The 72089-nt window shown below is 39.3% G+C and overlaps 3 pseudogenes; all 3 read right to left on the bottom strand.

Annotated features, from left to right (window-relative positions):
* Positions 1-31705: 31705 nt before the first annotated feature.
* Positions 31706-32725, bottom strand: LOC116524086 (annotated as a pseudogene).
* Positions 32726-49252: 16527 nt separating this feature from the next.
* Positions 49253-50639, bottom strand: LOC116524085 (annotated as a pseudogene).
* A 15759-nt stretch (positions 50640-66398) lies between these two features.
* On the bottom strand, positions 66399-67955 carry LOC116524084 (annotated as a pseudogene).
* Between the last annotated feature and the right edge of the window lie 4134 nt (positions 67956-72089).

Raw genomic sequence — 72089 nt, 5'->3', positions numbered from 1 at the left:
GCTCTCATGACAGAAGGAGGCTGTTACAAATCAGCATATCAGATGCTGTCTATCCCATTTGCTGTCACATTGATTGGCAACTAATTGTGGTGTGGAAATTCCAAAGGAGAATAAATAATCATGCTTGTAAAAATTAGAGGGGGAATTGGGAATGAGCATTGACACAAAAGTGTGCAGTTGGAGAAAAGAGTTTTGTTTGACTCAGGAAAATAATCCTAACTTTAGAATCAAGAAAGGAACAATTTGGGGAAGTTTGATTGTTTTTTTTTAGTCTGAAAACTTATTCTTGAGATTCCAAAGCTTAAAATGTGGAAAACCAGTTCAACATTCTTGAACTAGGCAATGGGCCATTATAGTTCCTTCTTATTCTGTCTGATGTGAATGAGGCCATCTTATTCAAAGGTTAGATCAGAGGTGGTATTCAGCTGGTTCAGACCTGTTTATGTAAACCATTAATGGTGACCTGTGGATGGGCCAGCCCCACCCACACCGCCTGGCTCTATGCCATCCTATTTAGCCATATTTTCTGATGTGGATGAGGTCATTGTTCTCAATGGTTAGATCAGAGGTAGTATTCAGTTGGTTGAGACTAGTTCAGGCAAACCATTATTGGTAACCTGCCCACACACCCCAGTTCTATGCCATCCTATTAAGCCACTTTTTTAAAGCCATGTCCATGAGCAAAGTGCAGGTGTGGAAGTTCGCACACATGTGTGGAAGACACACATGCTCACAAAGCGGGCATGCATACGTGGGGCGAACTGGTGGTAAACCTGTGTGATGCCCATCTCTGGGTTAGATACTCTAGAATGGTTGTCCAGATCATGATATATTGAACAACCTATTGGAGGTTGTTAAATGTCTTGTATCTTTCAAAATGCAGAAGACTATCAGTCTTTATGGCTACAAAGAAAATCTAGTCAAACTTCCCTGGGGAATTAAACTGAAAAATAGCTTGTTACTGACTTCTTCATGAAGTGGTGATATTTGCTGTCTCTTACATAGGTAATCTAATAGGGAACCAAGAGATGACGCTATAAGCAATACATACCAACTTTTCCATCTCGAAAAAGGTAACTCTCTTCTAATTTTCTATTAGCCTGTGGTAGCTTTTGGTCCATTTTGTCCATTTCCCCGCCTTTGTTCATGTGTTTTTTCCAAGGTACCCACCATACATTTCTTTCTCGTCAGGTAAACAGAATTCCTTCTGGTAGCAGCCAACTAAATGTCACATTATATTTAATCAGTTGTGCTGTCAAGTATTGATACTGTCTCCTCTGGTCTCCTCTCCTCTCTAACTCTCCTAGGTATTTGTTTTAAGATCAGAATTTCTCTCCCTTTGTACTCCATAAGCTCATCTCTAGTTCTTTTCTATAATTCATATCTCAGCATCTTCTTGGTAAACCTCACGTGCATCTCTTTTGCTAATGTTTGCCTTCTTGCATAGTTCATATGTATTCTGAATATTTTGTCTATTTCTCATAGTATATCATGCTTCTTTTTCTGCAATACTCCAGCCAGCAGCTCTATCATCACCACAACTAGGTCTTCTTCTTTCTCTCCCACAATAGTAAGCTGCCTTTTCCATCTCAAGAAAGATAACTGTCTCTTCTAATTATCTATTAGCCTGTGGTAGCTTTTGGTCCATTTTGTCCATTTCGTTCTCTGTTTGCTCAGCCATTATTTCTATTTTCTGTACCTCTGTTCATTCTTCACTATCATTTTCATCCATCTTACGTATATTCCCCTTCATCTTCCCCATTTCATCTGATCTTATCATGGTTTTTTGACATAACTTCCTCACTTTTGGTCATGGCTTCTTGGATCCATAGTAGCATCACTTCCATACTCTTCACGGAGCTTGACTTCTTCAGGCCTAACAGGCTTTCTCTCATTTGTAGATTAGACTGGCTTGATGCCACCGATGATGTTGCTGATGAAGATGCATATATTAACAAAAACACACACCATCATAGCCATAGTCTTCATTTAATATAAAACCTTATCAGAATATGTCTGGTAACTGTTTATCTGGATTTGTTTCAGAAATTTTTATTAATGTCATTGATGATTTTTATGTTTTTCAGATTATGACAATTGAAGGATATGGTTATGTGAAATAGTTTGAGTTGTTTTAACAACTTTTTACTCAATTATTATAATTCAAAATTCAAATGGAATGAAGAAAGATAAGCAACAACACATAAAACATTACTTCAAACTATGTGATTTAATGCTGAATGTAAACTGAACAAAAATAAAACCCAATATAAGGAGCCTTAGTGAGTTTTCATCATCAGATATTCTTTGGTGTTCAAGTCAGGTCTCAGGATAATAATGTAGCATTTGGGGATAAAGATGCAGCCCAGTAAACCCAAGCTGGAAGCCAGGATGGAGAAGATCTGCACAGCCACCATATATTTCCCCTTGGTGCTCAGGTAGGTAGGGACAAAGGAGATCCAAACACTGCAAAAAACCAACATGCTGAAGGTGATCAGTTTGGCTTCATTGAAAGTCCCTGGCAGCTTTCGAGCCAGAAATGCCACAAAGAAGCAAATGGCAGCCAGGAAACCCATGTAGCCAAGAACAGAGTAGAACATGGTGACAGAGCCTTCATTGAATTGCAGCAGGATCTGTCCTGGTTGGGAATGAAAGTCAGAATCTGGGTATGGGGCAAAGATTCCCAGCCATATGATACAGATGCATACTTGAACACCAGAGCAAGATAAAACAATAGAGTTGGCCAGACTCTTCCCCAGCCATTTCCTCATGACACTGCCTGGCTTCGTGGCCAAAAATGCAACTACCACCATAATAGTCTTTGCCAGCAAGGAAGAGACGGCAACTGAGAAAATGAAACTGAAGGTGACTTGCCGAAGAAGGCAAGTCACTTTCTTGGGATGACCAATAAACAGAAGTGGGGTCAAGAAAGCAAGCAAGAGGGAGATCAGAAGAATGTAGGTGAGGTCCCGGTTGTTAGCTTTGACTATGGGAGTTTCTCGGTATTTAATGAAGATTCCCAGAATAAAGGTGGTGGTTAGGGACAAAGCAATGGCAAAGAAAGCCAGGATGAATCCCAACAATTCGTCGTAGGATAAGAAGCTTATAGTTTTAGGGATACACTGATCCCGCTTCTTATTGGAATACTGGTCATCTGGACACTTTTCACAATGGGCTGCATCTTGGAAAAAAATGGTTAGCATGTATCTGTTTCTGTAATTATAGGAGCATGAAAACAATATCAGAAATCAATTCCTTCATTTTGAAGGAATAAATAATTTCTGCCCATGGATATCCATATGACACAACATTAGTTAAAATAATCAACACTCTTTTTAAAGGCTGAAGATGAATGTGATTATCAGCTTTCAAAACGTCTTTCCTAAAAGCAAGCATGCAATTCAATAGATACCAGAAATCTTTCATTATTTATTTTAATGCTCACATCAACATACAAATTTCCTGATAGATTCCCAATATTTGAAAAGTTTGCAGATGCCTTCAAGAAATGTAATCAAATACGCACAAAAAGCAATAGAGAATTTTGATTGAATCCTGATTTTTTTGCTATTTTTGGAGCCACTTACTGTACCTTCTTGCACAGAATGTGTTCCTTCCATACACAGAGAACAGTCATAGCAGCAAACTGGGGCTCCCTCTCTCACAATCTTGGTGTAACCTGGGGAGCAACTTTCTGTACATCTTGAATAAGGCACCAACTAAACATAAATAGAAAGATTATTTCAGAGCAATGTATGACTTAGAAGGATTTACTGAAATCAACGGGCTTCAAGAAGCTCAGGAGCACATTGAGCAAAACCAGTCAAGAAGTAGTGGCATGAACTTTAATTACTCTACTTGCAAGGGGCAAATGAAAGGCCATACTCTTTCTCTTTCAATCTTCATTGTAAATCCCAAAACAGACTCATTGCCTTATTCTTTCTTCCAAAGGAACATAGCTCCATTACAAAAAGTGTTTCTCCTTATGGCATGTATGAGAATGCTATACCGTATATAGATATAGATACAAATATTTTCTCCATCTTTGCTTTCTCACGAAACCTCCAACATCTAACTTTCTCTAGAGTCCCTATCTTTCTCTCGAACAACTGACCATTGTATCATCATATGTTAATCAAAGGTCGTATTCAGCCGGTTTGGACTAGTTTCCCCATACCGGTAGTGGAAATCATGGGGGGGGGGGGAATCACCACCCCCGCTCACCTTCACTGGCTCTATGCCATCCTATTTAGGCATATTTTTGTGGCCGGGTGCATGCGTGCAAGCAAAGTGCTAAGGCACAAGGTCAGGTGCATGTGTGGAAGGGGCGCCCGCAAAGCAAGTGGACACACAAAGAGCAAATTGGTGGTAACCAAATGTGAAACCCACCACTGATGGTAAAGACTTTTTAAGCTGTCCTCATTTCCCTCACCACATTCTTAATGATAACTTTCTCTCATGCAATTCAGTGGGCTAAACCTTTCATATTCCGGATTGTCTCCCAGACAACTTATCTTTCTTTTCCCTTGAAGGTGTTACACTTCACATTCCAGAAGCTTCTTCAATTCTCACTGAATAGTGGAGTAAGGATGGATTTATATTCATTGCAGTCATCTGGTTGTTAGCAGTCTTTCTGAAAGTTGTTGAGGCCACTTGGAAGTTATCTGTGCCCTCAGGGTCACCTGAATAGTGCAAATGGTTGTGGAATCTTCCACAATTGCTGAGTCTATATCCCGTTTACAACACAGTCTTTTCAGAAGTTCCAAATCTTTCCATCTTCCACCATTCAGTGAGAACTGAAGAAGCTTCTTGGATGATAAGTGAAACATCTTCAAGGGAAAACAAAATCTAGGTGCCTTTTGAAAAAGCATCTTTGGCACAACCATGACCTGCATGATTGAGAATCTGCATAGACATTCTGGATTTTCTCTTACTGAAAACAAGATGAGTTGATGTACAATAAATAATAGCAACATATTCCAGTTTAATAATGTACATTGCAAATCCGGCAATACAATGCAGCAGGTTCCAGTGTGTGATAGATTAAAACTTCTAAAGTAAAATGATATCTGTCAGAATATTCATGACTGGGAGAGACATGCGAACAAGGTCAGCCAATGAATAGGCATAGCAACTAAGTCAGCCAATGGGAGCTTAAACAGATCTGAGTCTGTACAAAGAATTGGAAACAGAAATTTAAGTAAGAAGTCTGAGAATGTCTTAGCAGTATTAAGCAGTCTGATGCTCTGTGAAGTAAATTAGCAATCTGTCTGGGCCTGTCTGTTGATATGAAACTAACTGGTTGTGTTTGCCTGTAACTCTCCTGCCTTGTGTTTTCTTGGAAGAACCTCCTGTTGGTATTGTACATTTATTCATCTAGTCTTATGTATATAAAGAAGTTAATGAATAAAGCTGAATCCAGTTATCTGTGTGTGCTTTCTGGATTTGAATTTATGCAACAAACTCTGATAATAAATTAGCTAATAAATTAATGAGGCTTTAAGTTCTCTTTTTTTGAAAATTATCTCAGTTGGCCTCAATAAGAATTATTTCTGAGGAGAAAAAAATTCCACATATGGAAAAAAGTAGAAAAGCAAATCCAAGCAACTTCAACTACTTTGTTAATAACGTTGGCCATTTGATGGTACTTTGATTGACAGAAATCTTCACTTCCAAGGAGGCTTGTCTTTCTACATATCCAATTTTCACCGCCACATCTGATTTGTTCAAAAGTGATGTCCACTGCATGATATCAAAGCCACTAACAGGAACTCCATTTGCTTCAAAAGAAATCCCATTTCTAGAAATATTGTGATGTTGGAAGTTTCTCAGGAACTTATAAAGCTGCAGAAACAGAAAAAACAACATGACAATTTGAGACTTTATTTAATGTTTTTCTTGCTATTATTCTGGATTGGAGGTTCTCTGAATAATTCAAGCTCTTCAAATCACTATTACCATCTGAAACAGAATGATTCAGCATCAATTGAACCTCAAAGGAGAAGACTTACCTGCCATGGATGCACAATCTGGGGTGATTGGTGGTATCCATCCTGCATTCTCCTCTTACTCCATTGGGAGGAAGAAGCAGCACTGAGGACCCAGGCCACAACTTGAATTATTTGGGAAATACTGGAGGAATCCTGAGATAGGATTCTTGCAATCACATCATGGGGTGGAAATTCCCAATTCTCTTTTTCTCTGCATTTTTTCCAAACTTTCTTAGATAACAGAGGACTTGAATAGGAACATTGGAATGCTTCCTTTCCATACAATGTGACCATAGATGCATAAGAATTAAAGTCATAATACTGAGCCGTTCTCTTTGTCTGGAGGAGGAAGGAAAACAAAGCATATTTATTTTGGAGATCAACTGAGCGGTCAAAAATATTTACACTTAAAGCTGTCAAAGTTGTTGCAATCCACACCCTTCCTACAAGGGGTGTATTAGTCTTATCAATTATTTGTATTATTAATGTTAACATTCCAAAGGCCTGAAAATCCAGTTGGCAGATTATAATTTCTATTTGACTCTTGATAAGAGAAGAGAACATTTTCTTTTTTTCTTGCATGACAGTTTCTCCAGCCCTTGTCTGCATATTTGTTTCTGGGACGACTGCTGAAAGGACAATGCAAATCCCATTTTTTAGAGAGAGAACTTCTAAGTGTCTTTTGAATTTTTCTCCTTTTTCATTGTCCTGAGAAAGGAGGCCGATCCACGTCCATCGGAAGTGCAGGAGAAGCTGGACAATGGCTGAGTAAGGAGGTTCTTGGTTTGGGGTCAACCGATATGAAAAAGGCAAACGATGATTTTGCTCAGCCATCTGGTTGATGACACTGTAGTTGATCTAAAGATAAAAGAGAAGGTATTGGTAGTTTGTGCCTGTTTTAATGATAAATGTCAGATGATAAATCTAAGAGCCTTTCCCCACTGCTGAGAGAAGTTTCAAACAATAACTGTATGAATTTTGCTAGTTCTCTTGACGTTCTGTCCTGTTGTCTTATATGCTCCCTTTGAAACCAGGGAGCTCTAAATTATCTGTGGGTTCATGGGTGGTCCTCATAGAGCAGACCCTCCTGGTTACATTATAATTCACATGTCAGCTGCGACTTCATTTAGTAATCAGGAAAGAAACCACTCAACTCCATTTGTTTGAAATTGAGTGTACTTTTACTAATTATAAACAAACAGTAGCAAAGCTAAGCTGAATCTGGTTAATTAGGCACGAAAGCAAATAATATCATGTATAATTCAATCCCCTCCCCTTGGCACCCCAGTCCATAGTCCAATTATAATGTGCCCAACTGTCAGGTGGGAGATAACTTCAAAAGTCATCATCAGGATGGAATGCTGGACAATTAACCTTGGCGGGAAACTCCCTTCCTCCACATGCGCAGTAAGATGGTCAGGTCAGGTTCTAGAATCTTCCTCCAGCACATCATGATTCCCCTCCCAAATACCATGCCCCCCTCTCCATTTCAATGGCAGCCGAAGCAGCAGCAAAGCAGAGGCTGACATCACCAATCCACTCAGCCCATTAATGGGAAGTCTTCTAGGCAAGCAGGATACCTAGTCCAGGGGTATCAAACTCAAGGCCCAGATCCAGACTGCAGGGTGTTTAGATATGGAAATAGCAAAGGACTGGCCCACGGTGCTCTGCCAGTGAAAAGGGAGCTAGAGCATGCCCCCTGAGCTCCATTATGGTTGGCAGAGGGTTGTAGGAGGCCATACCAGCAGAAAACAGAGCTCAGGAGCGTGGTTTTGCTGGCAGAGCATTTGGGCTACCAAAGGTGCCCCCTGACACAAGTGATGACATGATGGCCACACCCATCTTGGCCACATCTCCCCCCCAAGGTCAAACACAACCCTGATGCAGCCCTCAATGAAATTGAGTGATACTCCTGCCCTTTCCAACCCCCTGCTCAAGTAGGAGACCCACTACCCCTTAGACATATGACTCTCCAGTCTCTTCTTAAAAAATCCCAGTTATGAAGCAACCACAATTTCTGAAAGCAAGCTGTTCCAAACGGTTAATTGTCCTCAAAGTCTTAATTCCAGGTTGCTTCCCTCCTTGTTTAGGTTCTCTTGCTTTGGAAAATAAATTGACCTTTTATCTTTTTAAACTGACAAACACATTAATTTCTCATAGATATTGCTTATTTGATTCTTTCTTATGTTGGGCTTGAAATATTGTTTGTTATATTCTCCCCCACAGCAATTGTTTAATATTGGTATATTATTTCATTGTCTTCATTCATATATTAGATTTCAAATATTTCTATACAAAGTCTTAAATTGGCTGAATTTCTTTCAGACATTTGAAATGCAGAACTCGGATTAATAACCTTACTTTAAAGCAGACCCAGTGCCTGTGGAGACCCAAGGCAGGATTTGAGGGGGAGGAGGAAGTATGGGGATCCCAATGGATTGTAAATGAGCATGAGGTATCAGCAGTGGTGGGTTTCAAATAATTCCACCACCGGTTCACTAAAAATGTTAGTGTATGTGCTTCCATCATGCGCAAAGTTTGTCCGAACAGCCTTTCGGGGCCTGCTCCCCTCCATCTCTGCTCTCCGGGGCAACAGATGCTTCTCTCAGCAGCATTGGGAGAGCGTCTTGTGCAATTTAGCAGCTGTGAGCCGATTCTTTTCTCTAAGTCCTACCCGAAAAGTGCTGCGACTGAGAGAAACAGCATTCAACACGACTGCTGCTTCTCTGTGCTACAGTGCTTTCTGGATGGGACTTAGAGAAAAGATGCAGTTCACAGCTGCTAAATTGCACAAGATGCTCTCCCACCAAGAGCAGCAATAGAGAGAAGTAGCTGTCAACCCAGGGAACACATAGAGCCCAGGAAAATGAAATCTGTCACTACCTCCATTCCTTCCCCATCTATTTGCCAGGAATTGAGAGGGCAGGACACCATGATCTTAGTTTTCTTAATGTTAGGTTTCAAGATAACTTTTGCACTCTCCTCCTTCACCCGCATCAAGAGGCTCTTTAGTTCCACCTCGCTTTTTTCCATTATAGTGGTATTATCTGCATATCTAAGGGTGTTGATATTTCTCCCGGCAATCTTAATTCCAACTTGTGATTCATCTAGCCCCACCTTTCTCATGATGTGTTCCAGTGGTAGGTTTCAATTTATTTTACTACTGGTTCACTTGTACATGCACACATTTGCTCGCAAGTGAGGCTTCTGAGCATGTGAAGAAGTGTTTGGGCAGGTAGGCAGAGCTTCCTGGCTATGCCACTACCAATTCACCTGATTTGGGGCAAACTGGCAAAAATTCACCTCTGCTGTGTTCTCCATATAAGTTAAATTGGCAGGACAACAGTATACAGCCTTGCCTAATCCCTTTCTTAATTTTGAACCAATCAGTGGTTCCGAGTCCAGTTCTCACTGTTGCTTCTTGACCCACATATACGTTTCTCAAGACACCAATAAGGTGGTCTTGCACTCTCATCTCTTTAAGAACTTGCCACAATTTGGTGTGATCCACACACTCAAAGACTTTAGCATAATCAATGAAGCAAAAGAAGATGTTTTTATTGAACTTGCTGGCTTTCTCTATGATCCAGCATATATTGGCAATTTGATCTGTAGTTCCTCTGCCTCTTCGAAATCTTGCCTACACTTCTGGTAGTTCTCGGTCTACATACTGCTAGAGCAAAGCTTCTAGGATTTTGAGCATAACTTTGCTAGCATGTGAAGTAAGTGCAATGGTGCAGTAGTTTGAACATTATCTGTTATTGCCGTTCTTTGGAATGTAAACTGAATTTTCCAATTTTGTGGCCACTGTTGAGTTTTCCAAATTTGCTGGCACATTGAGTTTAGCACTTTTATTGCATCATCTTTTAGGATTTTGAATAGCTCAGGTGGAATACTATCACCTCCACTAGCTTTGTTGTTTCTCACACTTCCTAAGATCCATTTGACTTCACAATTCAGAATGTCCGGCTTGAGGTCAGTGATCACCCCATTGTGGTTATCAGGGATGTTAAGCTCATTCTTTTATAGTTCTGCTGTGTAATTTTGCCACCTCTTCTTAACCTCTTCTGCCTCTGTTAGGTCCCTGCCATTTTGGTTCTTTATCATGCCCATCTTTGCATGAAATGTTCCCTTAATATCTCCAATTTTCTCAAAAAGTTCTCTGGTCCTCCCTATTCTATTGTTTTCTTCTATTTCTTTTCACTGTTCATTTAAGAAAGCATTCTTATCTCTTCAAGCTATTCTCTTGAATTTTGTATTCAGTTGGGTGTATCTTCCCCTTTCTCCCTTGTCTTTCACTTCCTGTCATTCCTCAGCTATTTGTAAAGCTTCCTCAGGCAGTCATTTTGCTTTCTTGCATTTCTTTTTCTTTGGGATGGTTTTAGTTGCTACCTCTTGTACAATGCTGTGAACCTCCATCCATAGATCTAAGGAATAAAATCTAATTCCTTAAATCTATTTGTCACTTCTACTGTATATTCATCAGGGATATGATTTAGTTCATACCTGAGAGGTTTAGTGTTTTTCCCTATCTTCTTCATTTTAAGCCTACATTTTGCAATGAGAAGTTCATGATCTGAGTCCCAGTCAGCTCGCGGTCTTATGTTTACTGACTTTATAATGCTTCTCTATTTTTGGCTGCAGAGCACATAGTCAATCTGATTTCCGTGTTGACCATCTGTTGATGACCATGTGTAGAATCATCTCTTGGATTGTTGGTAAAGAGTGTTTGTAGCCTGTGCCCTGCTTCATTTTGTACTCCAAGGCCAAATTTGCCTGTTATTCCAGTTATCTTTTGCCCTCCTACTTTAGCATTCCAATTGCCCATGATGATAAGGAGATCATTTTTGTGTTAATTTTATAAGGTAGTACTGATAGTACTACCAGTAGTACTAGAACTGGTCAACTTCATCCTCTTCCACATCAATGGTTGGGGCATGGACTTGGACAACTGTGATGTTGAATGGTTTGCCTTGGATTCGAACTGAGAACATTCTGTCATTTTGGGGATTGTGCTTTTTCTACTCTTTTATTGACTATGGAGGCTACTCCATTTCGTCAGAGGGCTTCTTGCCCACAGTAGTATATCTGATGGTCATCTGAATTAAATTCAGACATTCATGTCCATTTTAGTTCGCTGATTCCTAAGATGTCAATGTTTAGTCTTGTTATATCTTGCTTGTCATCTAATCTCTGACCACATCCAGCTTGCCTTGATTCATGGATCTTACATTCCAACTTCCTATGGAGTGTAGATCCTTTACAGCATCAGACTTTCCTTTCACCACCAGATACATCCACAGCTGAGCATCCTTTTGCCTTTGACCCAGCCGCTTCACACTTTCTGGTATTACTAGTACTAGCCCTCTGCTGAGTCTAAAGTACTAGTACAAAATGCACCAATTTCAAGCTCTACAGCTTACTGTTTGGGCAGTGCCGGTAACTAAAACAGCTGAAGCACAGAAATCCACTGTGCTGTGTGAATCAGCTGAGCTGGAAAATATAGAAATATAGGACATGATAGGATGGGGGCAGGTTGGGGGGGGACAACTGATCACAGGAACTACATAATTACATATGTATGTACACACACACACACACTTCACATACTTCACATACTTGAGTGAATATTCACATGAATATTTACTCTCTGACTTTCAAATTATTTGGAGAAATTTATTTTGGAGAAATATGTACAAGTGCTGCCTTCTAGGCAAATCTGAACAATTTACAACTTGGAATTAATTCCATTTGCCTTTATACCTGTGGAATTTTGTAGATGCTCATGACATTAGATATATGATCAAAGAGTTCAGAATCCATCTCTTCAAGAACTGCCAGCAGGTTCTTTTGTCTTCCACATCTGTAGTTTGGGATGTTCTCCTGTCCTGTAGATAGCACATCCAGCATGGCCTCATATGTCATTCTTGCACTGAAAAAGTTCTGATAGATGTTGTAACCCAGGGTGATGTTGGGTATGAGCCAAGGATTCTGGTTGACTTCATGAACAGCCAACAAGAAGGGAAGAATATGGTAGAAAGTGTTCTCACTGCAATGTAAGAAATTTCAACATCTTTCTTTTTTTTTGCTCTATATCAACGATTTGTGTGATTAACTTAAAAGCAATTGCATTCTTTTTGCCAATGACATATAATTATTCAATTCTACAGATAATTCTGTAGTTTTGCAAAGTGATCTTGACTATGTGTCTGAATGGTCATCTGTTTGGCAACTTCAAATTTCGATTAATAAAGGCTCTGTCTTATATATTGGTAAATGTAATCAGAATGTGAAATATAAGCTAGGTGGCATTGATATAGCAGATGACACTGTTTGTCAAGGACCTAGGCGTATTTATCACTGGTGATTTATGCTCACTATAACAGCATTTCTAAAAAAAAGAATTAAGAGTTGTAAACTTAATTTTGTAAAGGTTTTTCTGGAAACATTGTATTGCTATTTAGAGCTTATAAAATTTACACTAGACCAATTTTAGAGTATTGTTCAACTGTTTGGAAACCCCACCATATATCTGACATCAGTACAATCAAGCAGGTTCAGAAGTACTTTGCGAGAAAAGGCTTCTTGCATTCTTTTTGCATTCTTCTGTATGCAATAGAATTCCTTATGCTACTAGGCTCAAAATTCTCAGCTTGGATAACTTATAACTGTGTTGCTTGCAATCAGATCTCGGTATTGCATACAAAATTATACATAGTAATGTTTTACCTGTAAATGTCTTTTTCTTTTTTAATCTCAATAATATGTGTGCAAACATCTGCTTTAAACTCCATGTAAATCATTCTAAACTTGAATGTAAAAAATATGATTTCTGTAATAGAATTGTGGAAGTCTGGCACGCCCTACCTGATTCAGTTTTTTCAGCTGCAAATTTTCACAGTTTCAGTCATAAATTGACTTCTCTGGATCTTACTTTATACTTAAATGGCCAGTAGAAGATGTGTGCATAAGTGCACCAACAGGCCTATAGTCCCAGTAATTATATTTTTATTCTCTTATTCTTGTTCTTGTTTTTGTTTGACCAATTCCAATAAATAAATAAATAGGCAAAGCCAGCAGCCACGAGACCAGCTGGGAAAAAAGCAAGCTGTGCTTAGCCTTGCGGAAACCCAGCCAGACAAATCATTGTTGGGGGGGGGGGTGTCTTCAGACTGAAAACCTGTCCTTGAGGGACAGAGGAGAAGAAGGGATGGCTCTGATGACCTAGAGGAACCGGCAGTTTCTTGAGAGGTCAGAGAAAACACCTTCAAACTGGCAGTGGGGGCAGCAGCCATAATTGAATAACCGCTACAAAGCTGGGGCAACTGGACTAAGTTATTGTGCAGGAATGGTGCTGGGAACAGAGTGTTGAAACTGGATGAGTGATTGACCAACTCACAGAGAAAGAGAAAAACTGATCTTATTCTTTAAAAAAGTCCCGGAGCAGAATTAGCGGCTAACTGATATACAGGGAATGTTATTGAAAAATTGAGAAATGAAGCAGCGGAGATTAAACACCAAAGCCTCAGAGGATTTCGTCTTCTGCAGTTTGGAAGTGAAGAAAAATTAACAACTAAAAGAAAGAGCCCAGGGGGAAGTCTCTTTTCTTCTTATCTGATTCTATTCTTGGTGGATTAAAAGTGTTTTTGATGGCTATTGACAGCTAGTTTGGGATTGTATTGCAGTTTGGAGAGAGTCATTTACTGAGGAGCAGAAAATAGAAATATAAAATAAAATAAAAATTGAAATATAGTGAAAGCGTTAACAAAGGATGATGGTTACAAGTACCTATGCATATTGGAAGCAGATAATATCTTGAATTGAAAAGTCAAAGATCAGGACAAAAGGAATACATCAATACAAGGGCAGTTCCAGTGGTATGCTACTCAGCTGGAATCATCAACTGGACTTTGGCTGAACTGGAAAACATGGACTGGAAAACACACAAACTTTTGAATGTGTACCATGCTTTGCATCGACAAAGTGCCATCGACAGGTTGTACCTGCCAAGAAAAATAGAGGGCAGGGGGCTATTGCAAATCCATCAAACTGTAGAAGAAGAAAAATGAAGTTTGATTGATCATGTGAACCAAAATGCAGAAAAATTGCTACAGGCTGTGAAAATGGAGAACAGCATAAAAACAACAGAAACAAAGGCAGAGTATAAGGAAAAACAGCTGGATGACAGATTAAATATATGGAAAACCAAAGCTTTGCATGGACAGCTCTTGAAAATCATTGGAAAATGTGATGATGACATGTACATGGTTTAAGATGGGAACTATCAAGAAAGAAATGGAAGGTTTAATACTGGCTGCTCAAGAATAAGCACTACAAACTAATGACATGAAAGCGAAGATACAAAAATCCACTGACAACCCAAACTGCTGACTTTGCGATAACAAAGTCGAAACTGTTTCATATTTAATATGTGAATGTGGAAAAATTGCTCAAACTGATTACAAAGCTATAGGACCGAGTTGCTAAATCAATCCACTGGTCATCATGTAGAACATAAAGTGGAAAAAGTTATCGACAATGAGAAGGTGAAGTTCTTATGGGACTTTCGAATACAAATGGATCATCATTTGGAGCACAACATGGCAGATATCCCAGTTGAAGAGGGCCAAAACATACAATTTGTTGATATCACTGTTCCAGGAGATGCCAGAGTTGAAGAAAAAGAACTAGAAAAAAATGTTCAGTTGGCTGAGTTTCATGTTTAATGAATAAAGTAAATAATAACAACAATAATAGACTCAAAAGCAAACTGAGGAAGAAAGGGAGGAAGAGGCTGCTGAAATGGATGAAGATAAAGAACAAGGAAGCACTGAAGAGCAAGCACCAACAGCTCAATTAGCTGAGAAAATAAAGCATCAAATGGAAGATGTTGTTTGCCAAAGCTGAACCAAGTGAACCGGAAAGAATTGTGAAATATACTAAATAAGGTCAATGAGGTGCAAACCATTCAAACCACTACATTATCTGAAACGAACCAGCTGATGTGTGCAGCAGCCTTAATAATCACCAAAAAATTGGGTTTGAAAATACAAAGGAACCAAAGAGGTAAGAAGGGGAAGCCTAAGTGGAAAATTCAGTTGGAATTGAAAATCAAAAAAATTTGGGAGACTCGAGCAACTTGAAAACCTTAAAGCAAGGTCAGCTAAAGAACAAACAGGTCAAAAGCAGCCTGGAAGCAAGATACGATTTGGACAACAAGGAGATTGCGGTAGTAATTGAAGAGCTGAAGCAGAGGGTTGTTGCAGTTGCTAAAAATATTAAAAGATATGAAAATCGAGTAACTCATTTGAAGGAAAACTCACAGTTCAGAGGAAATTAGCACCAGTTTTATGAGAGCTTAGAAAGGGGAGATGGAGTAACAACAAATGAAAAGCTGAATAAAGAGAAAGCTCTTAAATTCTGAAAGAACTTGTGGGAAAACAAGAAGCACAACAGAAATGCAAAAAGGATCAAACAGGTTGAGGATTCTATGAAAGTGCATAAAATGGAAGATGTGAAAATAACAAAAGAAATGGTGTAAAGGCAGTCAAGAAAAGTGAAGAATTGGAGTGCACATGGACCAGTTGAGCTACATGGCTTCTGTCTAAAGGCACTTAGAAGTATGCATGAAAGATTGGAAGCCCAAATGAACCAGATCTTTAAAAAAAATTAAAATGATGAATGGATGACAACTAGAAGGACATTATTGCTCCAAAAAAAATAAAGAAAGAGGAAAGGACTCTGGGAACCATAGGCCAATCACCTGCTTGCCAACAACACACAAGTTACTTACTCACATCACTGCAAATCAAATTTAGGGATACTTGAAAATAAATGACTTGCTTCCTATAGAACAGAAAGGATGCTGCAAAAATTCAAGAGGAACAAAAGGACCAACTGCTGATTGACAAGCTAATCGTAAAGAATTCAAAGAAAAAACAAACCAACATGTTCATGGCCTGGATAGAATATAAGAAAGCATTTGATTCAGTTCCCCACAGCTGGATCAAGAAATGCCTGAAAATCTTTGGCATAAGCAGCAACATAAAAAATTTTATGGAAACTTCAATGACCTTCTGGAAAATGAGGAAGACCTCCAAGGTCCCGTCCAACTCTGCTATTCTAAGATATTCCTTTTATTTAAACCAAAAGGAACAAGAAAACCACAAAAGTGGCAAAAGTGTTAAAGGGTGGAAAGAGAGTGCGGAGAGGGTGATAGGAATTAGAGAGTAAATGTAAGGAAGGGGAAGAAACAGTTGGGAGAAAATACACAAGATCTCCCTCTATTCTAAGGTATTCATTCAATCACTTTATTAGGAGTTAATGTTTAACTATTGTTAATAAATAAATAAAATATGAATAAACAGGTTGCTGACTCTCCACAGTACCAAAGTAATTTTGAAAGCAGGCAGAACCCCATCCAGGTCAGAGTCATCGTGGGACAGTGTTGACAATGCCCAGTGTTGAGGCTGACACTTGTGGAAGAACTTAAAAGGAACTTTTACAAAATCATCATGTTCCCCAGAAGCCTTTCCTCTAAAGGAAATTGCGGTGAGGAATGGGGGAATGGAGAGTGAGGAATCGGGGAAGGAATCGGGGAATGGAAATCATTCCTAGAAAAGACATTGGAGCAGATAAACTCAATCACCAGAATCTTGGATGTGCTGACAATTACCTTTGCAGTTGGTGGGTTGGAGGTTTTGAGAACGAAAATTCATACAATCGAGCTACGATCCCAGACATTATTCCAGTAATCCAGTAGTCTCCTGGCTTGTAGTAATGGAACCATTCCTTTTCTTCTATTATCACCTTAAATGGGCATTTCACCAGCATACTGGCACAGGGAATTTGAGACAGAAGCTGAAACAGAAAAAGCTGTATATGCATCAGCAACAACATTTGATATACACTGCAAGAGATCCTTCCTATAGTTCTCTCTTCAACACACAGTTAAATCACAGAGTCTACAATTTCAGATTGCTACAGTATTTGCCCAGCTTTACCCCAACCTCTGCTCTCATCACAGAAGGAGGCTGTCACAAATCAGAGTATCAGGTGCTGTCTATCCCATTTGTCGTCCCATTGATTGGCAACTAATTGTGGTGGTGGAAATTCCAAAGGAGAATAAATAATACATGTTTGTAAAAATTAGAAGGGGAATTGGGAATGAGCATTGCCACAAAAGTGTGCAGTTGGAGAAAAGAGTTTTGTTTGACTCAGGAGAATAATCCTATTTTGAGAATCAAGAAAGGAACAATTTGGGGAAGTTTGATTGTTTTTTTTTAGTCTGAAAACTTATTCTTGACATTCTAAAGCTTCAAATATGGAAAAACAGTTCAATATTCTTAAAATAGGCAATCAGCCACTATATATCCTTCTTATTCTGTCTCGTGTGGATGAGGCCATGTTTCTCAATGGTTAGATCAGAGGTGGTATTCAGCTGGTTCAGACCAGTTTAGGCAAATGGTTAATGGTAACCTGTGGGTGGCTCCACCCCCACCATGCCCCCACCACGCCCCTGCCCTGCCCATACACCTGGCCCTATGCTGTCTTATTTAGCCATAATTTTTAAGCCATGTTTGTGAGGAAAGCACATGCATGGAACATCGTGCACATGTGTGGAACGTGCACATGCTCACAAAGTGAGCATGCACACACGGGGCGAACCGGTGGTAAATTTATGTGAAACCCACCTATGGGTTTGATACTCCAGATAAGAAATATTGAATAATCTATTGGAGGCCTTTGTTAAATGTCTTATATCTTTCAGAATGTGGAAGTTTATCTGTCTTCATGGTTACAAAGAAGATCTGGTCAAAATTCCCTGGGGCATTAATCTGAAAAATAGCTTGTTACTGACTTCTTTATGAAGTGGTGATATTTCCTGTCTCTTACATAGATGATCTAATAGGGAACCAAGAGATGATGCTGTAGCAGTGCAATACCACAATGGCTGAAGGTGAAGGACTAAAAAAAATCTGAGGAGCTGAGCCCAGGGCCATTGCTATGTGATGTGCAGGTATGAGTTCTTCTGCTAATTCTGCATCTGAGACCTTTCTGCATTGCACCCTCTGAAACTATTTAATGGAGTATAAGTTAATGAGTTACATATATTGCCTGGACAATCAGTTGCTTCAAGGTTGAACATTAATCTGAAGCTCTGATTCCAAAGGTGTAGACTCCAAAGTATGGACTCCAAAGATACGGGCCAGCTGTGGGTCCTGACGGAATCCATTGGTGATCCCTGTGCTGTGAGACTTCCGCCAGGTTTGAAGACAGGTATCACCCAAAACTGATAGAAAACCATGCATGCCATGACAAAATCATACCCAAATTATTACTACAATGGACTCTGTACTTTGGAAGGCCACCACCACCATCACCATTACAGTCTTGTCAGCAAGGAAGACACGACAACTGAAAAAACAACACTGAAAATGGTTTGTTGAAGGAGAAAGGCCATTTTCATGGAGGGACCAATAAAGAGAAGGGAGGTCAAGAAAGAAAGCAGGAGTGAAACATGGAGGATTTAGGTGAGTTTCCGATTGTTGGCTTTTTCTTTGGGAGTTTCTCGATATTTAATGAATATTCCCAGAATAAAGGCAGTAGTTATGGTTATGGATAAAGCAATGACAAAGAGAGTCAGGATAATACCCAGAATTTCTTTATAAGATAAGAAAATTATTCATTTATTTATTTATTTTAAAGGTTGCCTCATTGTCATACTGTCTAGTCTTTTCTTTCTTTTTAAAAATATACTTTGTATTATGCATTTTTCTTTATTATACATCACGTTTCCATTTCTGCAATGACAGGCTACGGTCGGTATCAAGTCTCTTTTAACTATATATAGTATTATACACTATAATTATCACCATTATTCTCATAGTCATACAATGTAGTCTCTTTTAAATATACAGAATATTCAACATTATAGTTATAACCATTAATCTCATAGTTATACCACAATACTCTATACACTTATCACTCTATATCTGTGATGGTAAATCTGTGGCATGAGAGCCAAAGGTGGCATGCACAGCCATTTATGAGGGCACACAAGGCATTGCCCTGGCAACTCCAGCACACCTGTGTGAGCTGGCCAGCTGATTTTGGTCTTGATTTTCACCCTCCGGAGACTTTCTGATGCCTCCAGAGGGAGAAAAATGGCCCAATAAGCAAATCGGAAGTTCGGGAATGGACTTCCAGTTTGCGTGTTTGGATGTTTTTCATCCTCTGGAGATTTCGGGGAAGCCTCTTGAAGCCTCCGGAGGGAGAAAAACCATCCAACATGCAAAATGAAAGTTTGGGAACAGACTTCCGGGTTGCCCATTGATCTGTTTTTCTCAGGCTTTTTCTTTTCAGGCTTCTTTTCACTTATATATAGGTCTTACACTTAGCAATAGCAATAGCAGTTAGACTTATATACCGCTTCATAGGGCTTTCAGCCCTCTCTAAGCGGTTTACAGAGTCAGCATATTGCCCCCACAGTCTGGGTCCTAATTTCCCCCACCTCGGAAGGATGGAAGGCTGAGTCAACCTTGAGCCGGTGAGAATTGAACTGCCGAACTGCAGATAGCAGTCAGCTGAAGTGGCCTGCAGTACTGCACTCTAACCACTGCGCCACCTCGACTCTTCTAGTTGGCCTTATCTCTTTCTACCCTTTCTGTCCCTTTGTTCTTGCACCTTCTCATTCTGCCCGCTTTTTTTCCCACCCTCACTCTTTCTTCTTGATCTAAAGCTTTTCTTCTACTTGAAATTCATGCAATTTATCCAAGGTATCCACCTTAATTTTTTTGTCTTGCCAGGTAACCAGAATTCCTTATAGTATCAGCCAATTGAACGTCACATTATATTTAATCCTTTGTGCTGTCAATAATCGATACTGTCTCCTCTGCTCTTCTCTCTTCTCTAACTCTCCTCGGTATTTGTTTTAAGATCAGAATTTCTCTCCCTTTGTACTTCATAAGCTCATCTCTAGTTCTTTTGTATATTTCATCCCTCAGCGTTTCTTGGTAAACCTCACATTCATCTCTTTTGGCAATGTTTGCCTTCTTGTATAGTTTGTATGGATTCTGAATATTTTGTCTAGTTCTTGTACATCATGCTTCTTTTTTCTATATTCTTTTTTCTCCAGCCAGCAGCTCTATCATCATCTCAACCAGAGCTTCCTCTTTCTCTTTCACAATATTCTGAAATATCAGACAATAGCTGCCTTTTCCATCTCGACAAAGATAACTGTCTCTTCTAATTTTCTATTAGACTGTGGTAGCTTTTGGTCCATTTCATCCATTTTCCCCCTGTTTGCTCAGACCTTATTTCTATTTTCTGCATCCTCTGTTTATTCTGCGCTATCATTTGCTGGAAGTTCCCTATCTTTTCATCCATCTTACGTATATCCCTCTTCATCTCCCTCGTTTCATTTTTGAACTCATCAGGGTATTTTGACGTAACTTCCTGACTTTTGGTCATGGCTTCTTGGATCGATAATAGCATTGCTTTCATACTCTGCATGGAGCTTGACGTCTTCAGGCCTAATTAACAGTCTTCAATTGTTGATTAGATGGGCTTGATGCCTCCGATGATGTTGCTGATGAGGATGTAGATGAGGTTTTCTGTCCTATCTTTCATATGTTCTGTGGGCATGGCCTATTTTGTGGTGATGGCTTATTCGGACATGTGACTGGGTGGGCATGGCCAACATGATGTCAATCCCCAGGAGATGTCATGAATTGGGTAAAATGTGGTGAAGCCCACTTAACAACACTCTTGCTTAGCAACCAACATTTTGGGCTCAATTGTAGTCATATGTCAAGGACTATCTCTGCCTTCTTCCACATGGCAGCCTTGTGCTAGTCAACTCCTTCTCCTTTCTGGCAATTTTCCTGTCTGTTAGAGGAATAATCCAGATAATCTAAGGTGTCCTGTTGCAGCATGGGGTTGGAATAGATGACCTCTGATTAGACTTCTAGCCCTAAATTGCTGTGCTGTTTTTTTTTTCTTTCTTTTTCTCTTCCTTCTGTGGGAAACAACCAACAACTCCCCCCCCCCAAATAAAATATTACTCCTAGAAAGGCTCATTCCATATGCCTGCCAGATAGATAATGAGATAATGAATCTTTTAAAAACGCAAAGCCCATATTGCACAAACCCCTAAACTTCAAACTTCCTTTTGAGTTTTTCAATTTAAAGCAGGTTTCAATTTAAAGTTTGCAGAATTAAGACTTTTGGATTTCAACTCCCAGAATTCCATAGCCAGCAAGCAATCTTGGCTATATATATATATATATATATATATATATATATATATATATATATATATATATATATATATATATATATATATATATATATATATATATATATATATATATATATATATATATAGGGTTTCTGTCGTGATGGTCTCTTGTGACGAGCCGATAGACAGATAATGGAAACAGTTAGCTTCCTCCCATAATTGGGGCATACCAAGGGTTGTGACACTTGTCACAAGAGTCCATCACGACAGAAACCCAATATTTTTACTGTTGCCTTTGTTACACATTTTGTGTTTTATATATATATATATATATATATATATATATATATATATATATATATATATATATATATATATATATATATATATATATATATACACACACACACACACACACACACACACACACACACACACACATATATATGTGTGTGTGTGTGTGTGTGTGTGTGTGTGTGATATTTATGCTGATAAATAAATAAAGGGAGACTAGTATAGATCTATTTCAAGCTAATTAGCTCCCATCAGCTAGCCACACCCTTGTTGGGAATCGAACCTGTGCTCTACTGCCTCTTAGGCAGATGTGTTAACCATTGAGCTACAGAGCTCGACTCCTTATCAGCCAGCCAGGGTGAGAGGTATATATTTAAAGTCACAACCCCTGGTATGCCCAAATATGGGAGGAAGGTCACACTTCCACTCTCTGTCTTCGGCTCGTCACAAGAGACCATCCAGACAGAAACCCAATATTTTTTACTGTTGCCTTTTTGTTACATTTGTTATATTTATGCTGATAAATAAATAAAGGGAGACTAGTATAGATCTATTTCAAGCTATTTAGCTCTCATCAGCTAGCCACACCCTTGTTGGGAATCGAACCTGTGCTCTACTGCCTCTTAGGCAGATGTGTTAACAATTGAGCTACTTTAAATATATACCTCTCACCCTGGCTGGCTGATAAGGAGTCGAGCTCTGTAGCTCAATGGTTAACACATCTGCCTAAGAGGCAGTAGAGCACAGGTTCGATTCCCAACAAGGGTGTGGCTACCTGATGAGAGCTAAATAGCTTGAAATAGATCTATACTAGTCTCCCTTTATTTATTTATCAGCATAAATATAACAAATGTAACAAAAAGGCAACAGTAAAAAATATTGGGTTTCTGTCTAGATGGTCTCTTGTGACGAGCCGAAGACAGAGAGTGGAAGTGTGACCTTCCTCCCATATTTGGGCATACCAGGGGTTGTGACTTTTAAATATATAGCTCTCATCAGCTAGCCATACCCTATGTTGGGAATCGAACTTTGTATATATATATATACAAAGATAATAATTAAGAAGTATTAATCATTCATAATCAATTACTCATATATCTTAAGAGTAAGCACTTCCTCCATTTCTTTTTCCTTCAGCAGTCAAATTTATAGTCCACATTAAATTTATCCACACTGTTACTATTGTAGTCCTTTGGGAGTTTTTTTTGCAAATTAAAGTTCATAATCCACCGAGGCCCCAAAACCCACCAGCTCCCTAAGCTTTTCCCCAAAATAATATCTAGATAGATGTATAGTTTCTAAGTTCACCAAGAATATTTCTCTTCTTTTTTCACTTTTCCTCATTTAAATTGGTTAATGTCCTCTCTGAATATCACAAGAGTCTTTATGGAGTACTTATAAATATTGCATCAGTCACTTCCCTTCTGTATGAACTTTTCTGGTCAGTATAGTTGTTCTTTTTTAAATGCTGGAAAGTCCCACTTTCACAGTTTCTCTTTCCTGTTATTTCCCATGTATCTATCTATCTCATTTATCTAACTATGAGTGATCTAACATTATCCAGCCAGAAGAGATCAATCACATATATACAGAATTTGAAATTAACTATTTTTGAAACAAAGTCAGAACATCATCAAAGAAAATAATACACAACACCAGCTCACCAATACATAGTAATAAAAACCACACTCCATTATTAACCATAGTCTTTGATTTAATATAAAGCCTTATCAGAACATCTCTGATAACATTTTATCTGGCCTGGTTTTTGAAAATCTATTAATGTCATTCATGATTGTTATAATTTAATATGAATTCAGATTATGACAATTGAAGGATATAGTTATTTCAAATAGTTTGAGTTGTTTAAACAACTTTTTATTCAATTATTATAATTCAAAATTCATATGGAATGAAGAAAGGTAAGCAACAACACATAAAACATTACTTCAAACTATGTGATTTAATGCTGGATGTAAACTGAACAAAAATAAAACCCAATATAAGGAGCCTTAGTGAGTTTTCATCATCAGATGTTCTTTGGTGTTCAAGGCAGGTCTTAGGATTATAATGTAGCATTTGGGGATAAAGATGCAGCCTAGTAAACCCAAGTTGGAGGCCAGGATGGAGAAGATCTGCACAGCCACCATATATTTTCCCTTGGTGCTCAGGTAGGTGGGGACAAAGGAGATCCAAACACTGCAAAAAACCAACATGCTGAAGGTGATCAGTTTGGCTTCATTGAAGGAACCAGGCAGCTTTCGAGCCAGAAATGCCACACAGAAGCAAATGGCAGACAGAAAACCCATGTAGCCAAGAGCAGAGTAGAACAGGGTGACAGAGCCTTCATTGCATTGCAGCAGGATGTGTTCTGGTTGGGAATTAAAGTCAGAATCTGGGAATGGGGGCAAGATTCCTAGCCACATGATACAGATGCATACTTGAATACCAGAGCAGGATAAAATAATAGAGTTGGCCAGACTCTTCCCCAGCCATTTCCTCATGACACTGCCTGGCTTCGTGGCCAAAAATGCAACTATCACCATAATCGTCTTTGCCAGCAAGGAAGAGACAGCAAGTGAGAAAACGAAACTGAAGGTGACTTGCCGAAGAAGGCAAGTCACTTTCTTGGGATGACCAATAAACAGAAGGGGGGTCAAGAAAGCAAGCAAGAGGGAGATCAGAAGAATGTAGGTGAGGTCCCGGTTGTTAGCTTTGACTATGGGAGTTTCTCGGTATTTAATGAAGATTCCCAGAATAAAGGCGGTAGTTAGGGACAAAGCAATGGCAAAGAAAGCCAGGAGAAGTCCCAACAATTCTTCAAAGGATAAGAAGCTTATATTTTTGGGGACACACTGATCCCGCTTCCTATTGGAATACTGATCATCTGGACACTTTTCACAATGGGCTGCATCTGGAAAAAATTAGTTAGCATGTATCTGTTTCTGCAACGGTCGGAGCATGAAAACCACATCAGAAATTAATTACTTCATTTTCAAGAAATAACATAATATTTCTGCTCAGGGATATCCACAATATACAACATTTGTTAAAATTATCAACACTATTTTTAAAGGCTGAAGATTAATGTGATTATCAGCTCTCAAATCTTATCCTCTTTCCTAAAACCAAACAAGAAAGTAACAAGTCAAATGCTCACATTATCACACAAACTTTTGTTTCTTTGAAAGGTTTGAGAATGCATTAAGAAAGTTGATGTTTTTCTTGCTTCTTTATCCAATATTCCCCCAGAACAATAGAGAATATTGATTATATCTTGATTGTTTAAATTATTTTTGGAGCCACCGACTGTACCTTCTTGCACAGAGTATGTTCCTTCCATACACAGAGAACAGTCGTAACAGCAAACTGGAGCTCCCTCTCTCACAAGCTTGGTGTAACCCGGGGAGCAACTTTCTGTACATCTTGAATAAGGCACCATCTAAACATAATTAGAAAGATTATTTCAGGGCAATGTATGAATTAGAAGGGTTTACTGAAATCAAATGCTTCCAGAAGTCCAAGAGCACATTGAGCAAAACCAGTCAAGAAGTAGTGGCATGAACTTTAATTACTCTACATGCAAGGGGCAAATGAAAGGCCATTCTTTTCTCTATCAATCTTCATTGTAGATCCAAACACACACACACACACACACAAACACACACACACACACACACACACAAACAAACAAAACTGATCTTTGTTTTCTCTTGAAGACATTTTGCTTCTCAGTTTCAGGTGCTTCTTCTGTTCTGTCTGAATGGTGGAGTATTGAAGGATTTATATTCCTTGCAGTCATCTGGTGGTTTCTAAAAGTTGTTATGGGCACTTGGAATTTATCTCCGCCATCAGGGTCACTCAAATAGTACAAATGGGTGTGGAACCTTCCTGCAATTGCTGAATTTGTATCCTTATAGTAAGCAAGTAAACTTAAGTAAGAAATCTGGGCATGCCTTAGCAGTATTAAGCAGTCTGCTGCTCTGTGAAGTAAACTATCAGTCTGTCTGGGCTTGTCTGCTGATATGAAACTAACTAATTGTGTTTGGCTGTAACTCGCCTGCCTTGTGTTTACTTGGAAGAACCATCTGTTGGTATTGTACATTTATTCATCTATTCTTACGTATATAAAGAAATTAATGAATCCAGCTGAATTGGTTATCTGTGTGTGGTTTCTCAATATGAATTTGTGCAACAAACTCTGACAATATCTACTAAATTATTGAGGCTTTAAATTCTCTTATTTGGAAGTTATCTCAATTGTCCTCAATAAGTATTATTTCCTATTGAGCAGAAACAATTCCACATATGGCGATAAACAGAAGAGCAAAATCCCAGCAGCCTCAACTACTTTGTTAAATAATGTTGGCCATTGGATGGCACTTTGATTGACAGAAATCTTCACTTCCAAGGAGGCTTGTCTTTCTACAGTCCCAATTTTCACCCCTGCATCTGATTTGTTCAAAAGTGATGTCCACTGAATGATATCAAAGCCACCGACAGGAATTCCATTTTCTTCAAAAGAAATCCCATCTCTGGAAATATTGTGATGTTGGAAGTTTCCCAGGAACCTATGAAGCTGCAGAAACATAGAAAAAAACATGACAATTTGAGCCTTTATTCACTGTGATTCTTGCTATTATTCTGGTTTGGAGATACTCTGACTAATTCAACCTCTTCAAACCACCACTGCCATCTGAAACATTGATTCAGTATTTCATGGAAAGTTTTTTTCAGTTATTCCCCAGGAATTTACGGATCTTTCTCAAAAAACTATGTCACATGGTCAAGCTCGCCCTATAAAGTGACATGTTGGGTGAAGAGGACCTCGTACACGACTCTCACTCAATCAAGGACCATGGACAACTCATCTCAAATGATCTAAGCCCCAGAGCTCACTTTAACAACATTGCCAAAAAGCATTAATAGTTGTTAATCTAATTTTGCAAAGCTTCTTCTCCAGTAAAATTGTACTGCAAACTAGAGAATACAAAACATTTGCCAGAGTAATTCTCAAATACAGCTCGTCTGCCTGGAATCCACACTCTAAATCAGACATTAATACGATTGAGCAGGTCCAGAGGTATTTCACGAGAAGACTACTCCACTCCTCTACTCAAAATAGAATCCCTAGAATAGGCTTGAAATTTTTGGCTTGGATAATTTGGAACTGCACCAGCAGCAGCCAGAACTAAGCATAGTAGACAAAATTGTTGGCTACAATATCTTACCTGTCAACAACATCTTCAGCTTGAACCTCAACAATACACAGGCAAGCAATCGATACAAACTCAAGGTAAACCGCTCCAAACTCAATTGCAGAAAATACAACTTCAGCAACAGAGTGGTCACCACCTGGAATGCTCTATCCGATTCCGTTGTTACATCCTCAGACCTTCACACCTTCAACATTAAACTGTCTACTATGGAACTCACCCCATTTCTAAGAGGTCCATAAATGGGGCGTGCATTAAGCGCACCAGCATGCCTACCATCCCTGTTCTACTGTCCCCATTTATTTGTATTACAATACAATACAATACAATACAATACAATACCATACGATAGCAGAATTGGAAGGGACCTTGGAGGTCTTCTAGTCCAACCCCCTGCCTAGCTAGGAAACCCAAACCATTTCAGACAAATGGCTATCCAATATCATCTTAAAGACTTGCAGTACTGGGGCATTCACAACTTCTGGAGGCAAGCTGTTCCACTGATTAATTGTTCTAACTATCAGGAAATTTCTCTTCATTTCTAAGTTGCTTCTCTCCTTGATTAGTTTCCACTCATTGCTTCTTGTTGTACCCTCAGATGCCTTGGAGAATAGTTTGATTCCCTCTTCTTTGTGGCAACCCCTGAGATATTAGAACACTGCTATCATGTCTCCCCTAGTCCTCCTTTTCATTAAACTAGACATACCCAGTTCCCGCAACTGTTCTTCATATATTTTAGTCTCCAGCCCCTAATCATCTTTGTTGCTCTTCTCTGCACTCTTTCCAGAGTCCCCAAATCTTTTCTACAACGTGGTGACCAGAACTGAATGCAGTATTCCAAGTGTGGCCTTACCTAGGTATTATAAATTGGTATTAACACTTCACGTGATCTTGATTCTATCCATTTTCATCGTTCATATGCAGGTTCCTATTTATATTGCTATCTTGTACATGTTTGACAAACTAATAAATAAGTAAGTAAGTAAGTAAGTAAATAAATAAATAAATAAATAAATAAATAAATAAATAAATAAATAAATAAATAAAACATTCTTGAAAACATGGAATAGGTAACACCACCATCAGGTGGCTTTGTAACTGGCTGACAAATTACATTCAACATGTAGTCCTCTGGGGAACCTCATCCACTTGGAGGGAAGTAAGCTATGGGGTACCCCAAGCTTCCATTTTAGGTCCAGCACCCTTCAGTGTCTTCAAAAAAGATCTAGGCAAGGGAATTGAAGGTGAATTCATCAAATTTGTATACAATACTAAACTGGCAGGAATAGACAACACCCCAGAAGACAAGCTCAAGATCCAAAAAGAATAATATAAAAATAACATATTGAAATATTGAATAACTAAATAATGAATGATTATAATTCAACAAAATATGTGTATTATTACCAGAACAAGATTGCCAACTGTAATAACTATGATGAATATTATTTTATTTGTACCAAAAGGTAAGACACTCAGGTGCCACACTGTTCACACATTGATATGTTTGTAATAAATTAAAATATAAAAAACATGAGGAAAAAAGAAGAGTCAGTTTAATGTCAGGGTTCCAAGTAATATCCCCATATTACAGGACTCTGAGGGAAGCAGGTTCCTCAAATATCAGTTTTATTAGACATATCAAATAAGCATATAGGCTGGTGAAAACTTACTCTAAATGTTTCCACAGTTTTCATCTAATTAAAAGTAAAAGTTTTCCTCCCCTTTCCAAACAATCAGTCACATGGTCCAATCAAGGTGTCATCTGGTTGCCTGGTAACTAGACCAATCCTTCCTCCAGCCATCGGTGGGAATGTCCTTGGGTCCAAGGAGAGAATATTTTGCTTTGGCTATAAACCCACAGATATATCTCTTACCCCCTCCTTATCTCTCGACTCCAGTGTGGCAACACCGAAGCTTCAAAATGGCCTCAGTCAGGTCAGCTTTAGGGTTGACCCTCGTTCTCAAATAGCACAAATTGGGCAATTGCTCTTTGGAATCTCTCACCCCTTTCTACATTTAATTTAATATTGCAGAATTGGAAGAGGAGAGTCAATTAAGCCTCAAAGGAGAAGACTTACCTGCCATGGCTGTACAATCTGGGGTGATTGATGGTATCCAGCTCGCATTCTCCTCCTACTCCGTTGGGAGGAAGAGGCAGCATTGAGGACCCAGGCCACAACTTGAATTATTTGGGAAATACTGGAGGAATCCTGAGACAGGATTCTTGCAATCACATCATGGGGTGGGAATTCCCAGTTGTCTTTTTCTCTGCATTTTTTCCAAACTTTCTTAGATAACAGAGGACTTGAATAGGAACATTGGAATGCTTCTTTTCCATATGATATGACCATAGATTCATAAGATTTATAGTCATAATGCTGAGTCCTTCTCTTTCTCTGGATGAGGAAGGAAAACAAAGCATGTTTATTTTGAAGATCAATCCAGAGGTCAAAAATATTTACACTTAAAGCTGTCAAAGTTGTTGCAATCCACACCCTTCCCACAGTGGATGTATTAGTCATATCAAATGTTTGTATTATTGCTGCTAACATTCCTGAGGCTTGAAAGTCCAGTTGGCATACTACAATTTTTATATGACTCTTGATAAGAGAAATGAACATTTTCCATTTCTCTTGGAGGACAGGGTCCCCAGCACTTGTCGGCATATTTGTTTCTGGGACGGTTCCTGAGAGGACAATGCAAATCCCATTTTTTAGAGATAAAACTTCCAAACATCTTTTGAATTTTTCTCCTTTTTCATTGTCCTGAGAAAGGAGGCTGATCCACGTCCATTGGAAATGCAGGAGAAGCTGGACAATGGCTGAGTAAGGAGGTTCTTGGTTTGGGGTCAACCGATATGAAAAAGGAAAACGATGATTTTGCTCAGCCATCTGGTTGATGACACTGAAGTTGATCTAAAGATAAAGAGAAGGTATTGGTAGTTTTAATGATAAAAGTCAGATGGTAAATCTAAGGGCCTTTCCCCACAGTTGAGAGACGTTTCAAACAATAACTTCATGAACTTTGCTAGTTTGCTTGATGTCCTATATTTTTGCCTTGTATGCTCCCTTTGAAACCAGGGAGCTCTGAATTATCTGTGGGTAAGGCTCATGGGTGTTGCTCATAGAGCACACCCTCCTGGTCACATTATAACTCACCCATGCATTCAGTCCATTAGTCAATCAGAATAGAGCTGGGGAGTCTTCTAGGCAAGCAGGAGACCTTAGACCAGGGGTATCAAACTCAAGGCCCAGATCCGGCCTGCAGGGTGCTTAGACATGGCCTGTGGGTCTGCCCTGAAAATATCCCATGGTGCCTCTGCCAGCAAAAAGAGAGCTAGAGCATGCCCCCCCCCCCAATTGAGTTCTGTTTTCACTGGTAGAGGATTGCAGGAGGCTGTCTCAGCTGAAAATGGAGCTTGGAAGCCCATTTTTGCTGGCAGAGAATTTGGGCTACCATAGGCGCCCCCTGACACAAGTGACATCATGCTGGCTACATCCAATTTGGCCATACCTCCTTCTAAGGTCAAACACAACCCTGATGTAGCTCTTAATGAAATCGAGTGACACCCCTGCTCTAGTCCTCAAGCAGGAGACCCAATACCATTTCAGACAAATGACCATCCAGTCTCTTTTTTAAAAAACCCAGTGATGAAATTGTTTCACTGTCTTCATTCATATAATTGATTTCATATATTTCTATACAAACTCTTTAATTGGCTGAATTTCTTTCAGACATTTGAAATGCAGAAGTCAGTCTAATAATCTGACTTTAAAGCTGACCGAGTTCCTGTGGAGACCCAGAGTAGGATGGGTGTTTGGGAGGGGGGAAGCATATAGGCAGATGGGTGGAGCCCCCAGCCACCAATACCGGTTCACCTTATCTGGGGTGAACTGGCAGAAACCCACCTCTGCTGTTTCCTGCATATAAGTTAAATAGGCAGGGCGACTGTATGCAGCCTTGCTGAACTCTTTTCTTAATTTTAAACCAATCAGTGGTTCCGTGTCCGGTTCTCACTGTTGCTTCTCAAGAGACAAATAAGATGGTCTGGTACTCCCATTTCTTTAAGAACTTGCCACAGTTTGTTGTGATCCACACAATCAAAGACTTTAGCATAGTGAATGAAACAGAAGTAGATGTTTTTTCTGGAACTCCCAAACTGTCTCCATGATCCAGCCTATGTTGGCAATTTGAACTCTAGTTCCTCTGCCCCTTTGAAATCCTGCCTTTACTTTGCTAGCATGTGAAATGAGTGCAATGGTGCAGTAGTTTGAGCATTCTTTGGTGTTGCCCTTCTTTGGGATTGGAATGTAAACTGACCATTTCCAATTCTATGGCCAATATTGAGTTTTCCAAATTTGCTGGCAGAATGAGTGTAGCACTTTTACTGCATCATCTTTTAAGATTTTGAATAGCTCAACTGCAATACTATAACCTCCACTAGCTTTGTTGTTGCTCAGACTTCCTAAGATCCTTTTGACTTCACATTCTAAAATGTCTGGCTCGAGGTCAGTGATCATCCTATTTTGGTTATCAGGGATGTTAAGCTCATTCTTTTTTGGTTCTTCTGCGTAATTTTGCCAGCTCTTCTTAACCTCTTCTGCCTCTGTTAGGTCCCTGCCATTTTGGTCCTTTATCATGCCCATCTTTGCATGAAATGTTCCCTTCATATTTCCAACTTACTTGAAGAGATGTCTTGTCATCCCCATTTTATTGGTTTTTTTTCTATTTCTTTGCACTTTCATTTAAGAAGGCTTTCTTGTCACTTCTAGCTATTCTCTGGAATTCTGCATTCAGTTGGGTGTATCTTCCCATTTCGCCCTTGCCTTTCGCTTCCTTTCTTTCCTCAGCTATTTGTAAAGCTTCCTCAGACAATCATTTTGCTTTCCTGCATTTCTTTTTCTATTGGATGGTTTTAATTGATACCCCTTGTACAATATTGTGAACCTCCATCCATAGATCTAAGAAATCAGATCTAATTTCTTAAATCTATTTGTCACCTCTACTGTATATTCATCAGGGGTATGATTTGGTTCATACCTGAGTGGATTAGTGTTTTTCCCTATCTTCTTCATTTTAAGCCCAAATTTTGCAACAAAAAGCTCATGACCTGAGCCACAGTCAGCTCCCGGACTTATGTTTAATGTCTGTATAGTGCTTCTCCATCTTTGGCTGCACAGCACATAATCAATCTGATTTCTGTGTTAACCATCTGGTGGTGTCCAAGTGTAGAGTCATCTCTTGGGTTGTTGGAAGAGAGTGTTTGCTATGACCATCATATTTTCTTGACAAAATTCTAACAGCCTGTACCTGCTTCATTTTGTACTCCAAAGCCAAAATTGCCTGTTTTTCTAGTTAGGTTTTGCCTTCCTTGTTTAGCATTCCAATCCCCAATGATGTCATTTTTGGTGCTATAAGGTGTCGTAGTGCTTCATAGAATCCTCTTCAGCACCAGTGGTTTGGACATAGACTTGGACTGCTGTGACCTTTAATGGTTTGCCTTGGATTCAAATTGAGATCATTTTGTCATTTTATGTATTGTATCCCAGTATTGCTTTTTCTATCCTTTTATTGACTATAATGGCTATTCCATTTCTACTGAGGGATTGTTGCCCACAGTAGTATACCTGTTGATCATCTGAATTAAATTCATCCATTCATGTCAATTTTAGTTCGCTGATTCCTAAGATGTCAAGGTTTAGTCTTGTCATCTTTTGTTTGACCACATCCAGTTTGCCTTGATCCATGGATCTTACATTCCAGGTTCCTATGGAGTGTTGATCTTTACAGCATTGGACTTTCCTTTCACCACCAGATACATCCACAGCTGAACATCCCTTCAGCTTTGACACAACCACTTCCCTCTTTCTGGCACTACTAGAATTAGTCCTCTGCTCTTCCCCAGTAGCATATTGGACACCTTCTGACATGAAGGGCTCATCTTCCAGAGTCATATCTTTTTGCCTTTTGTTATGGTCCATGGAGTTTTCATGGCAAAGATACTGGAGTGGGTTGCCATTTCCTTCTCCAGTGGATCACATTTTGTTAGATCTCTCTGCTATGAGCTGTCTGTCTTGGGTGGCCATGCATGGCCTAGCTCATAGCTTCATTGAGCTGTTCAAGCCCCTTCGTCACATCAAGGCAGTAATCCAGGAAGGGAATATATACATATAAAACGTGTGTGTGTGTGTGTGTGTGTGTGTGTGTGTGTGAACATACAGTGGTGAGCTGCAACCAATTTAACAAACGGTTCTGTGAGCATGCGCTTTGCGTGCATGTGCAGTGTTCAAAATACACCAATTTCTAGCTCTGCAGCTCACCTTCTAAGGAAACCCCAGTAGGTAAAACACCCGAGTCACAGAAATCCTCTGTGCCGCGTGAATCAGCTGAGCTGAAAAATGCAGAAATTTAGGACAGGACAAGGCAGGTGCGGGTGGGCGAGGCGAACTGATCACAGGAACGACGTAACTACATATGTATGCACAAACAAACACACACACACACACACTTCACATAGTTTGTGATTTAAAAATTCTTTCAGCTCTTCTAATATTTACTCTCTGACTTTCAATTTATTTGGAGAGATATGTACAAGTGCTGCCTTCTAGACAAATCTGAACAATTTACAACTTGGAATTAATTCCATTTGCCTTTATACCTGTGGAATTTTATAGATGCTCATGACATTAGATATATGATCAAAGAGTTCAGAATCCATCTCTTCAAGAACTGCCAGCAGATATTTTTGACTTCCACAACTATAGTTTGGGACGTTCTCCTGTCCTGTAGACAGCACGTCCAGCATGGCCTCATATGTCATTCTTGCACTGAAAAAGTTCTGATAGATGTTGTAGCCCAGGGTGATGTTGGGTAAGAGCCAAGGATTCCGGTTGACTTCATGAACAGCCAACAAGAAGGGCAGAATATGGTAGAAAGTGTTCTCACTGCAATGTAAGAAATGTCAACATCTTTTTTTTTGCTCTATATCAACGATTTGTGTGATCAACTTAAAAGCAATTTGGCAACTTCATATTTTGATTAATAAATGCTTTGTCTTACCTATTGGTAAATATAATCAAAATGTCAAGTATAAGCTAGGTGGCATTGATCTAGCAGATTACGCTCACTTTTCCAAGGATTTAGGTGTACTTATCACTGATGATTTATGCTTCAAAGCTCACTGTATCAGCATTGCTAAAAAAGCATTAAGAGTTGTAAACTTAATTTTGCAAAGCTTTTTTTCTGGAAACCTTGTATTGCTAATTAGAGCTTATAAAACCTATGCTAGATCAATTATAGAGTTTTGTTCAACTGTTTGGAATCCCCACCATATGTCTCACATCAGTACAATCAAGTGTGTTCAGAAGTACTTCACGAGAAAAGTCTTGCACGCTTCTGTACACAATAGAATTCCTTACGCTACTAAGCTTGAAATTCTCACTTTTGATAACTTAGAACTGTGTCGCTTGCTGTCAGGCCTAGGTATTGGTATATAAAGGAACTTTTACAAAATCATCATGTTCCCCAGGAGCCTTTCCTCTAAAGCAAATTGGAATGAGCAATAATGAATTTGCCTTTCTCAAAGTGAGGAATAGGATAAATGAAATCCTTCCTAGAGAGGAAATTGGAGCATGTAAACTCAATCACTAGAAACCTGGATGTGCTGACAATTACCTTTTCAGTTGGTGGGTTGGAGGCTTGGAGAATGAAAATTGGTACAATTGAGCTCCGATTCCTGACATTATTCCAGTAATCCAGTAGTCTCCTGGATGGTAGTAATGGAACCATTCCTTTTCTTCTATTATCACCTTAAATGGGCATTTCACCAACATACTGGAACAGGGTATTTGAGACAGAAACTGAAGCAGAAAAAGCTGTATATGCATCAGCAACAACATTTGATATACACTGCAAGAGATCCTTCCTATAGATCTTTCTTCAGCACAGAGTTAAATCTCAGAGTCTACAGTCACAAGGAAGATGGTCCAGTTTGCCCCCAGATTTGGAAGTTTTATCTGCAATTTCAGATTGTTACAGTATTTTCCCAGCTTTACCCCAACCTCTGATCTCATAACAGAAGGAGGCTGTTACAAATCAGAGTATCAGGTGCTGTCTATCCCATTTGTTGTCACATTGATTGGCAACTAATTATGGTGGTGGAAATTCCAAAGGAGAATAAATAATCATGCTTGTAAAAATTAGAAGGGGAATTGGGAATGAACATTGCCACAAAAGTGTGCAGTTGGAGAAAACAGTTTTGTTTGACTCAGAAGAATAATCCTAATTTGAGAATCAAGAAAGGAACAATTTGGGGACTTTTTTCCCCCTTAGTCTGAAAACTTATTCTTGAGATTCTAAAGCTTCAAATGTGGAAAAACAGTTCAATTCTTGAACTAGGCAATGGGCTGTTATATTTCCTTCTTATTCTATCTGATGTGGATGAGGCCATCTTTCTCAATAGTTAGATCAGAGGTGGTATTCAGATGGTTCAGACTGGTTCAGGCAAACCATTAGTGGTAACCTGCCCACAAACACCCCCACTCTATGCCATCCTATTAAGCCACGTTTTTCAAAACATGTGCAATAGCAAAACGCAAGCGTGGAAGTTGCACACATGCGTGGAAAGTGTAGATGCTCACAAAGCAGGCATGCGCATGCTGGGAGAACCGTTGGTAAACTTACGTGATGCCCATCTCTGAGTTAGATACTCCAGAATGGTTAACTCCAGATCGTGATATATTGAACAACCAATTGGAGACCCCTGTTAAATGTCTTGTATCTTTCAAAATGCAGAAGACTATCAGTCTTCATGGCTATAAAGAAAATCTAGTCAAAATTCCCTGGGGAATTAAACTGAAAAATAGCTTGTTACTGACTTCTTCATGATGTGGTGATATTTGCTGTCTCTTTCATAGCTAATCTATTAGGGAACCAAGAGATGATGCTATAGCAGTACAATACCAACTTTTCCATCTCGAGAAAGGTCACTCTCTTCTAATTTTCTATTAGCCTGTTGTAGCTTTTGGTCCATTTCGTCCATTTTGTTCTCTGTTTGTTCAGCCCTTATTTCTATTTTCTGTACCTCTGTTCATTCTTCGCTATCATTTGCTGGAAGTTTCCTATCTTTTCATCCATCTTACATGTATCCCCCTTCATCTTCTCCAACTCATTTTTGATCTCATCATGGTTTTTTGACATAATTTCCTCACTTTTGGTCATGGCTTCTTGGATCCATAGTAGCATCATTCGCATACTCTGCACGGAGCTTGACTTCTCCCACCTAACATGCTTTCTCTCATTTGTTGGTTAGACTGGCTTGATGCCGCCGATGATGTTGCTGATGAGGATGTATATATATTTACAAAAGTTAATAATTAATACTTAATAATTAGATTAATAATTAGATTAATAATTATTAATAATTTTCTAATAATTAATAATCAATTATTCATAAAAATTAAGAGTAAGCGCTTCCTCCGTTTCTTTTTCCTTCAGCAGTCATATTTATAGTGTACGTTAAATTTATCCATACTGTTACTATTGTAGCACTTTCGAAGTCTTTTTGCAAATTAAAGTTCATAATCCACCAAGGCCCCCAAAACAAATCACTAAGCTTTTCCCAAAATAATATCTTGATAGATGTAGAGTTTCCAAGTTCACCAAGAACATTTCTCTTCTTTTTTCACTTTTCCACATTCAAATTGGTTAATGTCCTCTCTGAATATCACAAGAGTCTTTATGGAGTATTTATAAATATTGCATCAGTAAGCAATATTAATAAATATTATTAGGAAGCATATTCCTAGTAGTCTTTGGTTTTTTTAAAAAGTTCTTAAAAATAGTTAGTCTAGGCTTTCTTCTAGCTCAGTCTCCATTTTCTTTTGGAGTCACTCTGTTAATTTTTTCTGGATATGTCAATAGCTCTGAAAGCTTAGTTGCCGCTACTCTCATTGAGTGAAAATCCTGCTCCACCCCTTTTTTGAGTCCCACTTTCAGAGTTATCTAGTGCTATATCAGGGTAAATTCATTTGCAGAAGATTAGAAAGTTCTCACTTAGTGCAGCCATGTTGCTCTTTGATTTTTACATTCCTGTCTCTCACGAAGCTGTCACAGCCATGGAAGAACATCTTCTCTCCAGTTGGCTCCTATGTTCTAGCAGGAGATTATCTTAATCCATGCAGTCTTTGGGGCTTCCTCTCTACCTTCGCTATCTCCTCCAAAATTAAGGCTTCTCTAATGTTCATGTTTCATATTTTATCTATTCTTATTATATGGAATGTTATCTATTTCTCTGTTTTTCTCTTTTTTGATCTCTATCATTTATTTAACTGTGAGTGATCTTACATTATCCAGCAAGAAGAGACCAATGAAATACATACAGCATTTGACATTAACTCTTTTTTCAAACAAAGTTAGAACATCACCCAGAAAATAATATATAATACCAGCACAACAATCTATATAGTAACAAAAACGCGCACCATCACGTAAAACATTACTTCAAACTATGTGATTTAATGCTGAATGTAAACTGAACAAAAATAAAACCCAGTATAAGGAGCCTTAGTGAGTTTTCATCATCAGATGTTCTTTGGTGTTCAGGGCAGGTCTCAGGATTATAATGTAGCATTTGGGGATAAAGATACAGCCCAGTAAACCCAAGCTGGAGGCCAGGATGGAGAAGATCTGCACAGCCACCATATATTTCCCCTTGGTGCTCCGGTAGGTAGGGACAAAGGAGATCCAAACACTGCAAAAAACCAACATGCTGAAAGTGATCAGTTTGGCTTCATTGAAGGTCCCTGGCAGCTTTCGAGCCAGAAATGCCACAAAGAAGCAAATGGCAGCCAGGAAACCCATGTAGCCAAGAGCAGAGTAGAACATGGTGACAGAGCCTTCATTGCATTGCAGCAGGATCTGTCCTGGTTGGGAATGAAAGTCAGAATCTGGGAATGGGGCAAAGTTTGCCAGCCACACGATACAGATGCATACTTGAATACCAGAACAGGATAAAACAATAGAGTTGGCCAGACTCTTCCCCAGCCATTTCCTCATGACACTGCCTGGCTTTGTGGCCAAAAATGCAACTATCACCATAATCGTCTTTGCCAGCAAGGAAGAGACGGCAACTGAGAAAACGAAACTGAATGTGACTTGCCGAAGAAGGCAAGTCGCTTTCTTGGGATGACCAATAAATAGAAGGGGGGTCAAGAAAGCAAGCAAGAGGGAGATAAGAAGAATGTAGGTGAGGTCCCGGTTGTTAGCTTTGACTATGGGAGTTTCTCGGTATTTAATGAAGATCCCCAGAATAAAGGCAGTGGTTAGGGACAAAGCAATCGCAAAGAAAGCCAGAATGAGTCCCAAGAATTCTTCAAAGGATAAGAAGCTTATATTTTTGGGGACACACTGATCTCGCTTCTTATTGGAATACTGGACGTCTGGACACTTTTCACAATGGACTGCATCTGGAAAAAATTGGTTGGCATGTATCTGTTTCTGCAACTGTAGCAGCATGAAAACCACATCAGAAATAAATTACTTCATTTTCAAGGAATAATATAATATATCTGCCCAGGGATATCCATATGATACAACATTAGCTAAAAGAATCCACATTCTTTTGAAAGGCTGAAGATGAATGTTATTATCAGCTCTCCAAACTTTTTCCCTAAAACCAACAAGCAAGTCAATAGATATCAGCAATATTTCATTATTTATTTTAATGCTTACATCATCATCCAAATTTGCTGATAGTGCCCAATGTTTGAAAAGTTTGTGGATTCCTTCAAGAAATGTAATGTTTATCTGGATTCTTGATCAAATACGCCCAGAAAGCAATAGAGAATTTTGATTAAATCCTAATTTCTTTTGTTATTTTTGGAGCAATCTACTGTACCTTCTTGCCCAGAGTATGTTCCTTCCATACACAGAGAACAGTCATAGCAGCAAACTGGTGCACCTTCTCTCACAAGCTTGGCATAACCTGGGGAACAACTTTCTGTACATCTTGAATAAGGCACCATCTAAACATAAATAGAAATATTATTTCGGGGCAATGTATGAATTTGAAGGGTTTACTGAAATCAACTGCTTCCAGAAGCCCATGAGCACCTTTAGCCAAATCAGTCAAGAAGTAGTGGTATGAACTTTAATTACTCTACTTGCAAGAGGCAAATGAAAGGTCATTGTCGTTCTCTATCAATCTCCATTGTAGATCCCAAAAGAGACTTATTGCCTTAGTCTTTCTTCCAAAGGAATGTAGCGCCATTGCAAAATTTGTTTCTTCTTTGGGCATGTATGATAACGCATCCATTGTGTTTGTTTGTGTGTGTGTGTGTGTAGATAGATATAGATATAGATATGGATATGGATATGGATATGGATATGGATATGGATATAGATATGGAAATGGATATGGATATATATACACACAGACACACATCTGTATCTGTATCTATATCTATATCTATATCTATATCTATATCTATATCTATATCTATATCTATATCTATATCTATATCTATATCTATATCTATATCTATATCTATATATATATATATATATATATATATATATATATATATATCTATATCTATCTATCTAATCTATATCTATATCTATATCTATATCTATATCTATATCTATATCTATATCTATATCTATATCTATATCTATATCTATATCTATATCTATATCTATATCTATATCTATATCTATATCTATATCATCTATATCCATATCCATATCCATATCCATATCCATATCCATATCCATATCCATATCCATATCCATATCCATATCCATATCCATCTACACATCTACACATACACACATACACACATACACACATACACACATACACATACACATACACAGATACATATACATATACATACATATATAGATACAGATATATAGATATATAGATATATAGATATATAGATATATAGATATATAGATATATAGATATATAGATATATAGATATATAGATATATAGATATATAGATATATAGAGATATAGAGATATAGAGATATATATTCTCCATCTTTGCTTTCTCAGGAAACCTGCAACATCAAACTTTCTCTAGTGTCCCTATCATTCTCATACAACTGATCATTTTATCATTACATGAAAACGTGGGGTAGTATTCAGCTGATTCAGACTGGCTCACCCATTCCCATGGATGGGTAGGTGGGCCCTCTGGATCACCATTTCGGAACGGTACCTGGTGCTCCCAGCAAGTACCGGTACACCCGTACTGGAGCATAACGGTCATATCCCACGACTGGTGTACATGTGAAATGTTCGCACGCAAGGCCAGGTGCATGCGTGGAAGGAGCACCCCTGAAGCGAATGGACGCATGTAGGGCAAATTGGTAGTAACAAAATGTGAAATCCACTGCTGATATAAATGACGTTTTTAGCTGCCCTCATTTCCCTCATCACATTCTTAATGATATCTTTCTGTCATGCAATTTAGTGGACTAAATCTTTCATATTCTGGATTGTCTCCCAGACAACTGATCTTTGTTTTCCCTTGAAGACATTTCATTTCTCAGTTTCAGAAGCTTCTTCAGTTCTGACTGAATGGTAGAGTATGGAAGGATTTATATTCCTTGCAGTCATCTGGTCGTTAGCAGTCTTTCTGAAAGTTGTTGTGGCCACTATATCCTATTTACAACACTGTCTTTTCAGCAGTTCCAAATCTTTCCATCCTCCACCATTCAATCAGAACTGAAGAAGCTTCTTGGATGAGAAGTGATACATCTTCAAGGGAAAGCAAAGTCCATGTGCCTTTTGAAAAAGCACATTGGGCACAACCATGACGTGGATGACTGAGAATCTGAATAGATATTCTGGATTTTCTCTTACTGAAAACAAGATGAGTTGATGTACTATAAATAATAGAAACATATTCCAGTTTAATAATGTACATTGCAAATCCTTCAATACAATGCAGCAGGTTCCAGTGTGTGATAGATTATTGCAAAACTTCTAAAGTAAAATGATATCTGTTAAAATATTCATGACTGGGAGAGACTTGGAAACAAGGTCAGCCAATGAATAGGCATAGCAACTAAATCAGCCAATGGTAGCTTAAATAGATCTGAGTCTGTGCAAAGAATTGGAAACAGAAATTTAAACAAGAAGTCTGGGAATGACTTAGCACTGTAAAGCAGTCTGGTGCTCTGTGAAGTAAACTGTCAGTCTGTCTGGGCCTGTTTGCTGATATAAAAACTATCTGCTTGTGTTTGCCTGTAACTCTCCTGCCTTGTGTTTACTTGGAAGAACCACCTGTTGGTCTTGCACGTTTATTCATCTATTCTTATATATATATAAAGAAGTTAATGAATCCAGCTGAATCCAGTTATCTGTGTGTGCTTTAGATAAATAGATAGTGTGCGAGATAAATAGAAGAGCAAAATCCAAGCAGCCTCATCTACATTGTTAAATAATGTTGGCCATTGGATGGTGCTTTGATTGACAGAAATCTTCACTTCCAAGGGGGTTTGTCTTTCTACATTCCCAATTTTCATCCCTGCATCTGATTTGTTCAAAAGTGATGTTCACTGCATGATATCAAAGTCACCAACAGGAACTCCATTTTCTTCCAAAGAAATCCCTTCTCTGGAAATATTGTGATGTTGGAAGTTTCTCAGGAACCTATGAAGCTGCGGAAACATAGAAAACAACATGACAGTTTGAGACTTTATTTAATGTTTTTCTTGCTATTATTCTGGAATGGAGGTTCTCTGAATAATTCAACCTCTTCAAATCACCAATACCGTCTGAAAAAGATTGTTTCAGCGTTTCATGGGAAGTTTCTTTCTGTCATTCCCAGGAATTTAATGCTCTTTTTCAAAAAATTATCTCATGAGGTCAAGGTCACCCAAGGCATTAAGTGTTGTTAAGCTAATTTTGTGAAGCTTCTTCTCCAGTTACTTGGTACTGAAAACTAGGGCATACAAAACCTTTGCTAGACCAATTCTCAAATACAGCTAATCTGCCAGTAATCCACTCTGCATATCCGATATTAATACGATTGAGTGTGTCCAGAGGTATTTCACGAGACGAGTACTCTACTCCTATACTCATAATAGAATCCCTAGAATAGCTTGAAATTTTGGCCTTGGCAAATCTGGAACTGCGCCGCCTGTGGTCTGAGCTAAGCATAGTACACAAAATTGTTGGTTACAACATCTTACCTGTCAACGACTTCCTCAGCTTGAACCTCAATAACACAGAGAGAAGCAATCTATACAAACTCAAGGTAAACAGCTCCAAACTCAATTGCAGAAACTATGACTTCAGCAACAGAGTGGTCTTCATTGTTATATTCTCAGTCCTTCACAGCTTCAACCTTAAACTGTCTAATGTGGACCTCACCCCATTCCAAAAATTGTCCATAAAGTTTCCGTGCATAAGCGCACCAGCGTGCCTACAATCCCTGTCCTACTGTCCCCATTTATTTGTATTCATTTCTTTCATCCATATCCATGTTCAGATCTATATCTGCTATCCTGTATAGGTTTGACAATAAAAAAGAATGAATGAATGAATAAATAAAAATAAATAAAAAATAAAACACTCTTGAAAACATGGAATAAATAACAGCACCATCAGGTGCCTTTGTAACTGGCTGACAAATTATATTCAACTTATTCAACTTAACATATTCAAATTATATAGACCTCTGTGGAACCTCATCCACATGGAGGGAAGAAAGCTATGGGGTACCCCAAGCTTCCATTTTAGGCCCAGCACTCTTCAATATCTTCAAAAAAGATCTAGGCGAGAGAATTGAAGGGGAAGTCATCAAATTTGCAGATGACATTAAGCTGGCAGGAATAGACAACACTCCAGAAGACAAGCTCAAGATCCAAAAAGAATAATATAAAAATAACATATTGAAATATTGAATAATTAAATAATGGAAGATTATAACCTAACATAAATATGTGTATTATTAGAACTATATAAGTTTTTGAAATTTTAACAACTACGATTATCAATATTCTATTGATAGTAAAAGGAATGACACCCAGAACATGATGCTTGGCATAAAAATAACGTACTGAAATATTTAATAATTAAATAAGGAAGTAATATGTCCGTAGCAAACAGGACTCTGAGGCAAGCAGGTTCCTCAAATATCAGGGTTTTTTTGACAATTTTTTTTGTTTTAGTTAAACAAACAACCCCCCCCCCCAAAAAAAAATCATTTTTCATTACATCTTGTTGAAAGCGTATCGATTTGTTACAAATAAATTCCGTACGTTTCTTCCCCAATCCTTACTTATGCTTCATTCAAATCAGGTTGTACATTTAAGTCAAGAAAGAAAAGTTATGTGTTTTACTATCCCTGTACCATAATTCTCATTTAGTTACCATTGTTTAAACATGTTTTTATCTAGAATCATTTATATTAGAAGACACAACCACCTACTGGCATTCATTTGCAATTTCAATAGATCTCCAATAACATTGCACCTTTATAACATATACTAAAATTAATTCGGTTAAGTAAGATATCTAAGCATCCCCCTCCCCCGTAACACACCTTATGTATCATTAAATATTGTCCATTAACATTTAATTGTTATTATTGTAGTTAACTAAAGGTTATTTACTGTTTATCTCACCTCTCCTCTCCAGGCCCACACAATATTATAACTTTATAGCCATCTTTAAACAACGATTTATTAATAAGATTTATAGGACTTTTCCCTCAATCCCAAATTAGTTAATTACATGCTGAGAAAATAAACATTAGACATCTAAGACAATCTAAGAGATATTAACATTTCTACTTGACAATCACCCAAAATATACATTAGCATTTCTATGGCCTGGTTATTTATCCTAACTAGAGTTATTATTTCTCTATTAGTATCATAGTAAATTTATGTTAATGGATAAACATTCAATGGTAATCTAAAACAGTCTATAAGGTACTAAAATTTCTACTTAATAATCATTAAAAATTAACTAGCTTTTTTCCATCAACTAGCATTATTAACCAGTATCTTTCCACTAACAAAATGGTCTTTCCTCTCTCACCATCTGTCATGTCAATTCTCTGTCCAGGACCTAGCTAGGGTTTAAGACTTCTCTCCGCACTTTGAAGCTTAAATGATCTCTCATGTGGTTTTGTTGCCCTTGAGTTGTTATTAGTGTAATCTTAACTTTAGTTGTCAGGTTTATTTCTGAATAGATTTGTCTTATTAACTCCATCTTTTTCGCTCTTTCTTTTTCTCCTACATCTTGGAGTTTGGGGTGGAGCACCAAATTATCAAAGTCACTTTTCCAGCTTCCCTTCTTTCCACTTTCACTCATGTTTACTCCATTTATAAGTCCATCTGAGTTCTTATCTTTGTTTTCTGTATTTTTATTCACTTCATTAATTTCTGGGGCTGCAACCCCATCATCTTTTTTTTGTGATACCCCATAGTCTGTCACATTTCTTGTCAAATCTCTCAAGTCCTTCTGAGAAGTTTTGAAGTCCAGCCAAAATGTTATGAATTATCAAGTTTTCTTCATCTGAGTATTGCTCCATTTTTTAGAGTAAGGAAAAATATAAAGAAAAAACAAGAAGAATTTGGTACTATCTGCCACTCTAGCCTGTCACAGATTTTGAAGAATATATCTATTTTTATTTTAAATATTAAACAAATGTTCTTTTATGGTTTTCAAAGAAGAAGGGTTCTAAAGTTTTTCTTTCCTTTTCCAATTCTTGCCAAAATATTTTCCACACACCACTATTTGTGACCTTGGGTCTTTATCAGGTTTTAAAGAGAAGTTCCAAATCCTTCTGTTGCACAGTCAGTGAAGTCAGATAAGAGTGAACAAATGAAACATTGTTACAACAGCAAAGGAAAAAAAGCTTCAGACTTCCAAGTGGCAGATTTGACTATTTTAAAACCTTTTCCCTTAAGTATCTTTAACATGATATTGTAACAAGTAGAAGAGGAAATTTATTAAAGTAAAAAGAGTTTTAATTTAAGCCAAAAAGGTTAAAGTAGTAAAGGGAAATAGAGAAAAAAAGATCCCTTCACCCCAAGCGGAAAAAACGGAAACGTTGCAATCACTCAATCCACAAAACATCATTACAGGCAAGAGCAAAAAACTTTCTAAGACAGTCCAATAGGGATTAAATACACTGCTTTGTTCTTGCTTAAGGGACTAATTTAGCTTAAGAAAAGAGTTTCTTAGGGCAATCTTCTAAAAGAAAAGAAAAGAAAAGAAAACCTCACCAGATGGAAACACTTTCATTTCTCTCTTCCTGGAGCCATCTCCAACAATGTCAGCTGGGGGATCTGCCTGTTTGCCGCCGGTTGGAAGCATTCCCTTGGGTCAATCAGGGACTTTGCGATGTCCCTGTGACCAGCAAGGTCTTGTCTTACCAGTCACCATATCTTCGGGACAGTTTAGGTTCTGCCGGACCGTCCAGGGGCAAAAGTATCATTGGCAGATTCGGACAGTCGAATCCGCACAATGTAACATTGCGACATTGGCTACTCCTCCTTCTCAAATAAAATAAAACACTCTTGAAAACATGGAATAGATAACACCACCATCAGGTGCCTTTGTAACTGGCTGACAAATTATATTCAACTTATTCAACTTAACATATTCAAATTATATAGACTTCTGTGGAACCTCATCCACATGAAGGGAAGTAAGCTATGGGGTACCCCAAGCTTCCATTTTGGGGCCAGTACTCTTCAATATCTTCAAAAAAGATCTAGGCGAGAGAATTGAAGGGGAAGTCATCAAATTTGCCGATGAACATTAAACTGGCCGGAATAGACAACACTCCAGAAGACAATCTCAAGATCCAAAAAGAATAATATAAAAATAACATATTGAAATATTGAATAATTAAATAATGGAAGATTATAACCTAACATAAATATGTGTATTATTATTAGTACTATATAAGTTTTTGAAATTTTAAAGAGCAACTGCTCTTTAGAATCTCTCACCGCTTTCTACATCTAATTTAATATTGAGGAATTGGAAGGATCAATGGGATCAAGAATCAATGGAACCTCAAAGGAGAAAACTTACCTGCCATGGCTGCACAATCTGGAGTGATTGATGGTATCCAGCTCTCATTCTCCTCTTACTCCATTGGGAGGAAGAGGCATCACTGAGGACCCAGGCCACAACTTGAATTATTTGGGAAATACTGGAGGAATCCTGAGACAGGATTCTTGCAATCACATCCTGGGGTGGAAATTCCCAGTTCTCTTTTTCTCTGCATTTTTTCCAAACTTTCTTAGATAACAGAGGACTCGAATAGGAACATTGGAATGCTTCCTTTCCATACAGCAGGACCATAGATGCATAAGAGTTAAAGTCATAATACTGAGCCCTTCTCTTTGTCTGGATGAGGAAGGAAAACAAAATATATTTATTTTGGAGATCAACCGAGTGGTCAAAAATATTTACACTTAAAGCTGTCAAAGTTGTTGCAATCCACACCCTTCCTAGAAGGGATGTATTAGTCTTATCAATTATTTGTATTATTATTGTTAACATTCCAAAGGCCTGAAAATCCAGTTGGCATATTATAATTTTTATTTGACTCTTGATAAGAGAATAGAACATTTTCCTTTTTTCTTGCATGGCAGTTTCTCCAGTACTTGTCTGCATATTTGCTTCTGGGACGGTTCCTGAGAGGACAATGCAAATCCCATTTTTAAGAGTGAGAACTTCCAAGCGTCTTTTGAATTTTTCTCCTTTTTCATTGTCCTGAGAAAGGAGGCCGATCCACGTCCATCGGAAATGCAGGAGAAGCTGGACAATGGCTGAGTAAGGAGGTTCTTGGTTTGGGGTCAACCGATATGAAAAAGGAAAATGACGATTTTGCTCAGCCATCTGGTTGATGACACTGAAGTTGATCTAAAGATAAAAGAGAAGGTATTGGTAGTTTGTGCCAGTTTTAATGATAAAAGTCAGATGGTAAATCTAAGGGCCTTTCCCTACTGCTGAGAGAAGTTTCAAACAATAACTGTATGAATTTTGCTAGTTCCCTTGACGTTCTGTCCTGTTGTCTTATATGCCCCCTTTGAAACCAGGGAGCTCTGAATTATCTGTGGGGAAGGTTCATGGATGGTCCTCATAGAGCACACCCTCCTTTTCACATTATAATTCACCCATCCACTCAGTCCATTGGTCAATCAGAATAGAGCTGGGAAGTCTTCTAGTCAAGCAGAAGACCAGGTGTATCAAACTCAAGGCCTGGATCCGGCCCACAGGATGCTTAGATCTGACCCGCAGGGCCATCCTGGAAATAGCAAAGGAGTGGCCAGTGGTGCCTCTGCCAGCAAAAAGGGAGCTAGAGCGTGCCCTCCCCCCTGAGCTCTGTTTTGGCTGGCAGAGCATTTGGGCTACCACAGGCGCCCCTTGACAGAAGTGACATCATGCTGGCCACACCTATCTTGGCCACACCTCCTCCCAAGGTCAAACACAATCCTGATGCAGCCCTTAATGAAATTGAATGACACTCCAGCCCTATTTCAACCCCCTGCTCAAGCAGGAGACCCAATACCATTTCAGTGATGGTCCAGACTCTTCTTTTAAAACCCCAGTGATGAAGCACCCATAACTTGTGGACGGAAGAATGGTTAATTGTTCTCAAAGCCTTAATTCCAAGTTGCTTCCCTCCTTGATTAGTTTCCATCCATTGTTTCTTGTCCTATCATCTGATGCTTTAGAAAATAAATTGACCTCCTCCTCTTTGTGGCAGCCTCTCCAATAGTGGAATACGGCTATACACACATGGAATATCTATTAAAATTGACAAATACATTAATTTCTCATAGATTATTTGATTCTTTCATATGTTGGGCTTGAAATATTGTTTGTTATATTCCACCCAGCAATTGTTTAATATTGGTATATTATTTCATTGTCTTCATTCATATAATTGATTTCAAATATTTCTATACAAACTCTTTAATTGGCTGAATTCCTTTCAGACATTTGAAATGCAGATGCCGGTTTTATAACCTCACTTTAAAGCAGACCTAGTGCCTGTGGAGACCCAGGGCAGGATGGGAGGGAGGAACTATGGGGACCCCAATGGATTGTAAATGAACATGAGGTTTCTGCAGTGGTGGGTTTCAAATAATTCTACCGCTGGTTCACCAAAAATGTGACAAGGCTCGGCCGAGCAGCCTGTCGGGGCAAACTCCCCAACATCTCTGCTCTCCAGGGCAGGGGAGGCTTCTCTTCACATGGTCAGGAGAGCATTTTGTGCTATTTAGCAGCTGTGAGCCGCTGCTTTCCTCTAAGTCCCATCCAGAAATCACTACGACTGAGAGAAACAGCATTCAACATGGCTGCTGCTTCTTCTCTGTGCCACAGTGCTTTCCGGATGGGACTTAGAGAAAAGAGTTGGCTCACAGCTGCTAAACTGCACAAGATGCTCTCCCAGCAAGAACAGAAGCAGAGAGAAGCAGCTGCCGAAGAGAAGAACACATAGAGCCCAGGAAAATGAAATCTGTCACCACCACCATTTCTTCCCCAACTATTTGCCAGGAATTGAGAGGGAGTTGGGATACTGCCCACCAAGAAGTGTAACCCACAGCTAGCCTAGGAGCAGTAGCTGCCACCACCAGATGCCCCACACCGCCATCACTGGCTACCACTCAGGGCGGAGGGCGGACATGCAGAGGGGGTGTGGTGGCAGTGACGGCAGACGAGTGGCAGCAGCAGTACTTCTCGGTTTACATACTGCTGGAGCCTAGCTTTTAGAATTTTGAGCATAACTTTGATAGCATGTGAAATGAGTGCAATGGTGGAGTAGATTGAATATTCTTTGACATTGCCCTTCTTCAGAATTGGAATGTAAACTGATCTTTTCCAATCCTGTGGCCACTGTTGAGCTTCCAAATTTGTTGGCAAATTGAGTGGAGCACTTTTACTGTATCATCTTTTAAGATTTTGAATAGCTCAGCTGCAATACTATCAGCTCCACTATCTTTGTTGTTGCTCAGACTTCCTAAGACCCATTTGACTTCATATTCTAAAATATCTGGCTCGAGGTCAGTGATCATCCTATTGTGGTTATCAGGGATGTTAAGCTCATTCTTCTTTGGTTCTTCTGTGTAATTTTGCCACCTCTTCTTAACCTCTTCTGCCTCTGTTAGGTCCCTGCCATTTTGGTCCTTTATCATGCACATCTTTGCATGAAATGTTCCCTTCATATCTCCCATTTTCTTGAAGAGATCTCTGGCCCTCCCTTTTCTACTGTTTTCTATTTTTTTCCCACTGTTCATTTAAGAAGGCATTCTTATTTCTTCTAGCTATTCTCTGGAATTCTGCATTCAATATGGGTGGATCTTTCTCTTTCTCCCTTGCCTTTTGCTTGCCTTCTTTCTTCAGCTATTTGTAAAGCTTCCTCAGGCAGTCATTTTGCTTTCTTTCATTTCTTTTTCTTTGGGATGGTTTTAGTTGCTGCCTCTTGTACAATGTTGTAGACCTCCATCCACAGATCTAAGGAATAAAATCTAATTTCTTAAATCTATTTGTCATCTCTACTGTATATTCATCAGGGATATGATTAAGTTCATACCTGAGCGGCTTAGTGTTTTTCCCTATCTTCTTCAATTTAAGCCTAAATTTTGCAACAAGAACCTCGTGATCTGAGCCACAGTCAGCTACTGGTTTTAAGTTTACTGACTGTATAAGGCTTTTCCATCTGCAGAGCACATTCTGATTTCTGTGTTGACCATCTGGTGATGTCCAAGTGTAGAGTCATCTCTTGGGTTGTTGGAAAAGAGTTTTTGCTATGAATATCATATATTCTTGACAGAATTCTACCAGCCTGTGACCTGCTTCATTTTGTACTCCAAGGCCAAACTTGCCTGTTAGTCCAGTTGTCTTTTACCTACCTACTTTAGCATCCCAATCCCCCATGATGATAAGGAGATCAATTGTTGGTGTTAATTCTATAAGGTGCTGTAGTGCTTCATAGAACTGGTCAACTTCATACTCTTTAGCACCAGTGGTTGCGGAATAAACCTGGACAAATGTGATGTTGAATGGTTTGCCTTGGATTCAAATTGAGATCATTCTGTCATTTTGGGGATTGTATCCCATTACTGATTTTCCTACTCTTTCATTCACTATGAAGACTACTCCATTTCTTCGGAGGGATTCTTGCCCACAGTAGTATACCTGATGGTCATCTGATTTAAATTCACCCATTTATGTCCATTTTGGTTTACTAATTCCTAAGATGTCGATGTTTAGTCTTCTCATCTCTTGTTTGACCACATGCAGCTTGCCTTGATTCATGGATCTTACATTGTAGCTTCCTATGGAGTGTTGATGTTTACAGCATCGGATTTTCCTTTCATCACCAGATTCATCCACAGCGGAGCATCCTTTTGCCTTTGACCCAGCCACTTCATTCTTTCTGTTGTTACTAGTAGTAGCCCTCTGCTGACTCTGTAGTACTAGTACAAAATGGACCAATTTCAAGCTCTACAGCTTACCGTTTGGGCAGTGCCGGTAACTAAAACAGCTGAGGCATAGAAACCAACTGTGCTGTGTGAATCAGCTGAGCTGAAAAATACAGAAAAGTAGGACAGGATAGGATGGGGGCAGGTGGGGGGGGCAACTGATCACAGGAACTATATAATTACATATGTATCTACAAACATATGCACACACACAAACACTCTTCACATACTATGGAGTGTTGATGTTTACAGCATTGGATTTTCCTTTCACCACCAGATACATCCACGGCTGAGCATCCTTTTGCCTTTGACCCAGCCGCTTCACTCTTTCTGGCACTACTAGTGCTAGCCCTCTTCTCTTCTCCAGTAGCATATTGGACACCTTCCAACCTGAGGGGCTCATATTCCAGAGTCATATCTTTTTTGCTTTTTGGTAGGGTCCATGGGGTTTTCATGGCAAAGATAGTGGAGTGGGGTGGGTTGCCATTTCAATATACACCAATTTCAAGCTCTACAGCTTACCTTCTAGGGCAACCCCGGTAAATAAAACAGTTGAGTCACAGAAATCCTCTGTGATGCATGAATCAGCTGAGCTGAAAAATGCAGAAATTTAGAACAGGATAGGGTGGGGGCAGATGGGTGAGACCAAATGATCACAGGAACTACATAACTACGTATGTAAGTATACACACACACCACATACTTTGTAAATAAAAAAATCTTTCACCTCTTCTAATATTTACTTTCTGACTTTCAAATTATTTAGAGAATTTTTTTGGAGAAATATGTACAAGTGCTGCCTTCTAGGCAAATCTGAACAATTTACAACTTGGGATTGATTCCATTTGCCTTTATACCTGTGGAATTTTATAGATGCTCATCACATTAGATATATGATCAAAGAGTTCAGAATCCATCTCTTCAAGAACTGCCAGCACGTTCTTTCGTCTTCCACACCTGTAGTTTGGGACGTTCTCCTGTCCTGTAGACAGCACATCCAGCATGGCCTCATATGTCATTCTTGCACTGAAAAAGTTCTGATAGATGTTGTAGCCCAGGGTGATGTTGGGTAAGACCCAAGGATTCCGGTTGACTTCATGAACAGCCAACAAGAAGGGCAGAATATGGTAGAAAGTGTTCTCACTGCAACGTAGGAAATTTCAACATCTTTTTTTGCTCTATACCCACAATTTATGTGACCAACTTAAAATCAATTGCAGTTTTTTTGTTGATGACATAAGATAATTCAATTCAGCAGATAATTCTGTTGTTTTGCAAAGTGATCTTGACTATGTGTCTGAATGATGATCTATTTGACAATTTCAAATTTCGATAAATAAAGGCTCTGTCTTACATATTGGTAAATATAATCAGAATGTCAAGTATAAGGTAGGTGGAATTGATCTAGCAGATGACACTCACTTTGTCAAAGACCTGAGTGTAGTTATCGCTGACAATTTATGCTCCAAAGCTTACTGTAACAACATTGCTAAAAAAGCGTTAAGAGTTGTAAACTTTATTTTGTGAAGCTTTTGTTCTGGAAACATTGTATTGCTAATTAGAGCTTATAAAACTTATGCTAGACCAATTTTAGAGTATTGTTCAACTGTTTGGAATCCCCTCCATATATCTGACATCAGTACAATCAGGCGGGTTCAGAAGTGTTTCATGAGAAAATTCTTGCACTCTTCTGTATACAATATAACTACTTATGCTACTAGGCTCAAAATTCTCATCTTGGATAACTTAGAACTGTGTTGCTTACGATCAAACCTAGGAATTGCATACAAAATTATATGTGGTAATGTTTTACCTGTAAATGACTTTATCTGTTTTAATCGCAATAATGTGCTTGCGAACAACCACTTTAAACTCCATGTAAATCCATCTAAACTTGACTGCAAAAAATATGATTTCTGTAATAGAGTTGTCAATGTCTGGAATGCCCTACCTGACTCAGTTGTCTCAGCTACAAATGTTCACACTTTCTGTAACAAATTGACTTCCATGGACCTTACATCATAAGTGCACTAAGATGCCTATTGTCCCTGTCATGGTATTTTTATTCTCTTGTTCTTGTTCTCCTTTTTGTTTGACAAATTCTAATAAATAAATCTTCATTTTGAATTTTAATGAAAGCATGTTATATTGACTATAGCTTTATATCTATATGATGCAAAGCCAAAAAGATAATCAGGTACTCATTATTCAGTTAAGGTATTCAATTTATTTGGACTTTGCAATGGAGAGACATTTTTGAAATTTCTATGAGATGAAAGTGGCAAACGTGCTAAAGGGTGGAAAGAAGGACTGGAGAGGGTGGCAGGAATAATAAAGTAAATGTAAGGAAGGGAAAGAAACAGTGGGGAGAAAATACAAGAGATCTCCCTCTGTTCTAATGTATTCATTCAATCATTTTATTGAGAGTTAACATTGAACTATTGTTCATAAATAAATAAAATAAATATGAATAAATAAGTTGCTGACTCTCAACAGTACCAATGTAATCATTTTGAAAACAGACAGAACCCCATCCACACAAATGCCATTTTGGGACAGTGTTGGCAGTACCCAGTTTTCACGTGACACTTGTTGAAGAACTTAAAAGGAACTTTTACAAAATCCTCATGTTCCCCCGGAGCCTTTCCTCTAAAGGAAATTGGGAGAAGCAATAATGAATTTGCCTTTCTCAAGGTGAGAATAGGAGAAATGAAATCATTAATCGAAAAGACATTGGAGCCGGTAAATTCAATCACCAGAATCCTGGAATGCAGAAAATTACCTTTCGAGTTTGTGGGTTGGAGGTTTTGAGAACGAAAATTGGTGCAATCGAGCTACAATTCCAGAAATTAGCCCAGTAATCCAGTAGTCTCCTGGTTTGTAGTAATGGAACCATTCCTTTTCTTCTATTATAACCTTAAATGAGCATTTCACCAGCATACTGGCACAGGGAATTTGAGACAGAAACTGAAGCAGAAAGAACTGTATATGCATCAGCAACAACATTTGATATACACTGCAAGAGATCCTTCCTATTGTTCTTTCTTCAGCACATAGTTAAATCTCAGAGTCTACAATTACAGTGAAGAAGTTCCAGTTTGCTTCCAGATTTGGAAGTTTTATCTGCAATTTCAGATTGCCACAGTATTTTCCCAGCTTCATCCCAACCTCTGCTCTCATCACAGAAGGAGGCTGTTACAAATCAGGTGCTGTCTATCCCATTTGTCATCACATTGATTGGCAACTAATTGTGGTGGTGGAAATTCCAAAGGAGAATAAATAATACATGCTTATAAAAATTAGAAGGGGAATTGGGAATGAGCATTGCCACAAAAGTGTACAGTTGAAGAAAAGAGTTTTGTTTGACTCAGGAGAATAATCCTAATTTGAGAATCAAGAAAGAAACAATTCAGGGAAGTTTGATTGTTTTCTTAGTCTGAAAACTTATTCTTGTGATTCTAAAGCTTCAAATGTGGAAAAACAGTTCAATATTCTTAAATTAGACAATGAGCCACTATATTTCCTTCTTATTCTGTCTGGTGTGGAAGAAGCCATCTTTCTCAATGGTTAGATCAGAGGTGGTATTCAGCTGGGTCAGACCGGTTTAGGCAAACCTTTAATGGTGACCTTTGGGTTGCCCCACCCCCGCCCTGCTCACACACCTGTCTCTATGCTATCTTATTTAGCCACAATTTTTAAGCCATGTGTGTGAGGAAAGCACATGCATGGAACATCGTGCACATGTGTGGAACGTGCACCTGCTCACAAAGCGAGCATGCACACATGGGGTGAACCGGTGCTAAATTTATGTGAAACCCACCTGTGGGTTCTATACTCCAGATCATGATATATTGAATAATCTATTGGAGCTACCTGTTAAATGTCTTATATCTTTCAGAATGTGGAAGCTTATCGGTCTTCATGGTTACAAAGAAGATCTGGTCAAAGTTTCCTGGGGCATTAATATGAAAATTCCCTTGTTACAGACTTCTTTATGAAGTGGTGATATTTGCTGTCTCTTACATAGGTGATCTAATAGGGAACCAAGAGATGATGCTATAGCAGTACAATACCACAATGGCTGAGGGTGAAGGGCTAAATAAAATCTGAGGAGCTGAGCCCAGGGCCATTGCTATGTATGTGCAGGTATGAGTTCTTCTGCTAAATTTGCATCTGAGACCTTTCTCCATTGCACCCTCTAAAACTATTTAATGGAGTATAAGTTAATTAGTTACATATATTGCCTGGAGAATCAGTTGCTTCAAGGAGGAACATTAAGCTCTGATTCCAAAGATGTAGACTCCAAGTATGGACTCCAAAGATATGGGCCAGCTGTGGGTCCTGACAAAACCCATTGGTGATCCCTGTGCTGTGAGACTTCCACCAGGTTTGAAGACAGGTGTCACCCGAAACTGATAGAAAACAATGCGTGCCATGACAAAATCATACCCACAATTATTACTACAATGGACTTGGTACTTTGGAAGGCCACCACTACCACCATTACAGCCTTGGTCAGCAAGGAAGACACGGCAACTGAAAAAACAACACTGAAAATGGTTTATTGAAGGAGACAGGCCATTTTCATTTTCCTGACCAATAAAGAGGGATGCTCCCAGAGGGAGAAAAACTGTATAAATCGGAAGTTTGGGAATGGACTTCCGGGTTGTCCATTTGTCTGTTTTTCGCCCATGAGGCTTCAGGGAAGCCTTTTGAAGCCTCCAGAGGGAGAAAAACCACACAATGTGTAAAATGGAAGTTTGGGAACAGACTTCTGGGTTGCCCATTGATCCATTTTTCTCAGGCTTTTTCTTTTCAGGCTTCTTTTCACTTATATATAGCTCTTACACTTCTCTTTGGTCTTATCTCTTTCTACCCTTTCTGTCCTTTTGTTCTTTCACCTTCTCATTCTGCCCGCTCCTTTTCCCACCCTCACTCTTTCTTCTTGGTCTAAAGCTTTTCTTCTGCTTGAAATTCATGCAATTTATCCAAGGTATCCACCTTAATTTTTTTGTCTTGCCAGGTAACCAGAATTCCTTATAGTATCAGCCAATTGAACATTACATTATATTTAATAAGTTGTGCTGTCAATAATTGATACTGTCTCTTCTGCTCTTCTCTCCTCTCTAACTCTCCTAGGTATTTGTTTTAAGATCAGAATTTCTCTCCCTTTGTACTTCATAGGCTCATCTCTAGTTCTTTTGTATATTTCATCCCTCAGCATTTCTTGATAAATCTCACATGCATCTCCTTTGGCAATGTTTGCCTTCTTGTATAGTTTGTATATTTTGGGCTCAATTGTAGTCATATGTCAAGGACTATCTCTGCCTTCTTCCGCATGGCAACCTTGTGCTAGTCAACTCCTTCTCCTTTCTGGCAATTTTCCTGTCTGTTAGAGGCACCAAAATAATCCTGACAATGTAAGGTTTCCTGCTGCAGCAGGTGGTTGGACTAGATGACCTCTGAGTAGATTCTAGCCCTAAATTGCTGTGCTGTTTTTCTTTCTTTCTTTTTCCCTTCCTTCTGTGGGAAACAACCAACAACTCCCCCCCCCAAATAAAATATTACTCCTAGAAAGGCTCATTCCACATGCCTGCCAGACAGATAATGAGATAATGAGTCTTTTAAAAATGCAAAGCCCATATTGCACAAACCCCTAAACTTCAAAAACATAGAACCATATAAGAATCCTACCTTTTATCCAGTTTGCTGATCAGTTGACTCAGAAACAAACTGCTGAATGTCACTTTGCAAACTTCCTTTTGAGTTTTTCAATTTAAAGCAGGTTTCAGTTTAAAGTTTGCAGAATTAAGACTTTTGTATTTCAACTCCCAGAATTCCATAGCCAGCAAAGCAACCTTGGCAACTTTAAGCCCACAATCTCACATACATACATACATTAGATTTCAAAGTTAATAATTAAGTATTAATCATTAATAATCAATTACTCATATATCTTAAGGGTAAGCGCTTTCTCCATTTCTTCTTCCTTCAGCAGTCAAATTTATAGTCCACATTAAATTTATCCACACTGTTACTATTGTAGTCCTTTGGGAGTCTTTTTGCAAATTAAAGTTCATAATCCATTGAGGCCCCAAAACCCACCAGCTCCCTAAGCTTTGCCCCAAAATAATATCTAGATAGATGTATAGTTTCTAAGTTCACCAAGAATATTTCTCTTCTTTTTTCACTTTTCCTCATTCAAATTGGTTAATGTCCTCTCTGAATATCACAAGAGTCTTTATGGAGTACTTATAAATATTGCATCAGTCACTTCCCTTCTGTATGTACTTTTCTGTTCAGTACAGATGGTGACCTTCTTCTTTTTTAAATTCTGGAAGGCTTCTCCTTAAGTGTATTAAATCAGACATCAGTCCAACAACAATAATAGGAAGCATATTCCTAGCAGTCTTTGTTTTTTTAAAGTTCTTTCAAAAAACATAGTCTAGACTTTTTTCTAGCTCAGTCTCCATTTTGTTTTTACAGTTGCTGTGTTAATCTTTTCCAGATATGTCAATAGCTCTGAAAGCTTAGTTGCCGCTATTGTCATGAAGGAAAAATTCTGCTCCACCCCTTTTTTTTGAGTCCCACTTTCACAGTTTCTCTTTCCTGATATCTCCCATGTACTTATCTATCTCATTTATCTAACTATGAGTGTTCTAACATTATCCAGCAAGAAGAGATCAATCAAATATATACAGTATTTGAAATTAACTATTTTTGAAACAAAGTCATCAAAGAAAATAATATACAACACCAGCACACCAATACATAGTAACAAAAACCACACACCATTATTAGCCATAGTTTTTGACTTAATATAAAGCCTTATCAGAACCTCTCTGGTAACAGTTTATCTGGCCTGGTTTTAGAAAATCTATTAAGGTCATTGATGATTGTTATAATTTAATATGAATTCAGATTATGACAATTGAAGGATATGGTTATTTCAAATAGTTTGAGTTGTTTAAGCAGCTTTTTACTCAATTATTATAATTCAAAATTCATATGGAATGAAGAAAGATAAGCAACAACACATAAAACATTACTTCAAACTATGTGATTTAATGCTGGATGTAAACTGAACAAAAATAAAACCCAGTATAAGGAGCCTTAGTGAGTTTTCATCATCAGATATTCTTTGGTGTTCAGGGCAGGTCTCAGGATAATAATGTAGCATTTGGGGATAAAGATACAGCCCAGTAAACCCAAGCTGGATGCCAGGATGGAGAAGATCTGCACAGCCACCATATATTTCCCCTTGGTGCTCAAATAGGTGGGGACAAAGGAGATCCAAACACTGCAAAAAACCAACATGCTGAAGGTGATCAGTTTAGCTTCATTGAAGGAACCAGGCAGCTTTCGAGCCAGAAATGCCACAAAGAAGCAAATGGCAGCCAGGAAACCCATGTAGCCAAGGGCAGAGGAGAACATGGTGACAGAGCCTTCATTGCATTTCAGCAGGATCTGTCCTGGTTGGGAATGAAAGTCAGAATCTGGGAATGGGGCAAAGATTGCAAGCCACATGATACAGATGCATAATTGAATACCGGAGCTGGATAAAACAATAGAGTTGGGCAGACCCTTGCCCAGCCATTTCCTCATCCCGCTGCCTGGCTTCGTGGCCAAAAATGCAACTATCACCATAATCGTCTTTGCCAGCAAGGAAGAGACGGCAACTGAGAAAACGAAACTGAATGTGACTTGCCGAAGAAGGCAAGTCACTTTGTTGGGGTGACCAATAAACAGAAGGGGGGTCAAGAAAGCAAGCAAGAGGGAGATCAGAAGAGTGTAGGTGAGGTCCCGGTTGTTAGCTTTGACTATGGGAGTTTCTCGGTATTTAATGAAGATTCCCAGAATTAAGGCGGTAGTTAGGGACAAAGCAATAGCAAAGAAAGCCAGGATGAATCCCAACAATTCTTCAAAGGATAAGAAGATTATAGTTTTGGGGACACACTGATCTCGCTTCTTATTGGAATACTGGTCATCTGGACACTTTTCACAATGGGCTGCATCTGGAAAAAATTGGTTACCATGTATCTGTTTCTGCGACTGTAGCAGCATGAAGACCACATCAGAAATAAATTACTTCATTTTCAAGGAATAACATAATATTTCTGCTCAGGGATATCCACAATATACAACATCAGTTAAAATTATCAACACTATTTTTAAAGGCTGAAGATGAATGTGATTATCAGCTCTCAAATATTATCCTCTTTCCTAAAACCAAACAAGAAAGTAACAAGTCAAATGCTCACATTATCACACAAAATCTTTGAAAGGTTTGAGAATGCTTTAAGAAAGTTGATGTTTTTCTTGCTTCTTTATCCAATATTTCCCCAAAACAATAGAGAATATTTATTATATCCTGATTGTTTAAATTATTTTTGGAGCCACTGACTGTACCTTCTTCCACAGAGTATGTTCCTTCCATACACAGAGAACAGTCGTAGCAGCAAACTGGGGCTCCCTCTCTCACAAGCTTGGTGTAACCTGCGGAGCAACTTTCTGTACATCTTGAATAAGGCACCATCTAAACATGAATAGAAAGATTTTTTCAGGGCAATGTATGATTTAGAAGGGTTTACTGAAATCAAATGCTTCCAGAAGCCCAGGAGCACATTGAGCAAAACCAGTCAAGAAGTAGTGGCATTAACTTTAATTACTCTACATGCAAGGGGCAAAGGAAAGGCCATTCTCTTTCTCTATCAATCTTCATTGTAGATCCCAAAACACACACACACACACAGACACATACACACACACAAACATAAAACTAATCTTTGTTTTCCCATGCTTCTCAGTTCCAGGTGCTTTTTCTGTTCTGACTGAATGGTGGAGTATTGAAGGATTTATATTCCTTACAGTCATCTGGTGGTTTCTAAAAGTTGTTATGGGCACTTGGAATTTATCTCCACCATCAGGGTCACTTGAATAGTGCAAATGGGTGTGGAACCTTCCTGCAATTGCTGAATTTGTATCCTTATAGTAAGCAAGTAAACCTAAGTAAGAAATCTGGGCATGGCTTAGCAATATTAAGCAGCCTGCTGCTTAATATTAAACTAACTAATTGTGTTTGGCTGTAACTCTCCTGCCTTGTGTTTACTTGGAAGAACCACCTGTTGGTATTGTACATTTATTCATCAATTCTCACATATATAAAGAAATTAATGAATCCAGCTGAATCGGTTATCTGTTTGTGGTTTCTAGATATGAATTTGTGCAACAAACTCTGACAATATCTAATAAATTATTGAGTCTTTAAGTTCTCTTATTTGGAAGTTATTTGTCCTCAATAAGTATTATTTCTTATTGAGCAGAAATAATTCCACATATGGAAGTAAACAGAAGAGCAAAATCCCAACTACTTTGTTAAATAATGTTGGCCATTGGATGGCACTTTGATTGACAGAAATCTTCACTTCCAAGGAGGCTTGTTTTTCTACATTCCCAATTTTCACCCCCACATCTGATTTGTTCAAAAGTGATGTCCACTGCATGATATCAAAGCCACCAACAGGAATTCCACTTTCTTCCAAAGAAATCCAATCTCTGGAAATATTATGATGTTGGAAGTTTCTCAGGAACCTATGAAGCTGCAGAAACATAGAAAAAACCATGACAATTTGAGCCTTTATTCAATGTGGTTCTTGCTATTATTCTGGATTGGAGATACTCTGAATAATTCAACCTCTTCAAACCACCACTGCCATCTGAAGCATTGATTCAGTATTTCATGGAAAGTTTTTTTCAGTTATTCCCCAGGAATTTACAAATCTTTTTCAAAAAAAACCCTATGTCACATGGTCAATCTCGCCCTATAAAGTTACATGTTGGGTGAAAAGGACCTCATAGACGACTCTCACTCCATCAAGCACCAAGGACAACTCATCTCAAATGATCTAAGCCCCAGAGCTCACTGTAACATTATTGCTAAAAGGTATTAAGAGTTGTTAATCTAATTTTGTGAAGCTTCTTCTCCGGTAACATTGTACTGCAAACTAGGGAATACAAAACGTTTGCCAGACTAATTCTCAAATACAGCTCATCTGCCTGGAATCCACACTCTAAATCAGACATTAATACGATTGAGCAGGTCCAGAGGTATTTCATGAGAAGACAACTCTACTCCTCTACACAAAAGAGAATCCCTAGAATAGCCTTGAAATTTTGACCTTGGATAATCTGGAACTGCACCAGCAGCAGCCAGAAATAAGCATAGTAGACAAAATTGTTGGCTACAACATCTTACCTGTCAACAACATCTTCAGCTTGAACCTCAACAATACACAGGCAAGCAATCGATACAAACTCGAGGTAAATCGCTCCAAACTCAATTGCAGAAAATACAACTTCAGCAACAGAGTTGTCACCACCTGGAATGCTCTACCCCACTCCGTTGTTACATCCTCAGACCTTCACACCTTCAACATTAAACTGTCTACTATGGAACTTACCCCATTCCTAAGAGGTCCATAAAGGGGGCATACATAAGCGCACAAGCATGCCTACCATCCCTGTCCTACTGTCCCCTTGGACTCTGATTTAATTCTACATGATACTTGGAATGCTGACAATGCCCATATTGCGGAATTGGAAATAGAGAATCAATTGGATCTCAAAGGAGAAGACTTACCTGCCATGGCTGTACAATATGGGATGATTGATGGTATCCAGCCCGCATTCTCCTCTTACTCTGTTGGGAGGAAGACGCAGCATTGAGGACCCAGGCCACAACTTGAATTATTTGGGAAATACTGGCGGAATCCTGAGACAGGATTCTTGCAATCACATCATGGGGTGGGAATTCCCAGTTCTCTTTTTCTCTGCATTTTTTCCAAACTTTCTTAGCTAACAGAGGACTTGAATAGGAACATTGGAATGCTTCCTTTCCATATGATATGACCATAGATTCATAAGATTTATAGTCATAATGCTGAGTCCTTCTCTTTCTCTGGATGAGGAAGGAAAACAAAGCATGTTTATTTTGAAGATCAATCCAGAGGTCAAAAATATTTACACTTAAAGCTGTCAAAGTTGTTGCAATCCACACCCTTCCCACAGTGGATGTATTAGTCATATCAAATGTTTGTATTGTTGCTGCTAATGTTCCTGAGGCTTGAAAGTCCAGTTGGCATACTATAATTTTTATTTGACTCTTCATAAGAGAAATGAACATTTTCCTTTTCTCTTGGAGGACAGGATCCCCAGCACTTGTCTGCATATTTGCTTCTGGGACGGTTCCTGAGAGCACAATGCAAATCCCATTTTTTAGAGATAAAACTTCCAAACATCTTTTGAATTTTTCTCCTTTTTCATTGTCCTGAGAAAGGAGGCCGATCCACGTCCATTGGAAATGCAGAAGAAGCTGGACAATGGCTGAGTAAGGAGGTTCTTGATTTGGGGTCAACCGATATGAAAAAGGCAAATGATGATTTTGCTCAGCCATCTGGTTGATGACACTGTAGTTGATCTAAAGATAAAAAAGAAGGTATTGGTAGTTTGTGCTAGTTTTAATGATAAAAGTCAGATGGTAAATCTAAAGGCCTTTCCCCACGGCTGAGAGAAGTTTCAAACAATAACTTCATGAACTTTGCTAGTTCGCTTGATGTCCTGTATTTTTGCCTTGTGTGCTCCTTTTGAAACCAGGGAGCTCTGAATTATCTGTGGGTAAGGTTCATGGGTGTTCCTGATAGAGTAAGGTGACCAGATTTTAACATTGGTAAAGAGGGACACCATTGACGGGAGTGGGGGCGTTCTTGATTTAAAAAATTTTAAAAATTGGGACGCGGGACAAATTGTTCATGTGTGCATGCTCACATTTGTGAACCTGTAAGATTCACCACTGGTCCTAAGTCACTTTTTTAGTGCTATTGTAAATTGATTAGTCATTAAATGAACTGTTGTAAGTCAAGGACTACCTGTACTGTTCTAAACAAAAAACCTGTAACCATATATCCCCATAACCATTAGTCTGATCAGCCCTTGTAACATATATCCCAGCCTTCAAGATGGGGACATCTGCAATAGGAGATAAAAAAAGATAGTTTTCAATTTTAGGCTGAAACCAGCATCTTGACTATTCTGACTCCCCACAACCCTACTTCATGTTAATATAAAGCAATTAGGTGGATACAATTCCATATTGAATTCAAATTGACTTACAATCGTGTGTGTTTGTGTGTGTGTGTGTACACAGTATATCATATACATATAGCATTGTAAAAGTGAAATTTCCACCTATTGTCACTCATATACTGGGTTCCTAATTTTATCTAAGTTCCTGTTAATTTTAATGGTTTTATATTGCTGTTTTATTATATTGTAAACTTCTCAGTATCACTTTGGATAGTAAGATGAGTGGCAAATAAATTTAATAAATAAATAAAACTCATTAACTTATCACACCTACGTATAGATAAGCGCAAAAAGCAATTAAACAAGCATTTTCAAGAGGAGAAAAGTACCTTGAGTCTAAAAGATAACCTCTTGGGATTAGGGGGCATGATTTTGTTCCTTGATTTGGCAGATATGCCATCTTAGCAAAACGTTTCAGAATCCAATCCTTAAACCTAAATCATAGTTTGCCGGTTGCCTGAAGAAATATCATCTGTTACTGAGATGGATTAGAACTAGTTAAACACCAAGCCTTCCCTGAAAGGTAGGGAAAACAAGTTTCTTAAGCGTTTTGAAGCAAATATCATTTAAAGGTCTTACTTAACTCCAAGTGATCTTTTGTATATTGGGGAGGTAAGTAGGCTAAAAACAATTCAGCCTTTTATTTCCTATCAATTCTGGCACAAGGTGATGGTTTAACCCCCCCCCCCACACACACACCAATAGCGTGGAGGCTGAGGAAAATGAGAGCGGAGAATCAAACTGCTCATTTTTCTGCAACCTGGCGGGCCAGAGGAAATGAGGTGAGGTGGCCTCAGGTGACAGCCCTTTGGAGGAGTCTGTAACAAAGCCCATGGTAAAGTGGTTGCCACTGCAGCGCCGGCTGCCTGGTAACCGGGTCCTGCCCCTTTAAGCCACCGGAGGGTGGGACGGAGGTGAAGAAATCCTTTCCATCCCAACCTCTGGCCAGTTCCTCCAGCGCTACCGCAGGTCACTGGGTCCTGGAGCTGTCGCCATTTCCTTTTCCTCCTTTTGTGTGCTCACTCCCCACCCCATGCAGGCGGTGGAGGGGAAGGAGACTCTGGTGGCTGCAGCAGCAGCAGAAGCGGTGGTGGCGGCTGGAGCGCAAATCTGGGTAGGTGGCTCTGGTTCTCCCTTCCCCGAGCATGTCCCATTGCTGCTGGCGCCGTGGTGGGAGGAGCGAGCGAGCCACTGACCGACCCCGTGCGTCCCATCGCCAACTCCAGCTTGGCGGGCGAAGGGGCGAACTCTCATTAGCAGCGGGGATGATTAAATGTTACATTGGAAGATTGATGGGGTATTTTAGAATGCAATCAGCGCAGTAACAACTAAACAGGCAGGCATGCCAAATGGCACAGGACAGACAAGAATTTACCAGGGGCTTTTTAATTAGGGGTGGAGGGAGATGGACGTCAATTCAGGATGGCGCGAAGGAGTCCTGTTTTTTCAAGCAAGAATTCTCAAAGAGCAGTTGCTGCCGCGAACAAAAAGCAGCTTTTAACCCCAAGTGCGATGCCACAAATGTCACTATTTCCATCCGATCTGCCACCGCAATCCTTGCACGCTGGCGAGAAAGAGGAAGCGAGAAGAAAAAATAAATAAATAACCACCCTCCCAAGCAGCCGGAGCTTGCAAAGGGCAACGTTGCAATGAGGGTCGTACTCCTGACCCTCTAAAACTCTCGGGAAACTCCTTTGCAGCCACTGGGGGGGGACCCCGTCACAGGAGCAGCCCCACGGCGGGAGAACGACAGGACGGCTGCGAAAAGGCACAAGGGGGGGGATTGACAGCAAGTGTCCGTCCCGCCGCTCACCTTAAAGCTCTCGCCTAGCCAAGCTCTGGAGTTGCAGTCGCTGCTCACCATTCTCTCAACTCAGAGTACGGAGCGCGCGCAAAGCCCTGCCAAGTGGGACTCCCCGCAAACCTCTCACATATTCCCCCCACCCCCCGCTCACTCGGTCTTACCAGATTTTGGGGGGTATCTGTAGAGGGAATTGGACGGGACATCCACCTCTTCCACTCCGGCGTTCTGCCGGCTGGTGAGTGCTCCCATGCTTCAGGCGCAGCGGCAGAGGGTATCCGGGGTTGCGGAGGGGGGGAAGAGAGGAGGGGGGTGCGTCAGCTTCCCAGTTCGTGGCAGACCTTTTCTAGCAGGCGCAAAGGACTTCCCTGGACTTGCTTTGCTGAGTGGGGGCTTTAATAGAAAGGAAAGCAACTTCAGAGCTGGCATCAGGCCGGTAAAGGCTTCCCACTGATGACTACACTTTGGAAACGCGGATCTCCAATGCCAGGTCCACGCCAGGAGGTTTGGGGCTTCCCTCCAGGCCACCTGCACAGCCAGCAGCCGCGTCCACAGGCTCCGTGGGGAAAGGCGGGCCATGGGAAAGGGGAGCAAGTGCGCTCCCCGCCTGTCCACTCCAATCTTGCCCACCCAGTTCCCAAACCCTCTCTTCGGAAAGAGTTCTCCAGCAGCCTCTGGCAAGGTGTCTTCCCCGCCCCGCTCAGGCCGAAAGCAAATAAAGCAAATAAAATATAAAATGCTGGTTTACCTTTCTCTGCTGCTTCTCTCCCAGGCTGGAGCTGAGAGGAGATCCCTGTCCTAGTCTTCCTGCTGCCCTCGTGGCACGGGGAAAACGGACAGTACTTTGTCCCTTCTGTCCCCTCGTTGCTCAGAAAAGCAACTCCGGGAAGGTCCTTTGGTGGCGGCAGGCGTCCGGCCAGGACGAGTATACAGGGCTGGGGGCAGGCAGGCTTACTTCCAGGTCCAGTCACAAAAATCGGGACTTTTTAAGAACGCCCCGGGACATGGGACAAATTGTGCAAAATCGTGACTGTCCCGTGAAAATCGGGACGTCTGGTCACCTTATCATAGAACACCCTTCAGCTCACATTATAACTCACCCATTCACTCAGTCCATTAGTCAATCAGAATAGAGCTGGGGAGTCTTCTAGGCAAGCAGGAGACCTTAGACCAGGGGTATCAAACTCAAGGCCCAGATCCGGCCTGCAGGGTGCTTAGACATGGCCCATGGGTCTGCGCTGAAAATAGCTCACGGTGCCTCTGCTAGCAAAAAGGGAGCTAGAGCATGCCCCCCCCCCATTGAGCTCTGTTTTTACTGGTAGAGGATTGCTGGAAGCTGTCTCAGCTGAAAATGGAGCTTGGAAGCCCATTTTTGCTGGCAGAGCATTTGCGCTACCGTAGGCGCCAAAGTGACATCATGCTGGCCACATTCACCTTGTCCATACCTCCCTCTAAGGTCAAACACTACCCTGATGCAGCCCTCAATGAAATCCGAGTGACACCCCTGATTTAGTCCTCAAGCAGGAGACCCAATACCATTTCAGACAAATGACTGTTCAGTCTCTTTTTAAAAAACCCCAGTGATGAAATTGTTTAATATTGTTCCTGTGGAGACCCAGGGCAGGATGTGTGTTTGGGAGTGGGGAAGCATATAGGCAGCCACCACCGCTACCAGTTCACCTGATCTGAGGTGAACTGGCAGAAATCCACCTCTGCTGTTTCCTGCATATAAGTTAAATAGGCAGGGCGACTATATGCAGCCTTGCTGAACTCTTTTCTTAATTTTGAACCAATCAGTGGTTCCGTGTCCGGTTCTCACTGTTGCTTCTCAAGAGACAAATAAGATGGTCTGGTACTCCCATTTCTTTAAGAACTTGCCACAGTTTCTTGTGATCCACACAATCAAAGACTTTAGCATAGTGAAGGAAACAGAAGTAGATGTTTTTTCTGGAACTCCCAAGCTTCCTCCATGATCCAGCCTATGTTGGCAATTTGATCTCTAGTTCCTCTGCCTCTTTGAAATCCTGCCTTTACTTTGCTAGCATGTGAAATGAGTGCAATGGTGCAGTTGTTTGAACATTCCTTGGTGTTGCCCTTCTTTGTGATTGGAATGTAAACTGACCATTTCCAATCCTATGGCCACTGTTGAGTTTTCCAAATTTGCTGACAGAATGAGTGTAGCACTTTTACTGCATCATCTTTTAAGATTTTGAATAGTTCAGCTGGAATACTATCACCTCCAGTAGCTTTGTTGTTGCTCAGACTTCCTAAGATCCTTTTGACTTCACACCCTAAAATGTCTGGCTCGAGGTCAGTGATCATCCTATTGTGGTTATCAGGGATGTTAAGCTCATTCTCGTATAATTCTGCTGTGTAATTTTGCAACCTCTTCTTAACCTTTTCTGCCTCTGTTGGGTCCCTGCCATTTTGGTCCTTTATCATGCACATCTTTGTATGAAATGTTCCCTTCATATTTCCAACTTTCTTGAAGAGATCTCTGGTCCTCACTATTTTATTGGGTTTTTTCCTATTTCTTTGCAATGTTCATTTAAGAAGGCTTTCTTGTCACTTCTAGCTATTCTCTGGAATTCTGCTTTCAGTTGGGTGTATCTTCCCATTTCTCCCTTGCCTTTCGCTTCCTTTCTTCAGCTATTTGTAAAGCTTCCTCAGACAATCATTTTGCTTTCCTGCATTTCTTTTTCTATTGGAGGGTTTTAATTGCTGCCCCCTGTACAATGTTGGGAACCTCCATCCCTAGATCTAAGAAATCAGATCTAATTTTTTAATCTATTTGTCACCTCTACTGTATATTTATAAGGGATATGTTTTGGTTCATACCTGAGCAGCTTTGTGTTTTTCCCTATCTTCTTCATTTCAAGCCTACATTTTGCAACAAGAAGCTCATGATCTGAGCCACAGTCAGCTACTGGTCTTATGTTTAATGTCTGTATAGCGCTTCTCCATCTTTGGCTGCAAAGCACATAATCAATCTGATTTCTGTTTTGACCATCTAGTGATGTCCAAGTGTAGAATAATCTCTTGGGTTGTTGGAGAAGAGTGTTTGCTATGACCATCATATATTCTTGACAAAATTCTTCGACCCTTTGCCCTGCATCATTTTCTACTCCAAAGCCAAACTTTCCTGTTAATCCAGTTATGTTTTGCCTTTCCAGTTTAGCATTGTAATCCCCCATAATGTCATTTTTTGGTGCTATAAGGTGTTGTGGTGCTTCATAGAACTGGTCAACTTCATCCTCTTCACACCAGTGGTTTGGACATAGACTTGGACTGCTGTGACCTTTAATGGTTTGCCTTGGATTCAAATTGAGATAATTCTGTCATTTTGTGGATTGTATCCCAATATTGCTTTTTCTACCCTTTTATTGACTATAATGGCTACTCCATTTCTACTGAGGGATTCTTGCACACAGTAGTATACCTGTTGATCATCTGAATTAAATTTACCCATTCATGTCCATTTTAGTTCGCTGATTCTAAGATGTTGATGTTTAGTTTTGTCATTTCTTATTTGACCACATCCAGCTTGCCTTGATCCATGGATCTTACATTCCAGGTTCCTATGGAGTATAGATCTTTACAGCATTGCTTTCCTTTCACCACCAGATACATCCACAGCTGAACATCCCTTCAGCTTTGACCCAACCGCTTCACTCTTTCTGGCACTACTAGAATTAGTCCTCTGCTCTTCCCCAGTAGCATATTGGACACCTTCTGACGTGAAGGGCTCATCTTCCAGAGTCATATCTTTTTGCCTTTTGTTATGGTCCATGAGGTTTTCATGGCAAAGATACTGGAGTGTTGCAATTTCCTTCTCTAGTTGATCACATTTTGTCTGCTCTCTCTGTTATGACCTGTCTGTCTTGGGTGGCCATTCACGGCACAGCTCAGAGCTTCATTAAGCTGTTGAAGCCCCTTCATCACATCAAGGCAGTAATCCATGAAGGAAATATATAGATATAATACGTGTCTATGTGTGAACATACAGTGGGGAGCTGCAACCAGTTTAACAAACTGTTCTGTGAGCATGTGCTTTGCATGCATGTGCAGTGTTCAAAATACACCAATTTCAAGCTCTGTAGCTCACCTTCTAGGGAAACCCCAGTAGGTAAAACACCTGAGTCACAAAAATCCTCTGTGCTGCGTTAATCAGCTGAGCTGAAAAATGCAGAAATTTAGGACAGGATAAGGCAGGTGCTGGTGGGTGAGGCGAACTGATCACAGGAACTACATAACTACATATGTATGCACAAACACACACACAAACACATACTTCACATACTTTGTGATTTAAAAATTCTTTCAGCTCTTCTAATATTGACTCTCTGACTTTCAATTTATTTGGAGAGATATGTACAAGTGCTGCCTTATAGGGACATCTGAACAATTTATAACTTGGAATTAATTCCATTTGCCTTTATACCTGTGGAATTTTATAGATGCTCATGACATTAGATATATGATCAAAGAGTTCAGAATCCATCTCTTCAAGAACTGCCAGCAGATATTTTTGACTTCCACACCTGTAGTTTGGGACGTTCTCCTGTCCTGTAGATAGCACGTCCAGCATGGCCTCATATGTCATTCTTGCACTGAAAAAGTTCTGATAGATGTTGTATCCCAGGGTGATGTTGGGTAAGAGCCAAGGATTCTGGTTGACTTCATGAACAGCCAACAAGAAGGGCAGAATATGGTAGAAAGTGTTCTCACTGCAACGTAAGAAATGCCAACATCTTTCTTTTTTTTTTGCTGTATATCAACGATTTATGTGATCAACTTAAAAGCAATTGTGTTCTTTTTGCCGATGATATAAAATTATTCAATTCTACAGATAATTATGTTGCTTTTTGCAAGGCGATCTCGACTATGTGTCCGAATGGTCATCTCTTTGACAACTTCAAATTTTGATTAATAAATGCTCTGTGTTTATTGGTAAATATAATCAGAATATCAAGTATAAGCTAGATGGCATTAATCTAGAAGATTACGCTCACTTTGTCAAGGACTTAGGTGTTCTTATCACTCATGATTTATGCTTCAAAGCTCACTGTATCAGCGTTGCTAAAAAAGCATTAAGAGTTGTAAACTTAATTTTGCGAAGCTCTTTTTTCTGGAAACCTTGTATTTCTAATTAGAGCTTATAAAACTTAAGCTAGATCAATTATAGAGTTTTGTTCAACTGTTTGGAATCCCCACCATATGTCTCACATCAGTACAACCAAGTGTGTTCAGAAGTACTTCATGAGAAAAGTCTTGCACGATTCTGTACACAATAGAATTCCTTATGCGGACTTCCTGGGAGGAGCTTACTGGTGGAAGCAGCAAAAAATCAGCTGCCTCCGAATTCCTGGCTACGTACCTGATTAGAGGATCTTCCATCTGACGTCTTATCAGGTTTTCTTATCCTTCAGGCAAGAGGGAAAGAAGAAACTGTTTTGCTGGCAAATGCTCTTCGATTTTTGCAGCTTTTGTGCTTGCAAGGAAAGGGGGGCTAGCCCAAGGCAGAACGGCTGTCCGTGCTGGGAACTTCAAACTGCCTTGTGCAGGACAAAGTAGGTCTCTCCCACTCTGCTCTAAGTTTTGTTTGATTTAATCTTATCACGAGCTGAATCCGTTTACTGCGAGGACAATAATTGCTTATCAACATTTTAGCTTCTTCTTTTTTTCTCCTCCGAAAAATTATTTACTCAGAGGCTTTTAAAATGGCGCCGAGCAGGCTGGTTTCTCCGGTAATAACGAACACTTTTTGCTAATTCTCACAAGACTTCAAAAGAATTCAAAACAAAAGAGATAGCTTATCACATGTTTTGGTTTCACAATAGAAGAATTTTACTCCTTCATTAACTTTGCTTATTTGGAAGTTAAACGGTGATGAATCTGTTGAACGGTCTTGTTACAATGTTTACTCACTGAAACTTTTGCCAAGCCTTAAATTTCAAAATAAAAGCCTCTTTACTTAAAGCTGTATATTTAGGCAATAGAGTTTTATTAACTGCAGGCAGACAAATTTTGAAATGGCCTCAAAACCAAATATTAACTTGAAGTCGTCACCCTCTACTTCCAGGGGCACAACCTCAGTGCCTGGTACAAAGCTGCAGCCTCCACTTCCTACGCCCCCTGCTGGGGATGTGTTAACGAAAGAATTTTTTCTGAGTAATCTAAGCGAGGCTTTTAATGCACAGACAATTAAAATGGAAGATAAATTTAGAGATAATAGAGAGGAGAGAAAAGAGGAAATAAAAGAAATGAAAGAAGAAATTAAAAGTGAAATTAAAAGTGAAATAAAAGGACTTAAACAGGAGTTGTATGAGAAATTTGAGGCTAAGGTTGATAAAATTAGAGACGACATGCTGAGTCTTGTAACTGTATTAACAGAACATATTTCTGGAGTGGAAGATACTCTAGAGGTTCTTAATGATGCCAATGCTAACTTGACATTGAAAACAGAGGTGGTGGAACAAAAAGTGGAAAATGCTGAAAAAGAAATTATTATGATACAGTACCGACAAATGGAGTTCGCATTAAGAGTAAGGGGGCTGCGTGAGGAGAAACAGGAGAACCTGAAACAGATCCTATCGGAAGCTTTTGACCGCCTGATGGGAAGACCAGGGACCAACCAAGGCTGGCAAATTGACAAAGCTTACCGCGTTAACTCCTGGCTGGCAAAGCAGAAGCAGCTTCCTCGAGACATCGTTATATATTTTACTACAAGAGAGTTCAGAAATATGGTACTGCAAGCGTCTTATAACACTAAGCTTCAAATTGGCGGTCAAGACTTGGCTGTTTTGAAAGAGATACCACCTCAAATGTTAAGAGCCAGAAGAGACTACGCTTTTTTGGTCGAAGAACTCAGAAATCGTCAGATACAGTATAGATGGGATGCACCATTTGGCATCATATTTACATTTGATAAGCAAAGGTACCGCCTCAACTCTGTATGGAAAGCCCGAGATTTTTATTATAATATATTGAAGGCCGGACACCCTGCACCATCTGGACCTAGAGAAAGACCACAAGAAGGACAGGATAGACAGCAAACTACACAACCACCAGACAAGATGGAGCATCTCTCTTCTCTAGAAGTGCAAGGTGCTATGGAACCAAGACCTAGCCGCATGACTACTAGACGTATGGAGAAACAAGCTAAGAGGCAACAGCATCAACAATCATCGGCCATCGATCAAGGAACTACAACAACAAATCTGGAAGCAGTGGGAGGAGCTAGACCTAAGGTTAAACAGGCCGTGCAGGAAGCTCTAAAAATGCTTCAACCAACCAAAGATGACAACTAAGATTTTAACATGGAATGTCAATGGACTGAACTCTCCACAGAAGAGGAAGAAAATATTTCATTATCTTAAACAGTTTAAGAACGATGTAATTTGTTTGCAAGAAACTCATATCAAGTCAACTGATCAAAAATATTTGATCAACTCAAAACTTGGTCAACATTTTGCAGCTTCTGCTATGGAAAAGAAGAATGGTATAGTTGTATACTTAAGAAAAGATATGAAAGCTGAATTAATAGAAGCAGATCCCTTCGGAAGATATATTGCTTTAGACTTAATCTTAGAAGGGAAAAAGACATTACTTTTGGGAATTTATGCTCCCAATCAACAGCAAGATAGATTCTATAGAAATCTTCATGCTAAATTAGTACAGTGGGACTATAGTTCCTGTATACTATTGGGTGACTGGAATGGAGTGATAGACACTAAGAGAGATAAGAAGATTTCCCGCCTAAATACCAAGATGCGAGCAAAGTTACCCAAATCTTTCTTTGACATTATGGATGATTTTGAATTGAGAGATATCTGGCGAGAAAGAAATGCAGAGGAATATGACTTCACTTTCTTCTCGGACAGGCATCAATCCCTTTCAAGGATCGATTTTATTCTAACCACTA

This window comes from Thamnophis elegans, chromosome 2 (genome assembly GCF_009769535.1).
Source record: "Thamnophis elegans isolate rThaEle1 chromosome 2, rThaEle1.pri, whole genome shotgun sequence".
Lineage (NCBI taxonomy): Eukaryota > Metazoa > Chordata > Lepidosauria > Squamata > Colubridae > Thamnophis > Thamnophis elegans.
This window is presented reverse-complemented; position numbering and strand designations above follow the sequence as displayed.